This window comes from Capra hircus, chromosome 15, assembly GCF_001704415.2.
Source record: "Capra hircus breed San Clemente chromosome 15, ASM170441v1, whole genome shotgun sequence".
Lineage (NCBI taxonomy): Eukaryota > Metazoa > Chordata > Mammalia > Artiodactyla > Bovidae > Capra > Capra hircus.
This window is the reverse complement of record NC_030822.1, coordinates 63,492,515-63,564,603: the sequence shown is the minus strand read 5'-3', so window position 1 is coordinate 63,564,603 and position 72,089 is coordinate 63,492,515.

Genomic DNA, 72,089 nt, shown 5'->3' with positions numbered 1-72,089 from the left:
TTTAGCATCATTCCTTCCAAAGAAATCCCAGGGTTGATCTCCTTCAGAATGGACTGGTTGGATCTCCTTGCAGTCCAAGGGACTCTCAAGAGTCTTCTCCAACACCACAGTTCGAAAGCATCAATTCTTCGGTGCTCAGCCTTCTTCACAGTCCAGCTCTCACATCCATACATGACCACTGGAAAAACCATAGCCTTGACTAGATGGACCTTAGTCAGCAAAGTAATGTCTCTGCTTTTGAATATGCTATCTAGGTTGGTCATAACTTTTCTTCCAAGGAGTAAGCGTCTTTTAATTTCATGGCTGCAGTCACCATCTGCAATGATTTTGGAGCCCCCAAAAATAAAGTCTGACACTGTTTCCACTGTTTCCCCATCTATTTCTCATGAAGTGATGGGACCAGATGCCATGATCTTCGTTTTCTGAATGTTGAGCTTTAAGCCAACTTTTTCGCTCTCCTCTTTCACTTTCATCAAGAGGCTTTTTAGTTCCTCTTCACTTTCTGCCATAAGGGTGGTGTCATCTGCATATCTGAGGATATTGATATTTCTCCCAGCAATCTTGATTCCAGCTTGTGTTTCTTCCAGTCCAGCATTTCTCATGATGTACTCTGCAAATAAGCAGGGTGAAATATACAGCCTTGACATACTCCTTTTCCTATTTGGAACCAGTCTGTTGTTCCATGTTCCATTCTAACTGTTGCTTCCTGACCTGCAACAGGTTTCTCAAGAGGCAGGTCAGGTGGTCTGGTATTCCCATCTCTTTCAGAATTTTCCGCAGTTTATTGTGATCCACACAGTCAAAGGCTTTGGCATAGTCAATAAAGCAGAAATAGATGTTTTTCTGGAACTCTCTTGCTTTTTCCATGATCCGGCAGATGTTGGCAATTTGATCTCTGGTTCCTCTGCCTTTTCTAAAGCCAGCTTGAACATCAGGGAGTTCACGGTTCGCGTATCGCTGAAGCCTGGTTTGGAGAATTTTGAGCATCACTTTATTGCATGTGAGATGAGTGCAATTGTGTGGTAGTTTGAGCATTCTTTTGCATTGCCTTTCTTTGGGATTGGAATGAAAACTGAACTTTTCCAGTCCTGTGGCCACTGCTGAGTTTTCCAAATTTGCTGGCATATTGAGTGCAGCACTTTCACAGCATCATCTTTCAGGATTTGAAATAGCTCAACTGGAATTCCATCACCTCCACTAGCTTTGTTCATAGTGATGCTTTCTAAGGCCCACTCGACTTCACATTCCAAGATGTCTGGCTCTAGATTAGTGATCACATCATCATGATTATCTGGGTCGTGAAGATCTTTTTTGTACGGTTCTTCTGTGTATTCTTGCCACCTCCTCTTAATATCTTCTGCTTCTGTTAGGTCCAGACCATTTCTGTCCTTTATCGAGCCCATCTTTGCATGAAATATTCCCTTGGTATCTCTAATTTTCTTGAAGAGATCTCTAGTCTTTCCCAGTCTGTTCTTTTCCTCTATTTCTTTGCATTGATCACTGGAGAAGGCTTTCTTATCTCTTCTTCCTATTCTTTGGAACTCTGCATTCAGATGCTTATATCTTTCATTTTCTCCTTTGTTTTTTGCCTCTCTTCTTTTCACAGCTATTTGTAAGGCCTCCCCAGACAGCCATTGTGCTTTTTTGCATTTCTTTTCCATGGGGATGGTCTTGATCCCTGTCTCCTGTACAGTGTCGCAAACCTCATTCCATAGTTCATCAGGCACTCTATCTATCAGATCTAGTCCCTTAAATCTATTTCTCACTTCCACTGTATAATCATAAGGGATTTGATTTAGGTCATACCTGGATGGCCTAGTGGTTTTCCCTACTTTCTTCAATTTGAGTCTGAATTTGGTAATAAGCAGTTCATGATCTGAGCCACAGTCAGCTCCTGGTCTTGTTTTTGTTGACTGTATAGAGCTTCTCCATCTTTGGCTGCAAAGAATATAATCAATCTGATTTTGGTGTTGACCATCTGGTGATGTCCATGTGTAGAGTCTTCTCTTGTGTTGTTGGAAGAGGGTGTTTGCCATGACCAGTGCATTTTCTTGGCAAAACTCTATTATTCATTGCCCTGCTTCATTCCACATTCCAAGGCCAATTTTCCTGTTACTCCAGGTGTTTCTTGACTTCCTACTTTTGCATTCCATTCCCCTATAATGAAAAGGACCTCTTTTGGGGGTGTTAGTTCTAAAAGGTCTTGTAGATCTTCATAAAACCATTCAACTTCAGTTTCTTCAGCGTTACTGGTTGGGGCATAAACTTGGATAACTGTGATATTGAATGGTTTGCCTTGGAGACGAACAGAGATCATTCTGTTGTTCTTGAGATTGCATCCAAGTACTGCATTTTGGACTCTTTTGTTGACCATGATGGCTACTCCATTTCTTCTGAGGGATTCCTGCCCGCAGTAGTAGATATAATGGTCATCTGAGTTAAATTCACCCATTCCAGTCCATTTTAGTTCGCTGATTCCTAGAATGTAGACGTTCACCCTTGCCATCTCTTGTTTGACCACTTCCAATTTGCCTTGATTCATGGACCTGACATTCCAGGTTCCTATGCAATATTGCTCTTTACAGCATCGGATCTTACATCTATCACCAGTCACATCCACAACTGTGTATTGTTTTTGCTTTGGCTCCATCCCTTCATTCTTTCTGGAGTTATTTCTCCACTGATCTCCAGTAGCATATTGGGCACTTAATGACCTGGGCAGTTCCTCTTTTGGTATCCTATCATTTTGCCTTTTCATACTGTTCATGGGGTTCTCAAGGCAAGAATACTGAAGTGGCTTGCCATTCCCTTCTCCAGTGGACCACATTCTGTCAGACCTCTCCACCATGACCTGCCCGTTTTGGGTTGCCCCACAGGCATGGCTTGGTTTCACTGAGTTAGACAAGGCTGTGGTCCTAGTGTGATTAGATTGACTAGTTTTCTGTGAGTATGGTTTCAGTTAGATTTGAGGAATTAATATAATTAAACTCTGGCCTCTCCCTAGTCCTACCCTATATATAACATCATGCTTGAAACTTTCAGACCTTCTCAAATTTGTTTCCATTCTATAATTTATCCATTGAAGTTTTGTTTGAAGCTGCTGTGGAAAGATCTAAACTTTGAAATCAGATATGTGTGAATTCAGTTTTGTCTCTGCCACTTTGCTTGTGGATTAACATTGGGTGAGTTAATCTTAATTCTCTCACCTTTTAAATGAACAATAGATAATGTATATATATATATATATCATAGGGTTTTATAAAATTTATATTAAATAATATTTAAAAAAACCTGGCAAGCTGTCTGGCATAGCAGTGATATTTACTTAATAAAAACCAATTCCTCTTCTTGTTCTTTTTACTCAATGCCTCTAGTTGAGAATAAACTATGAGTTTTAGACAGATCATCTCCCTGAACGTAGAATCTTGCTTTTCCAGCAGCAACAAAAATTAGACAGGGATTTGCATCCTCTCTGTTATAGCTCTCCCAAATAACCCACTGGTCTAAGTGTCAGTATGATTGCTTGCTATGTCATCATTGCCAAGACAAGTTTCCCACTTTCTCCTTCCAACTAGAATGCCATTCTTGGGCTCCCTGCTATGGAGAAATTCTCTGACTCCAAGATGGGTTGTTGCCTTCTCCATGTCCCCTGAACTGCCCTAAGGTTTCTTTATTGAGAATTGAGGGCAAAGACCCATCTTCAAAGGAGGCAAGGTAGACTTTGGTGAATTGTTGCGCACTGTAAGCTTGTACTTCCAAGGTTTGGAGATGGTATTTCTTCTGAACTACCATAAGTCTTCCTTCCTTGGGAAGTACGGGATGCACTGATTCTGGCAGAAGTCCCAAGAATTCCTTGGGCCACTTTATAGTGAAATTATAACTGAATAAATAGTTACAGACGTGTAGAAGGCTGGGATGCTCTGGAGGTTAACAGAGAGACAGAGGTGATTGCTTTATTTTCAGGAAATGAAGAATTGGGTCATAATTTGCCTTTACTTCATCAGAGAGTATGAATTACTAAGCATCTCCTGTCCCCTCTTCGCCTTTTATTGAACCAGAGACGATTTGATGTGAGTCTCCTGAGAGTTTTCCTGAGTGCAGTTTGTGAGGGGGACTTTGCTCTCTGAGGACCCCCTGATGAGAAAGTTTTAACACATGCTGTTACCACCATCATGGAGCTCAATGCTTTTGGCTTCAGTGTGCTCATAGGCCTCTTTGCACATAGAAGTTAATAACATGTGGAAACTCGATTTAAAAACAAAATCATCTTTGAGTCACATGAGGGTAGAAAAGCAGGGTAACACTCCAGTTTTCTTCTTTTTAAACAATCTGTTTCCTTTTTTCCCCCTGTTTCTTCTCAACTTCTTTTATCCTTTCTTTGAATCAAGCTGCTTTTGGACTGCAAACTCACAATGCTGCTTTTCAGCTTGGATTGAATTTTTACAGCAAGTCATAAACCCTTGGAAATAGGATTTATAATGGAAACGCTGATACAGGCCTAGCTAGCGTAGCCAGAGAAGTGTTCAAATAATACTGGAGAGTAATGTTCTTCAAATCTAATACTCTATAGATTTTTCTCCTGCTGTGATTCAAACTGACCCAATTCTTTCTCTGACTTCTTCAGTGCCAAAGCCTATGTCTTGCCATGTCTCTGATTAGAACGTCTGGGTCATATTGATATGTGACAGAACATGACGCAGTTAATTCCTGTAGGCTGAGACCATCTGGGCTGAATACATGGCTGAACCCCATTAAAGCCTTTATACAAACTTTTAATGTTCTTGTGGGGGTGCGAACACCAACTTGTCTTTTGGGCACGCAAAAGCCAGCTGGACTTGGGGGAGGGGGAGTTCTGGAAGGAGCTGAGATCCCTAGAGTGAGGCAGGCTTGGGATGGAGGGGACAGGCATGGCGAGTTGTGCTAGTCTAGGAGGCAGACCCTCATAGGAGGGAGAGCAGACAGGTAAGCAGACAGGCTGCCCTGGCAGATGTGCAGAGCACAGTGATGGGGAGCCAGGAAGCATTCATAGAAATCCAAGCAGGTGGTTCCCTTAAGGGAAGTCTGGTGGGAGGTAGCACTGTTTCAGTTCCTGGCCATGATTCCTAGGGAATGGGGGCAAAGTTGGAGTACAATTTAAACAACAACAAAAAACACCCCATAGCCTCTGCCCTCAATTCCTGGCACAGAGATTCCAGAACACTTGGAATTTCCTGAGTGATGGGAGTGTCTTTTGTTATGAAAGTGAAGTCGCTCAGTTGTGTCCAACTCTTTGCGACCCCATGGACTGTAGCCTACCAGGCTCCTCTGTCCATGGGATTTTCCAGGCAATAGTACTGGAATGGATTGCCATTTCCTTCTCCATTTGTTATTGATAAAGAACCCCTTTTCCCATACCTGAATTCCTGCTAGTGAGATGACTCAAGGTGACACCTCAGACAGTTTCCAGGGAAAGGCTCACTACCTACGGCGACTAGAGTTGGCACTTTCAGACCACTGTTCATTTTCTGAGGTGGTAAGGAGGGATGGGGGCTTCCCAGGTGGTGCTAGTTGTAAAGAACCCACCTGCCAATGCAGGAGACAAGAGACACAAGAGATGCAGGTTCGATCTCAGGGTCAGAAAGATCCCCTGGAGGAGGGCATCACAACCCACTCCAGTATTCTTGCCTGGAGAATCCCATGGATAGAGGGGCCTGGTAGGCTACAGTCCACGGGGTAACAAAGAGTCAGATGTGACTGAAGTGATTTAGCAAGCATGCCTGCACATAAGAAAGGATGGAGATTAAGTTAAATCACGAATGTCTTAGCCAATCATGCCTATGGAAGGAAGACTTGATAAAAACTCCTGAAGAGCAAGTTTTGAGGTGATCCCAAGTTGATGATCACTTGGCATGAGGGGAGGCTGGTGCACCCAGAGAGATCATGGAAGCTCTGCACTCCCTCCAGCCCCACACCCTGCCCTGAGCTTCTCTTCTAAGTGACTGTCCTGAATGATAAGTATAGAGTTTCCTGAGTACATGAGAAGATTTAGTGAGTTACAAAGCCATAGGGTGAGCCATAGGAACTCCCACAATTATAATTGGCTGGGCAAAAGAGCAGATATCTTGGGGACCCCATTTACAGTTGGTGTCTTGTGGTATCTTACAGCTGTGGGGTCTGTGCTAGCTTCCATAGTTGGTTTATGAATTGAATTAAATTGTAGGGCACTCAGTAAAAGAATATGAGAATTGTTTTTTGTTTGGAAAATGATGTAGGGATTGAGGGAAGTGAGGTACTGGCAAAAGCAAATCTCAGGAGGAGGGAGACCTGGAATAAAGGCTACACCTGCTATTTACTAGGTGTGGGGTGGCTGATGAGAGAACCTCTCAATTTCTGTTTCCTCATCTGTAAAATGGGCATAATGACCTATTTGTTAATTGATTGCATTTTCTCTTTTTTTTTGTCATTTGCATTTTATTTTATTTTCTGTCCAAGAATTTCTCTTTTTCATGATGAATACGTAGCCAATAAAAACTGTTTGTGAATGAATGAGCGAAGAACTCAGAGTAAATAGGTAGTCTATGCAGGGTCTTAAACTCAGGGAACAAACAAGGAACTGAGCTATGCATCTGGGTACAAGGTTAGAACTATAGAGGAGGGTGTCTTTGTCTCAAGTGTATGCACGAAGCCCTCAGATCCCTTTTCCATCTTATGCCTGAGATCAGAATTGGGTCTAGTTTCTTTGAAACCTGCAAGTAGAGGTTAGAAGACCCACCTTATGGGGAGAAGAAGGCTATAGAGGCTGGGACATGACTAGGGCCTGGCTGGCATGGTGCAGAAGAGGAGCAAGAACAGCCCCTACCCTCAAACCACCTGGGTTCTAATCCTGGCTCTGCTAACTAGCTGTATGACAGATATCAGGTAAGTCAACCTCTCTGACTTTATTTCATCATCTATAAAGTGAGGTTAAGGGCAGTTCTGGCCTCATGAGTTCTTATGAGGGAAAATGTTGGTTCGAAAACTTGGGAGCTTCCTGGGTGAAATCTGAAACTGGCCCCATATGTGCAGGGCAAGGAGAGACCAAGAAAGAGGCGTATCTCTCCAGATTGGTAGGTGGCAGGTTTAATAAGAAAGGAGCTTACATATGAGGCTCGCCTTGGGCAACCAAAAGAGAAGTAGATTTCCACACACCCACCAGAACATTAAAAAGTTATATGGAGGCTTTAATGGGGTCGAGTCATGTATTCAGCCCAGACGGTCTCAGCAAAATGCTGGTCTAGGCTGCACCCCTGAAACCACTGTGGGAATGGCGGGCATAAGGGTACTTAAGGATGTATGTGGATGAGTGAGGAGACTCCAATTCCCCGAAACCACTGGTCACCTCCTCTCCCGCAACAGTAAATGGAGACTGTATCAGGCACACCTCTGAAACACGGGATTTGATTAGTAAGTGTTACTAGGTTTTGCTCATGCTTTTGTTCTTTCTGAGAGAACAAGTTCAGTAGTAAGCAGGGGTGGGTGCTAAGGGGCATATCCTCAGCAGCTTCCAGAAAAACCAGAGTCCAGCAAGGAAGATGAAAAGAGCAGATACCTCTCTGCAGCAACTCCAAGTCATCCCAAACTGAGTGGAAAAGTTAAAAGGTAGGGGCTGGGGCACCTACAAAAGCTTCCATTGTTCATCGTTTCCTGTCAGAACCTGGAAGCACAGTTTCTTTCTGCCAGGGCTTTGTTTGTGTTCCACTGGCCCCTGACCCAGGTTAAAAGGCTGATGAAGGAGCCCTGAGCCTTGTGAACTCCTGTTTGAATGAGGTGTTGGGATGGGTTATCACAATACCAGGGTGAAACAAGGATGGAAGAAGCATCTACTTTGCTTGTCTCTCCATGAGAGAGCCTCACAGACAGGAAGGAAAGAGGGAGAGCCAATCGCTTCAGCTCCAGAGATCTATGCAGGTAGATGGACAGTTGTGGTTTAGTCGCTCAGTTGTATCTGACTCTTTTGTGACCTCTGGACTGTAGCCCATGAGGCTCTTCCTCCATGGAAATCCATGGGATTTCCCAGGCAAAAACACTGGAGTGGGTTGCTATTTCTTCTCCAGGGGATCTTTTCCGACCCAGGGATCAAAGCTGCATCTCCCACCTTGGCAGGCTGATTCTTTACCCCTGAGTCACCAGGGAGGCGGATGGACAGTAGGTCGGTTTAACTCTAAACACAGAATCTCATCTCTCAGCCTTCAGGTGAAGAGCCTGACACCCAGAGAGAGGTGAGTTGCCTAAGGACACCTGGATAATTAATGCTCACTTAATACAACTGGGAAAATTCACTTGCTGACATAGTTGTTTTGGGGAACTCATGTACACCCGTGGTGGATTCATGTCAATGTATGGCAAAACCAATACTGTATTGTAAAGTAAAATAAAGCAAAAATAAAAATTAAAAAAAAAAAAGCTTTTAATGAAAATTTTGCTGACATTGTTTTTGAACAAAATAGATCACAGAGGGTCTTCTATGGATAGTGAACAGGTAATTGATGGAGAGCAGCAGGCCATGCAGGTCCTTGGGAGCTCACTAGGCCCCCTTATGCAGGGGATGAGGTAGAAGTTGGGGAAGCTCTTTCGAAGGAGGCATCTCAGGTACAGTTGCTGGGGGCGCTCACAGTGCCTCTGAGTGGGCTCCTTTCCTAATGTGACCTTTTGCAAGATTCAGTGGAAAACGTCTTTTTTCCCTGCTAGCATTTGGCTCTTCTTTTGATTCTCTTTTATAGCTTTAGGTAAGCAAGAGCAGCAGTTGGAGGCTGGATATTTTTCTTCTTGTTTAGCCTGAAGGCTGTGTGCAGCTCTGGCAGTTAACCTCATAAATTAAGGCCTTTGAAGAACATGCCTGTTTTTGTCCAACTTGGCAAGTCTTAAGAGTCAGTATTTTCCCAGGGAGGCTTCATCAGTATAGAATGAGAGAGACTGAAGGCCGGGAAACATTCTTCCTCTTCTCCTTGTGCTGATTTATTCTGGCCTCCATTAAGTCAGCCTGGCACATATGGCCTCCCAGGATGTGCACTGCACAGCTCCAGGGTCATGATCCTAAGACATGGCTGAAGCCCAGTATGCAGTGCTGGCACTCTGGGCCTGACTGTCTCTGCGATGCTACAGTTTTAGAAGCCTCTGAGTTCACTAATGATGGAGCTTCTGCACTGACCTCTGCTTCTTTTGGCTTTTGGGGTAATGCAGCTAATAAAGAATCTACCTGCAATGCAGGAGACCCCGGTTTGATTCTTGGGTTGGGAAGTTCCCCTGGAGAAGGGATAGGCTACCTGCTCCAATATTCTTGGGCTTCCCTGATGGCTCACATGGTAAAGAATCTGCCTGCAATGCAGGAGACCTGGGTTTGATCCCTGGGTTGGGAAGATCTTCTGGAGGAGGGCATGGCAACCCTCTCCAATATTTTTGGCTGACAGAAGGGCCTGGCAGGTTCTTGGTGTTGCAGAGTCAGACATGACTGAGCAGCTAAGCACAGAGCACAGAGGTTCATTAATGACAGAACTGCTGCTCTGGTCTCTGCTTCTTTTGGCATTTTAGCTCCAGCCCTGTCACTCATGTGGGCTCATGGCATGGGCTCAGGGTTTCTTCCTGCTTCAGTTGGTCCCCAAGCAGCCTTTCTTGGTTTTTCATCCTCCCAACATCACCTAACCCTGGGTTGGGCCCCTACACTTGGAAACTGAGCTTGGGCACAGAACCTCCTCTCTTTTTCCCTTCAGAACAGCTGAGAAAGGATTTTTTTTTTTTTTTCAGAAAGAACTTTAGTGTTATTTATGCTGGTGAGCCTTTAATAAAAGATGCAGGAATTCTACATAAAATTTTTTCCTAACATTTTCATAAATGGACAAAAGAAAAAGAAATTCAGAAAATAAGAGGACTAATAAGGTAAATTAAGGGGAAAGTTATTTAGAAAATATTAGCTAAAGTAGACAACTAGAAAGGAATGTAAAGTTAAGTATTGAGCTTGCTCTGACAGGTCAGAGAGGAGACATCATGACCATGTAGGTATAAGTGAAGGGAGAAAATTCATTTATTTGGAAAGTAAAATTTTTCCTACAATTTCAGAGGCAAAACCAAAATAGAACAATAAAAAAATATCTAATGGGGTATATTTTGAAATATTTTAATGTGATTTTTTTTTTCCCTTTTTGAGTTTCTCCTTACTCAGCTAAGGATATCCATCTGCTTGCATGTATGCTAGGAATATTTGGTAAGGAATACAAAAGATCAGACATATTAAGTAGTATTCAACTTTTGTCATATAAAATAGAACACATTTAAGCAACAGGCTTGAAAACCAGGCGTTTGAGGATGATAAAGTTTTCCTAAATTAATATTGGTCCAATCTAACTAATTAAGGCCTAAGCCTGTAGGATTCACATTACAGCATACTCCTTCTATGTAGAAAAATCATCTTTATTCGAAAGAGAATTCAGATCATAGAAGTCTTTCAGTTTGTAGAAAAATATCCCTTTGTTTGGAATGCATTATAGTTGCAAGTTTAGAAGGGAAGAATCAGTTCAGTTCAGTTCAGTCACTCAGTCGTGTCCGACTCTTTGTGACGCCATGAATCGCAGCACGCCAGGCCTCCCTGTCCATCACCAACTCCCAGAGTTCACTCAGATTCACGTCCATCGAGTCAGTGATGCCATCCAGCCGTCTCATCCTCGGTCGTCCCTTTCTTCTCCTGCCCCCAATCCCTCCCAGCGAATACATCTTACTATTTCTCATAGTGTGGTACCCAGATCGACAGTACCAGCATCATTTGGAAACTTGTTAGACATGCAAATTCCTTGGTCCCACCTCAGACTGACTGAAAATAAACTAGGGATAGAGCCCAGGAATTTATTTTTCAAACAAACCCTCTGTACTATTCTTATGTACACTAAAATTTGAGAAGCAAGGATCTAGAAAAGACTTTACCATTTTCCAATTTAGGACGTTTGGGAGGATGAAGGAAAGGGGTGCAGCAATTGTGTATCCTTATTTTTCTCTTCTCTGAACTTCAGCCCAGAAGTGCGATATGGTTTAGAGCAGTGAGAGCAACACAGAGGAAGCAGGATGCTCTCACTCACACTCCTTACGTGTAACTCTGCGTGGTGGCCACCCATTAGGCTGACCTAACCAGCTAGGATGTCACTAGACCTAAGGAGAGTTTGGTGTCGCTGTGGTTAGGCAAAGGAACTTTGCATTTTCATCTTTCTAAGCCTCCCATGAGTCCCTTGTGACATAGACAGGTCTCAGACTGAGCTGAGAATCCAGCTCAGGGGTTTGTTGACAGGAATGTCTATCGTTATTGGGGATGAAGGAGCTTTGAACAAGGACTGCATGAGCGTTCTCCAGGTCAAGGTGATGGGACGCACAATCATATTTCAGGGTTCTCTAGAGTTGGAAAGATCCATGCTTAACTATGATGGTACAGGCCGCTTGTCAAACTGAAATAAAATGACAGCAACTGTGGGGTGGACACAGAAGAGCACTCCAGCATCCAAGACCAACTCACCCTCTCTTTCCTTGTTACATGAGTTAATACATTCCTTTTAAACTCTAGTTAGTTCGAATGAGGTTTCTGTCACTTGCAATGGAACACATCTGGAGAATATGCCAATTCAAACTCACTAGTGCAAAATGACTTCCCTGATAGCTCAGTTGGTAAAGAATCTGCCTGCATTGCAGGAGACCTGGGTTTGATCCCTGGGTTGGGGAGATCCCCTGGAGAAAGGAAAGGCTACCCACTCTAGTATTCTGGCCTGGAAAATTCCATGGACTGCTAGTTTGTGGGGTCACAAAGAGTCAGGTACAACTGAGCGACTTTCACTAGTGCAAAATGAAACTCATCTTTCTCAATCTGGTTCTGCTCTTATTCCATTTCTGTAGTGATACCACCATTGGTCCCATTATTTAGGCCAGATATCTGGGTTTCATCACTGACTCTGTCATCTCCTTTCCCCTCTTCCTATTTTTCTCTTGAATCTGATCACTTTTATTTACTCTGTCCTGGTTAGGCCACCACAGTCTCTCCCTTGGATCACTGAAATGGCTTCCTAACTAGTGTCTCTGCCATCATCCCTGCCTCTTCCTTCCATTCTCTGCAATCTACCAGGAATGATCTTTCTAAGATGAAATTTCACGATGCAAATCACTGACCTCTGTTTCACTACCTGGCCTTTCTTAGGCATTGTGCATCTCTAAGATGCTTAATGAGACATGCTGTTTTCTAATAAATCTGACCACAAAGTTTTTATTCGTGACATATTTCATGGGGGTAATGTTCTGCTGCAAACAATTTGGGAAACAATATTCTAGAATAATTTAAGGGCAAAAATTACAAAATCTTGTCTCTACTATTAAAATACTCTAATTTGATTCTTATAGAATGTGCCATATTAATAATCATGGTATCTGACACTTACTGGATTTTTATTTTAAGATAGGCAATACTAAATATTTAACATATATTATCTTATGTAACCTCCAAAATAGCTCTGAGGTTGCTATTATTGTCTGCATTTTATAAATGAAGAATAGAAGCTTAAGTTAATTTCTCAAATTCACATAGGTGATAAATGAGAGAATTGGTATTTAGAACTAGGATTTCCTGATTCTGAAGCATGTATGCTTAACTGCTAGCCAGTATTTTTCAAATCATGTTTTATGCAGCCCTGGGGTTCTACACTTATGCCTCAGAAGTAGCTGTAAAGGAGGGAACAGGGGGAAAAGGAGGTGAGGGGGAGACAAACTCTGAAACTGTGGGTCCCTAATGGCCACTTCAACCAGAGCATCTATGCCTTTATATCTCTTATAAATGGGGGCTCTGTGGAAGACTTTTCTTGTGCAAATATTTGGAACATGTTGGAAACCACTGCATTACTTGATACTGATATTCAAGAGAAATTTTCTGTCAAGAATCCTTTCCTCCCCACTTTTTTTTTTTTTTTCTGATTCTCAAGTTTGCATTTCCGTGAATACACTGAAGGAGCATTTGACTGACACCTAGAATTAGCTCATTCAACTGGCATCATTGGTAGATTCTGTTTATGTACAGTTTCCTTAGTTGTATTCTAAATTATGTGAAATAGAGTAGGGTGAGTATAACAGAATACTCCATCTAAGCTTGTCTGTTCCTTATCTCAGATATTAGAATTAGGGAATTGTAATTTTATGCAGTGGAAAGCTGGCATAGGATATTGAAGGATATTCAGGAGATTGATTGTTCTGAGGAACTTGAAAAGTAAGACAAAAACAAAGCAAAACAAAGAAAGGAAATACAAACTGAATAGAAGAGTTTTCAAAGGGCAAGTTCCTTTATGTTCTCAGTAAAATTAGTTGGGAATTTGATTCATCATAAAATCCCTTTTATCTCAGATATCTATCCTCAAGCTGCAGACTAGCTGGCATAGAGTTCTGCCATCTGGCTTGAATCCTTCTCTTCCTCTCCTTATTATCTTCACTTAGACACCATATTGTTTCCTGTCAGTCAGGAACAATCTGCCTAAAGATGGATTTATGCGCTGACTTCAGAATTTTTCTCCCTTGATGTAAACTTCCTGTACTTCTGGGGATTTCTACTTTATTTCAGTTTTCTGGCTTGGGACTCATTTCCCTAAACATGGTGGTTAATACATCAGTTTCAGTGAAGACTCAGATGTTCCTAGTTTAGGTCATTCTAGTAATTCCATAAGTTCTAAGGGATCTGTTCTCTACTAATACATTTTTTGACTGAAGCTTCTGGGAATCCATTCTGATTGGTTATTATTTAACTGGTTGTTAAGTTAATCCATGCTCCTAATGAATTAGATATGTTTGATTGGAGGAGTTTGAGTCCCCTTAATGTGGGGGAATTGTACAATGGATTCAAATCTTTGGAAGAAGATGGTATTAGGTGATCTCCTAGGTCTTCTGATCTACTCATTTCTATTGCATCTTGTTTGATCCACATAACTCTTTGGATTTATGCATCTCAAGCCAAGTAGGAGGGCTATCATTTGTATTCTTCAATTCAAAGGCAGCACATTAAGGCAAGCTTAATCACAGAATTAAGTATTGTCATAAACTATAGCGTATGGATTCAAATTAGAGACAGATGGGGGGCGGATATGGGGAAGTAGTGGGTGGGAGATGTATTGTCAGATTACTTCCTTCCATGTGCTTGTGCATGGAGTTACTTATGTTACTGGGATGTCTTAGCTATTTGGATAAGCTCCAAAGATAAAAAGTATTGTTGCTGGAAATTCTTTTTATTGTAGTCCTCTTCATTTAGACACCTTTATAAAGAAAAGTTGTTCAAAAGCCCTGAAGAGATCCCAGGACCAAATGTGTCTGATGAATGGTGGTTAGTTAATTAATTCAGTCACTCAGTCATGTCTGACTCTGTGCAACCCTGTGGACTACTGCACACCAGGCTTCCCTGTCCCCCCAGAGCCTGCTCAAACTCATGTCCATCGAGTTGGTGATGCCTGCTAACCATCTCATCCTCTGTCGTCCCCTTCTCCTCCCACCTTCAATCTTTCCCAGCATCAAGGTCTTTTCCAATGAATCAGCTCTTTGCACCAGGTGGCAAAAGTATCAGAATTTCAGTTTCAGCACCAGTCCTTCCAATGAGTATTCAGGATGATTTCTTTTCGGATTAACTGGTTTGATCTCCTTGCAGCCCAAGGGACACTCAAGAGTCTACTCCAACACTACAGTTCAAAAGCATCAATTCTTAGGTACTCTGCTCTCTTTATGGTCCAACTCTCACATCCATGCATGACTACTGGAAAATCCATAGCTTTGACTAGACAGACTTTTACTGTAAAGTAATGTCTTTGCTGTTTACTATACCGTCTAGGTTCATCACAGCTTTTCTTCCAAGGAGGAGACATCTTTTAATTTCCTGGCTGCAGTAACCATCTGCAGTGATTTCGGGGTATAAGAAAATAAAGTCTGTCGATGTTTCCATTGTTTCCCCATCTATTTGCCATGAAGTGATGGGACTGGATGCCATGATCTTTGGTTTTTGAATGTTGAGTTTAAGCCAGATTTTTCACTCTCCTCTTTTTTTTTAATATAAATTTATTTATTTTAATTGGAGGTTAATTATTTTACAATATTCTATTGGTTTTGCCATACATCAACATGAATCCGCCACTGGTATACATGTGTTCCCCATCCTGAACCCCCCTCCCTCCTCCTTCCCCATATCATCCCTCTGGGTCATCCCAGTGCACCAGCCCCAAGCATCCAGTATCATGCATTGAACCTGGACTGATGATTCATTTCATATATGATATTATACATATTTCAATGCCATTCTCCCAAATTATCCCACCCTCTCCCTCTCCCACAGAGTCCAAAAGACTGTTCTATACATCTGTGTCTCTTTTGCTGTCTTGCATACAGGGTTATCGTTACCATCTTTCTAAATTCCATATATATGTGTTAGTATACTACATCCGGTCCCATCACTTCATGGGAAATAGATGGGGAAACGGTAGAAACAGTGTCAGACTTTATTTTTTGGGGCTCCAAAATCACTGCAGATGGTGACTGCAGCCATGAATTAAAAGACACTTACTCCTTGGAAGAAAAGTTATGACCAACCTAGATAGCATATTCGAAAGCAGAGACATTACTTTGCCGACTAAGGTCCATCTAGTCAAGGCTATGGTTTTTCCAGTAGTCATGTATGGATGTGAGAGTGGGACTGTGAAGAAGGCTGAGTGCTGAAGAGCTGATGCTTTTGAACTGTGGTGTTGGAGAAGACTCCTAAGAGTCCCTTGGACTGCAAGGAGATCCAACCAGTCCATTCTGAAGGAGATCAGCCCTGGGATTTCTTTGGAAAGAATGATGCTGAAGCTGAAACTCCAGTACTTTGGCCACCTCATGAGAAGAGTAGACTCATTGGAAAAAACTCTGATGCTGAGGGGGATTGGGGGCAGGAGGAGAAGGGAACGACAGAGGATGAGATGGCTGGATGGCATCACTGATTCGAGGGATGTGAGTCTGAGTGAACTCCAGGAGTTGGTGATGGACAGGGAGGCCTGGCATGCTGCAATTCATGGGGTTGCAAAGAGTCGGACATGACTGAGTGACTGAACTGAGCTGATACTGTATTGGTGCTTTTCTTTTTGGCTTACTTCACTCTGTATAATAGGCTCCAGTTTAATTTACCTCATTAGAACTTATTCAAATGTATTCTTTTTAATGGCTGAGTAATACTCCATTGTGTATATGTACCACAGCTTTCTTATCCATTCATCTGCTGATGGACATATAGGTTGCTTCCATGTCCTGGCTATTATAAACAGTGCTGTGATGAACATTGGGGTACACAAGTCTCTTTCAATTCTGGTTTCCTCGGTGTGTATGCCCAGCAGTGGGATTGCTGGGTTGCCTTTCATCAAGAAGTTATTTAGTTCCTTTTTGCTTTCTGCTATAGGGTGGTGTCATCTGCATACAGGAGGCTATTGATATTTCTCCCAGCAATTTTTATTCCAGCCTGGGCTTCATCCAGTTTGGCATTTCGCACAATGTACTCTTCATATAGGTTAAATAAGCAAGGTGACAATTTACAGCCTTGGCTTGCTCCTTTCCCAATTTGGAACCAGTCCATCGTTCCTTGTCTGGTTCTAACTGTTGCTTCTTGAACTGCATACAGATTTCTCAGGAGGCAGGTAAGGCGTTCTGATATTCCCATCCTTTGAAGAATTTTTCAATTCGTTGTGATCCACACAGTCAAAAGCTTTGGTATAGTCAATAAAGCAGAAGTAGATATTTTTCTGGAACTCTCTTGCTTTTTCTGTGATCCAATGGATGCTGGCAATATGATCTATGGTTCCTCTGCCTTTTCTAAATTCAGCTTGAGCATCTGGATGTTCTTGGTTCACATACTGTTGAAGTCTAGCTTGTAGAATTTTGAGCATTACTTTGCTAGCATGTGAGGTAAGTGCAATTGTGCAGTAGTTTGAATGTTCTTTTTTATTGCCCTTCTTCAGGATTGGAATGAAAACTGACCTTTTCCAGTCCTGTGGTGACTGCTGATTTTTCCAAATTTGCTGGCATATTGAGTGCAGTGAATAGTGATAGCATCTGTAATCTTGATGTCTGTTTTGGTTAAAATAAAATTGGAGACTGCCAGATACTCAACAGCAAGACATACAATTAATCAAACTTAGCACCTCTTTTCCTCAGGGATTCCTAAATCCTAAATCTCAGCCTTGCAAAAGTTACTGCAAAGATCATAAGGGATAAAAACAGTCATTTAAAATCTCATGGAAGAACATTAATTTAAATTATGATAATATGACCTATGAAAGAGATGCACTCTGGTCTCCCATCAGACCACACTAATATAAATCAATTTTGGTAATCTTTTGGGAAGAAAATAGAAGTTATTACACTAGTGGTCAGAAATTAAAAATAAGTGAAACTAGCTACAACATATTTTTTCTCTCTAATGGTGTTTACACAGAGAGTGGTGATCTCTGCCATTTTCTTAGGCTTTTAACTCTTCTTCTTTTTTTTTTAATCCAAGCTCTATATGTGAGTAGAAAATAATCAAAAGCATCACAAATTTAGAGAAATGCTAAAGCAGATTTCTGCCCACATCAGGAGGAACGGACAGGTGTTCACACTGTAGGAGAAACTGTATTTAAAATTAGTAACATCTGTGCCAATTAAAGCTAATGATTAGAGCTAGACAGACGCTATGCATGAAAACTCAAATCTACCAACACCCAAGTCATCCTTTTACCTATAACACCAATTACAGAGGAATGTAGTCCCCATGAGAACCCCACTCTTCTTGCCTTTAAGTTCAATAGGCAACCAAAGTCTGTTCTGTTAAGTGGGGGGACTTTATAATCAGGATTGTAGTACCTTTATTCAGCATGCCAAATAAAATTTTAAAATGTTGAAGATTTGGTTTGAGTTTGAAGCAAAAATATATTTAAGATGGGAATAGACATTGGAGAAGAAATGCTTATCCCAAGGGACTAATATCACAGATGCAATGTCTGGGAAATAATCTATGACATCATTTAGGTGTAGTTAGTATCTCAAGGAGTCTTGACTAGTTGTATACATGCACACATGTTTTGTTTCTAATTGTTGTGGCCAGCTGGACGATGTTGAACTTACTTTTCATTCACTCATTTATTCTACAAATATTTTATTGAGAACTTATTATATGTCAAGCACTGTTTTAGGTACTATGTATATAGTGATAAAATAAAACAAAATCCTCGCCCTTATGGATTTTACACTCTTCTAGATAATAGTTCCCTTTATTGTAGTCTGATTCCACACTTTATCAGATACTTTCATTTACTTAAAAGCCACTATGATCTACTGAGGATGGCTTTGTTTTATGCAGTAAGCTCTCTGTACTACTCTTAATGCTAGGTACAAAGTGCAAATAAGTCAATATAAGCACAAATAGAGGTATAAATATATGTTTTTGGCTTTTCAATATAGGCAATAGGGAGAGCATCTTGGGCAGAGAAACCAGTGTAGGATAAGCAGGACCAAAAAAAAAAAAAAAAAAAACAAAAAAAACCCACCACCAACAAAAAAACCAGACAGAAAGCACAAGATGACAGAATAGCAGTGTTTTAGGGTGAGTGCCATGAAGTGGTAGCCGGAACCAAGTGAGAAAACTAGTAGCTGCAACCAAGTAGAGTTGGATGGAGGGTAGACTTGATACTGAATGTCCATTAAGGAATTCCTGAGTCAAAGTCAGGTAGGGAAGCTGGTGGAAAGGCATAAAAAACAAATGAAACTCAGGTGTGTGTGTCAGAAGCATGTGCAAGCAAACACCAGGGTATGAAGCAAGATCAACTTCACTGGGAAAATAGTCAGAGATTAGTAGACACTGAAGGAGAAGAACAAAGCCAATGAGAGGCCAGAGGTAGATGGACTGAGTGGACTGTATCTGGAGTTGGGAACCAGGTGGTCCAGGCTAGTAAGATGGGGTTTATTGCCTGCGATAGGTATAGAAGGATGTTGGGAAACCTGAGTTGGAACTAGCATGTGCTAATGCAAACTGAATGAGCATTGAGATGGAGAAATCTGAAGCAAAGAGAGAAAATTTGGAAGTGGAAAGGAAGGTAGAAATCTGGGTCTGAACCTCGTCAGGAAGTTCAAGGGCCTCTTAGCAGGAGGAACAGGCTAGAGTGAGGAAGGCTGGCAGATTGGCTGTCTTAAGATTGGAAAATCTTTGTTGAGAATGGAAGGTTGACAAACAAGAATATATATATTTTTTTGTGTGTGGAGGAGTATCTCAGAGCATATGGGGTCCCCCTCACTGGGGGACAGTCCCTGAGAAAAGATGCTAACATAGGAGAGCACTGCAGTCTCAGTTTATAGTAAAGACATTGCATATATAAATAATAACAATGATTATTTTAAATACAGAGCTCACTGCATCCATTTTGTTCCTGTTCTCCACATAGCAGGGAAAATTATTGTTTTAAAATACGAGTCTAGATTGAGGCTTCTGGAGTACTGGTATGAAGAGTTCAGTGGACTCTTTCCCTAGCAAAATAATCATTTAACTGGTGAAAATTATATACCTATCTATCTATATAGTGAAAGCCCCTAGAAATTGTCTTTAGAACATATAATAAATGGAGAATATTTACTCAAGAAAATAAAATCTCAGTAAAAACAGTGATTGTGTGGCATTTGAACCAGAACCTACACCCATTTCCCCTCTCTCCAGTCACATGCAACATAAGCTGTAATGTGGGCATTTCACTTTGAGCAGTACAGGCAAGAAGAAGGAGGCTTTCTCTCACCTCAGCTAGTAGGGCTATTATTTCATTCCACTAGGTTTAGTGTCTCTTACCTACCTTCCATTCTCCCAGCTTGTGTCACAAAAACACTATTCCAGGCAGGTACAGGTGAGAGAAGGCTTCCCTGGTGGCTCATATGGTAAAGAACCCACATGCAAGGCAGGAGACCTCCATCCCTAGGTTGGAGAGATCCCCTGGAGAAGGGAATGGCTACCCACTCCAGTATTCTTGCTAGAGAATCCCATGAACAAAAAAGTCTGGTGGGCTACAGTCCACAGGAGAGCAAAGAGTCAAACACAACTGAGAGACTAAGTACACACACACACACACACACACACACACACACACACACACACGCACGCACGCACACACACACAAATACACAGCTGAGAGAATTGGTGCTCCTTTCCTTCATATAGCTTCTATTTGTATGGTAAATGCTGTGACTGCCTCCAGCTCCAGTGAAGTGGTGCCAAGTTTCTTCCCAGAGAAAGAGGCAGGCTTTAAGGCCAGAGAGGCCCACAACTCTGCCTGAGTGGACTGAATTTATTTTAACAGTGTATGGAGAAGTTCATGCCTGGGTTTTGCTGAAACAAATAGATATTGAGGTGGTAAGCAATTATGGAGGTCAAGTAGTTCCATGATTGCAAGTAGTAGAGAAAGAGATAAACAAGGAGAGCCCTCCTGGTCACTCCTATCCCTGGGTATCCAGAAGACTGTGCATACGTGCTTTACCCGCTCAGGAACAATCAAACCTGAATGTGGGGCAGACTAGAAAGCGTGACTTAAGCCATATGCAGATCCATCAGCAAAGTGTGGGATCCTTAACTGGCTTGAGAGAATGACCAAACACTACTCTGATCCTAAGAAACCAAGCTTCACAATAAAGTTACACTTTCCCTTGGTGGTCTGGAAGACTGTATACATGCACAAGACTGCCCTCTCAGGAGTGAATGATGACAGAAACTGAGTTATTAGGCTTGGCTGAACATGGGACAAAATTGCAAACTTCTTGAACTATGAAGCAGCCTCTTAGCCACATACACATGTAATCTAAGAGTGTATATCTAACTTGCTGCAGAGGCTTATGCACAACATTTAATCAAATGTGGTTCACATAGACCTAAGGGTGACAATGTCAAGAGGTAGGAAAAAAGCAAGGAAAAATTCTAGTAGGGACACCAGAGGCTGCATACTATGGGGGAAATGGGGTTCAAATACTAGTCCAGTGGAGTCACTAAAACAATAAACAAACGATGAAACAAATTTACTTCTCAAACAGACACTTCCCAAAGAGAGGGAAGGATCAGTACTGAGTTGCTATATTAATCTAAAATGTACAATTTTCAACAAAAAATGAGATATACAAACAAACGAACCTTAGGAAAGTGTGGTACATACACAGGGGAAAAATACATACAACAGAAACTATCTTTGAGCAGACCAGACTTAGCCAACAGAGACTTCAAGGAAGCTAAGTAAATACATTCAAAGAACTAAATGAAACCATGCTTAAAGATTTACAGGAAGTTACAGTAACAATGACTCATAAAAAAAGTGTAAAAGAAGATAGAAATTATTTTAAAAAACCAAATGTAGATTATGGTGTTGAAAAGTACAATAAAGGAAAGGAAATATTCATTAGTGAGACTCAATAGTAGATTTGAATGACAAAAGAAAAAATTGGAGAACTTGAAAACTGATAAAGATTACATGATCTGAGAAACAGGAAGTAAAAAGAATAAAGAAAAATGAGCAGTCTCAGAGCAATGCAAATCACCATTTATTGCACCAAAATACAAGTAATGGTAGTACTGGAAGGACAGGAAAGAAAGGTACAGAAAAAATAAAATATTCAAAGAAATGACAGAAAACTTTCCAATTTAGTGAAAAACACTAATACACACATCTAACAGCTGAACAAACTATTAACATGTTAAACACAAAGGGATCCATACTCAGAAACATCATAGTTAATATGTTGAAAGCCCAAGATAAAGAGAAAATCTTGAAAATAGCAAGAGAAAAATGACTCATCACAATAAGAGTAACAGCATCAGAAACCCCAGACACAGGATAATGTGACTCTTCTAGTGGCTTCCCATCTTAAAATAAAATATTTAAATCAGCAAGTGCCCCTCATTCCCTAATCCATGCTATCCTGAAAATGCCTTTACTTTATCTCACATTTTGATTTTAGTTTGGATAGGTATAGAATTCTTGGTTGGAAATAATTTTTCCTCAGAGTTTGAAACTCTGCTCTATTTTCCCCTTGGAAGCTTTAAGAATACTGAATGTTTCTCTTCAACCTCAGCTCTAAAATGTCATAAAAATGTGTCTGTGTGGATTACTTTTCTTTCATTGTGTTGGACGCTCAATGGGCCCTTTTGACTTGTAAATTCCCATGTGTGCATGTGCATGCATGAGTATTTGATTATTCTTCCACCACCTCTCATGTGTCAAGTTTCATTAGTTCTGTCTTAAGATATCTTCCTGTTCTCTGCCAAAGTCTGGGAGGAACTTTGTGCAACCCCAAGTGCACCAGTCTATTCTCTTGATCATCACCTAGCACACAACTGTGCATAATAAATATTTATCAATTGTCGAAGTGAAACTAGCTATTAGGAGTGACTAACAAGATGAACTGAAATGTGATGGGCTATGCATACATCAAGGGCTTCGCTAGTGGCTCAGGAGTATAAGAGCCCTGCAATGCAGGAGACCCAGGAGATGAGGGTTCGATCCCTGGGTCAGGAAGATCCCCTAGAGAAGGGCAAGGCAACCTGCTGTAGTACTCTTGCTAAGAAAACCCCAGGGACAGAGGAGCCTGGAGGGCTATAGTTTGGACCATAAAGAGTCAGACACAACTGCCGCGACTGAGCACAACACTCACGACACATACATACATCTCTGCTCTAGGCTGGATGGCCCTGCAACCTCTCCTTCTGTCCTCTTTCTCTTGTTGGCTTCTGTGTGTTCCTGACTCTGATTCTCAAAGATATTATATGTTTCACTTCTGTCTTGATATCACCTTTATTCACCAATTCTCCAAAACTATCTCCAGTACAGCCCTGACTTCTCCAGAAGTCTTCTGGCTCCAGAATCATGCATTTAATCATTCAATTATTCTAGCTATAAAATTCCTAAAATTAATAATCACCTAAAAATAATAGTAGTTTCCAGTTATTGAGCAAAGGTAGATATTATCCCTATTTTTCATATGAAGCTTGGAAACTTGCCTGGGTGAAAAGAGATTTCAATCCAGGTCTGACTCCAGGGCTTCTTGCATTTTCAGCCTCTCAGTCTTCACTGTGTGGTCCTAAGAGTCAAATGAGGCAAACTCTGCACAGACTTTGGTTATGTTCATGGAAATGCAAATTCTCTATTGAAATTTTCTTTCTAGAGCTGGGGAGATTAACACAAATGAATGCATCTGGATGATAAGATGTAAGATGAGCTAGCAGTTATGGGGAGGGTGGAGGAGGCTGGCTAAGTTTCTGGGGGGAGAAGAGGGATTTTGGCAGTGCCCTTGAAGAGCCTCATCCAGGTGCTGCTTGGACAAGCAGAACTAGGTGATAACAGCAGAGAGCAGTGCTTTTGTTGGCATTGCTTCCTCCACGGATGACGAAGCCAAGGGCAGTGTGTTCCTGCTTGCAGGGTGGAAACAAGCTGTGCATTAGGAGGTAAATCTCTGGCTTGCAAAAGTTTGAATAAGATACTCCTTTAAAAAGCTCATCAGTTGGCTAAATTTAGGGTGGTGAATACCAACAGGCCAAGAATATTCTTTGGCCTTGGGCCCATAGCATTTTCATTTGAATGGGAATTGGATGTATTTTTATTTCCTCTTGACTCTTATCACCTTTGTCTTTAGAGGCAGGAGACTAGGTGCTGATAATTGAGTAGGGCCCTGTGATTGATGACTAATGTCCCTGTTGAGTATGACAGTTAAAGATGGCCCTGTTTTTTTGGATCCTGTTTTTCTGTGAGTGGTTGAATATGCCCTGTGACATTTTTGTATAAATTCGTTTCATCAGTTATCAATCTAGATGAGCCTTTCTTGACTCTGCTCTTTTTTTCCTCTGAATTTCCTGCTCTGAACCTTATTCTTTTCTTTGAAGATATTTTCGAAGACAATATCATTGGCATGAGGAACCCTTTGCTGGCCATATAAAAATGGTCTGAATGCCTGTTCGTTTGGTTACTGATTCAATGCCACCACTCCATGTCAACTTCCATGACTTCAGAGAGGCCCTTCCTCCAAGCCAGCATCCTGCTAACTAGACTGTGAAAATAAACATCCAAACCTATCAAATTTGAGAAGCAATAAGACAAAGGGGGGAAAAAACAGTGTGGACTCTGATCAGCAGGTCCAACTTCCAATACCAACTTTGCTATTTATTGGACATATTATTTGCCACTGTGAGCATCAGTTTCCTTATCTATCAGAAGATGATAATACTTTCATTGAAAACTTTTATTTAGCTTAAAAAGAATGTACTTAGGTGGTATATAAGTGGTTATTCTCTTCCTTCGTCTTTTACAAGGAGCCTTTGGCTTTTCCTCTGCCCTCTGGCACTGCACATTCAGCAGCACCAATCCCTGGCTCTGTCACAGTGCTAATTCATTGTGAACCCTAGGGAGAATACTCAGTTTTTCATATCAAGGAACCTCTACTTTTCCTTTTCTCCTTTTATTGGTTTGTTCCTCAGTAGACCTTAGCAGTTTTTAATTACATCTATTAGTCTGGTTCAGATTTATTCATTCACTCAGCAAATGTGTATTGAACGCTTTTATATGCCACCGCTGCATTAAGTGCTAAAGGTATAATGTCTCTGTCCTCAATGAACCTGCAGTTTAGTGGAGAAAACAGTTGAGTCACCATACAACTGCAACTGAACCAACTGATGCTAAGACAGTGCAGACACATAGGAACGCACCTAAGCCAAACATGGGGGGTGGGGGGTGGGGTGGGTCACTAAGGGCTTCTTGAGCTCCCCTAGTGGGTCAGCAGTAAAGAATTCACCTGCAGTGCAGGAGACATGGGTTCAACCCCTGTGTCAGGGAGATCCCCTGGAGGAGTGCATGGCAACCCATTCTAGTACTCTTGCTGGGAAGATTCCATGCACAGAGCAGCCTGGTGGGCTGCAGTCCATGGGGTCGCAAAGAGTTGGACATCATTGAAATGACTAAGCACAGAGCTTCTTGGTAGAGGGGAACTTTATACTGAAATCTAAGAATGGGTAACAGTTGACAAGGTTGAGGCCTGGAAGGGGTAGAGTGGTATGAAGAATGGTGAATGTGAGGGCAGTCACATCTGTGCAGCATGGAGTGGCCTAGGCCTGGGAGAGACTGTGCTCACATTGGAATTTCCTACCTAGAGGCTTCTGAGAGGCTGTGGGGCCTGGAGATGTTTCAGAGAGGCATAGGATCATTGGAGATGACTGTGAGAATTGTCCTTTTGTGGAGTATTTTAAAAGGTACTTTATTATGTTTTAGATACTATTCTGAAATAGTCCCAGTGCGATACTTGTATTGGTTAATGGGTCAGTATTTTTGTGCATTTATGTGTGGAGAGGTGCAAAGTGTGGGGGAAAGTCACTTCTCTTAAGTTTCATGGCATGACAGTGAATGTATTTTCTGTGTAGGCTGTTCATTTTCCAGGCCTAAGCAGTTTGAAGAACTGGCTATGACATATTTGGCCCAAATATCCATCTCTACTTAGGTATTCACGAAACTCTCATCGACCCTAGAAAAGATTCAGCTGCTTTAAACAAGGTTTAGGCTGACAGAAATGAAGGGATATATGATACCAGAAACAGGGCCATGGATCCCTGCCTAGATATGAGAGACATAGAAGAAAAGTTTAAGTGTATGATTGTGTGTGTGTGTGAGTTGAAGATGAGTGGGAGGCCAGCATACCATCAAAGCTGCTGCCACTTTTTACCTTCCATCTCCAATGCTTTTCTACCTTGCCCATCCTAGGTAGGGAACATCTAGGAGCTTCATTATAGAGTCCCACTTGGGTTATCCAGGTAGGGTCAAACGGGCTCAATAGTTTCAAGTCTGCCTTGGTTATGTAGGAGGCTCTTCCACTGGAAACTTGAAGTCATGCATCTCTGAAAAGAGGTGGAGTGTTGTCTCCTTTATCCTTACCACCTAGCCACACCCATCTCAATTACTATTGAGTATAATACAAGATAGATCTGTTTGAAGACCTGGAGCTGACTGTGGCTCAGATCATCAGCTCCTTATAGCAAAATTCAGGATTTAACTAAAGAAAGCAGGGAGAAGCAATAGGCCAGTCAGGTATGACCTAAATCAAATCCCCTATGAATATACATAGGGAGGTAACAAATAGATTCAAGAGATTAGATCTGGTAGACAGAGTGCCTGAAAAAATATGTATAGAGCTTTGTCATATTGTACAGGAAGAAATGAGCAAAACCATCCCAAAGAAAAAGAAATACAAGTGGTTTTCTGAGGAGGTTTTACAAATAGCTGAGGAAAGAAAAGAAGTGAAAAGCAAAGGAGAAAGGGAAAGGTATATCCAACTGAATGCAGAGTTTCAGAGAATAGCAAGGAGAGACAAGAAGCCCTCCTTCAGTAAACAAAGCAAAGAAACAGAAAAAAATAATTGGAGATATCAGAGGAAAAGTTTGTGCAAAGATGGGCACAACAAAGGACAGAATTGGTAAAGACCTAGTAAAAGCAGAAGAGATCAAGTAGAGATGGCAAGAATACAGAGAAGAATTGTTCAAAAAAGATCTTAATGACCCAGATAACCACGATAGCTAGTCACTCACCTAGAGCCAGATATTCCAGAGTGTGAAGTCAAGTGGGCCTCAGGAAACACTGCTGCCAATAAAGCTAGTGGAGGTGATGGAATTCCAACAGAACTATTTTAAATCCTAAAAGATGATGCTATTAAAGTGCTGCATGCAATCTGTCAACAAATTTGGAAAACCCAGGAGGGCCACAAGATTGGGAAAGGTCGATCTTAATCCCAATTCCCAAGAAGGGAAGTACTAGAGAATGTTCAAAATACCAGTCATACTCACTTCCCATGCTAGTAGGTTATTCTTAAAAGCCTTCAAGCTAGGCTTCAGTAGTACTTAAATTGAGAGCTTCCAGATGTATAGGCTGGGTTTATAAAATGTGGAGAAACCACAGATCAAATTGCCAGTATTTTCTGGATCATAGAGAAAGCAAGGAAATTCCAGAAAAATATCTACTTCTGTTTCATTGACTATGCTAAAGCCTTTGACTGTGTGAATCATAACAAGTTATGGAAAACTATTAAAGAGATGGGAACCATCTTACCTGTCTCCTGAGAAACCTGTATACTGGTCAAGAAGCAACAGGTAGAGCTGTAAATGGAACAACTGACAGGTTCAAAATTGAGAAAGGAGTATGACAAGGCTATATATTGTCATCCTGTTTATTCAACTTATATGCAGAACACATCGTGCAGCATGCTAGGTTGGATGAGTTACAAGCTAAAATCAAGATTGCCTGGAGAAATATCAACAATCTTATATATGTAGATGATATCACTCTAATGGCAGAAAGTGAAGAGAAACTAAAGAGCCTCATGATGAGGGTGAAAGAGGAGAGTAAAAAAGCTGGCTTAAACTTCAATATTAAAAAAAAAAAAAGATCATGGCATCCACCCTCATCATAGCAAATAGATGGGGAAAATGTAGAAGCAGTGATGAATTTCCTCTTCTGAGGCTCTAAAATCACTGCAGATGGTGACTGAAACCATGAAATTAGAAGATGATTGCTTCTTGGAAGGAAAGCTATGATAAACATAGACATATTAAAAAGCAGAGACATCACTTTGCCAACAAAGGTCAGTATAGTTAAGGCTATGGTCTTTTTAGTAGTCGTGTACTTATGTGAGAGTTGTATCATAAAGAAGGCTGAGCACAGAAGAATTGATGATTTTGAACTACAGTGCTGGAGAAAATTCTTGAGAGTCCCTCAAACCTAAATACTCATTGGCAGGACTGATGCTGAAGCTGAAGCTCCAATACTTTGGCCACCTGATGCAAAGAGCACCTCATTGGAAAAGGCCCTAATGCTGAGAAAGATTGAAGGTAAAAGAAGAAGGCAACAGAGGATGAGATGGTTGGATGGTGTCACCTATTCAATGGACATGAAGTTGGGCAAATTCCAGAAGATAGTGAAAGACAGGGAAGCCTAGTGTGCTTCAGTCCATGGGGTTTCAAAGTTGGACTTGGCAACTGAACAACAAGAAGTTCTTTTTGATCCCAGAATCTTCAGATCCTGAGATGACTGGTAATTCTGACCCTATTCAGCAATCTCAGGGTGGATCCTGAGGCTGATGTCTCTTTTTCTTTAAAAATTAATCAATTTATTTTAATTGAAGGATAATTACTTTACAATATTATGATAGTTTTCACCATACATCAACATGAGTTGGTCACAGGTATACATGTGTCCCCCCCTTCCTGAACCCCTTTCCCTTCTCCCTCTCTAACCTATCCCTTTGGGTTGTCCCAGAGCACTGGCTTTGGGTGCCCTGCTTCGTGCATCTTCATAACACTCTTCTTTCAGTACTTTCATCTATTCCCATCTTTGAATCAGAATTCGTCTATTGCCAGAAGACTTCTCAGAGATTACCTAGTTCATTTTGCATGTGAGGAAACTAATGCATCAGGAAGTGCAGTGATGTGTCTAAAGTCACAGAACTCGCTGGTGTGAGAACCAGGTCACTAATTCTTAGCTCAGTCATGTATAGTCTCAAATGTTGGTTTCAGAAGTGTGAGAGACTACTGACATGTGCTAACATTGTGCTAAGGGCCTTACACAGGCTTACATCATTGATTTACCGTCTGGCCCTTCCATTAGGGCCATTGATAGAACAAAAGAAGGGAACAGACTCAAAGAGTAAAGCAACTTATTCACAGATGGAGTGGGGATTCAGAACAAGGTATAGAACCTACATTCTTTCTCCAAGACAACTTGATCTCTACCCACCCCACTTGAATCTAAGAACTAAAGGACTTTGGACTGGGGTCAGATGTTGCAATCTTTTGCTATTAACAAACACCATTGTAGAAATTCAAACCTGGTATGGCTCTGCATTTCACTGTTACCCTCTACATTGGGCTTAGTCTTTCCTTTGAGACAACCTTTACCACAATCCTAATTGAAACCAGTGTCTGCCCTAGCTGGCTCCTGGGGAGTGTATTTTTTAATCACAGATGGGAATACCTGACCACCTCACCTGCCTTCTGAGAAACCTGTGTGCAAGTCAAGAAGCAATAGTTAGAACCAGACATGGAACAATGGACTGGTTCCAACTGGGAAGGGAGTACATCAAGGCTGTATATTGTCACCCTGCTTATTTAATTTATACACAGAGTACATTTATGCAAAATGCTGGGCTGGATGAAGAATGAGGTGGAATCAACATTGCAGGGAGAAATATCAATAAGCTAAGACATGCAGATGACACCACCCTAATGGCAGAAAGCAAAGAAGAACTAAAGAGCCTCTTGAAGAGGGTGAAAGAGGAGAGTGAAAAATCTGGCTTAAAACTCAACATTCAAAAAACTAAGATCATGGCACCCAATCCCATCACTTCATGGCAAATAGATGGGGAAACAATGGAAACAGTGGCAGACTTTATTTTCTTGGGCTCCAAAATCACTGAGGACAGTGACTGTAGCCACAAAATTAAAAGATACTTGCTCCTTGGAAGGAAAGCTATGACAAACCTAGATAGTGTATTACAAAGCAGAGACATCAATTTGCTGACAAAAGGCCATGTAGTCAAAGTTATGGTTTTCTGGTAATCATTTATGGACGTGAGAGATGGACTATAAAGAAGGCTGAACACTGAAGAACTGATGCTTTCGAACTGTGGTGCTGAAGAAGACTCTTGAGAGTCCCTCGGACAGTAAGGAGATTAAATCAGTCAATCCTAAAGGAAATCAATCTTGACTATTCATTGGAAGGACTGATGCTGAAGCTGAAGCTGCAGTACTTTGGCTACCTGATGCGAAGAGTCAATGCATTGGAAAAGACCCTGATACTGGGAAAGACTGAAGGCAGGAGGAGAAGGGGATGACAGAGGATGAGATGGTTGGATGGTATCACCAACACAATGGACATTAACTTGAGCACACGCCAGGAGATGATGAAGGACAGGGAAGCCTGGTGTGCTGCGGTCCACTGGATAACAAAGAGTCAAACATGACTGAGCGCCTGAACAACAATAACAAGATCTTGATTCTACCCAGGCTTATTCTTTGCTTTGAGGTTGCTTAAAGAATCCTTGCTGACTATGGAAGAAATAATTTTAAAACACAGAGCTCACCTATTTCAGAGAGAGGTCTCAAATTTTTTCAAGCAGCCTTTCATAATGGCTTACTGGAAAGACCTCTTTATTTGTAGACTTATCGATCACATTTAATCTCTACCTGGAGTCCTTGTTTATCTTATTACAGAGGTTCTTAGAAAAGGTGAGTATGACTGAAAATTGTAGTTTCTCTTTATTTACAAATAGAAATTTCTCCCTCCTTGCTTCTGAATTGATCACGGCTGATATGAGCTTTGTGGCCATGCATTCAATTCCTTTAAATCACATCAAACACCCACAGCATGCAGGTCACTATAGTGAAGATAGTCAGGCTGAGTTATTTCCACTTGTCTTTAGTGTTTAACTTTTGGAAGGTGGAGATCCGGAATGTAGATTTTAAAGGGGCCAGAGTTTTAACAGTATAGTCACTGTCTTAGGTCAAGTTGTTTATGTCAGTTATTTATTTGGGCTTATTTGTGCATTTTGAGTTTGAGATGCTTGTCTGTGGTGTACCATGATTCTCAGATGGCTTCACGATGTTTCTGATTTTCCTGAAGTCATCATGCATTTCTTAAACATGCTCCTTCTCCACATGCAGGCTCACTTGCCTCTCTTTCATGACAGCAATTTGAGGAAATCCCAGGTCTAAGCACCTTTTCATCTTGGTCTAAAGAGTACAGGGCCAGGCAACTCCTGAGGGCCAGGAGCCCTCGTCAATGCTCAAGGACTGAGTCCAGCAGGTGCGACTGAGCTTTCTTCCTGGCTTGTACACAGATGTCTCTCTCATCCTCCAGCCAAGAGCTTTCTGGTTTTTCGCTGAATTACTGACCCACTATGAGCTCTCACATTATCTCAATCTCCCAGACCTGCTGTGGACTTGTTTTTCTCAGGAGAAAAGCTCCCAAGACATGCAAAGTGCCAGAAGGCACTGGGAAAGAATACAGCTTCTTTGCCTATGTGAATAGTCTGGAGTGGGCTTGGAGATGAGGTGTAGGGAGACAGCGGTGATATTGGACACCAACCCTTCCATTTTCAGAATGAAACCTATTCTTTAGGAAACTTCTGTTCTGAAACCCTCTAGGTAATGGAACAGTGTAAGAGGCTGTGGACCTCTGAGTGAAAAGAGTGAAGGGGACTTTGCAGTGTGTAAGATGTGCTGGTGGACATCAACCTTGGAATCTTCTTCGTGGAGTGTCTTTCTAACCCCTACCCCAGACTTGTCTCCCCCTCCGCCCTGACTTTGCTAGCTTTACTTAGCTCTCCTTCTTGATTTTTCCCTTTCTTGATAGCTCAAACTGCAGTGTGGATACTCACTGCAGTGTGTTCTGGGATGAGCTGGGGGGATTCAGTAGGCCTTGGAGTAACTTTATTCTTGAGTCTGAGGGTCTCAGAAGTAGAATGCATCTTGGTCTGGGTGTTAAATTAAACCTCTCTGTGTTATTGCCTTATTTTAAGATCACAAAGGCCTCAAAGCTATGGTGGCAGCCTACCCTTGTGTGGTTAAGCGCACTGTATCATTGCATATAGTTGTGATAGTTTCTCTGAGGGTCTTAGCTATTTATCTTATATCAGCAAACACTGAACTGCCTCAATACAAATGCCAAGAATGGGGTGTGTAGGTCCCTAAGATGAGATGACAAAGGAGATTGTTACCCCTGAAGGCATCTGGCCTAAATTATTGAGATGGAAAGACTGCTAGGGCTGGCTGAACAGCCTCTCTCTTCAATCTTACCTCTTGCAGCTGCTTAGTAAATGGCAAGAGCAAGGAAAAAAAAATATGGATATGGCCTTACTTCTCTGGAATCCATTTATTCAGTAGAAAGGATTCTGGAATTAGATGGTCTTTCTCCTCTTCATTTTTCGTAACAGATTTTCCCTCTCTGTTACATCATAAGATTGATTTCCATCTTCAAAATGTGTTCATGAGGATGAGAGCTTTTCAGTGAAAGCATTACAAATCATTGACAAACACTGAGCATCTTTGGGAGAAGTGAGGCTGTTCCTACAATGCTCATTTTTCACAGACAGCAGTGCCACTTGCTATCTTCCTGTATTTCCAATTTTACATTGTCCTTGTCTGTTTGAAGGTTAGGTATGTGATTTCCGGATGAGCTTGTGCCAGCTTTTAAAATTTGCATCATTTGAGGAGAAGGAGCAGTGACAGCTAATTGACACAGAAATGGCTAAGGAAGCCAGGCTGAGTCGGAAGCCCTGATTCCAATGAACCCCCTTATATTCTGAGTGCTGGCTTGTCACCAATAAGACCGTATTTCAAAGTGATTTCACAGGTATTGGTTCACTGACTCTTTCTAGCATCTGTGAGAGAGGAAGAGGAGGAAAGATTAAGTCCATGGAGCAGAAGCAGAAGCTGAGAGCTTGAATGTTTTTGTGCCTTAGCCTTAACCCAAAGCAGGCTAATGGCAGGGCTGGGATACAAACCTAATTCTTTATGCACGGTACTTGGAGAGACCAAGGCCTGGGGAAATATTCCTTAGGAGTCTATATAAAGCTCTTTGGTTTTTCAGTAGTGGGAAACTCAGATGGAATCAGAACACCAGCCACAAGAGACTGGGATTTTGAAAAGAATCTCAGTGGCAGCAAAAGATGTGATACAAAATAGCCTGAGGATGCCTGCGTCTCAACCATGGACCTCTTGTACATTTGATGCCATAGGTTTTGAACTGACTACTCCAGGGATTATTTCCCTTGAGTTGTCCATTTAGATTCTAGGAACCTCTATCAGGAAAACAAGCTGACACTTTCTGTCAGACACTTTCCACAGCTCAGCTTCTACAGTGGCCTGTGATACACCTGGCTGGACACATGTGACTTTGAATGTTTTAGAGGAGAATTTATTGGGATTTTATTTTCTTTTTGATGTCTCCAAACTTTCAAAACTTTAACCGGCACTTTACTTTTTCACTGATTTTCTGACTTGAAATAGACGTATTCTAATCCATCACGTCTCTCAGACATAAGTTCTTGCTCTGGATTTTCTTGATGCCCTTGTTCCTTGGCTGTGATCTCTCACTGAAGGTCCGAGTCTGTTCTTTGGACCCCTGATAGCTTGCCTGATTCCAAAACCCGATTCCATCCCGAACTTTGGCTTCTGGGATCCTCCAGTCTCTTGCCCTTTGACCTGAACCACGTGTTATTTTCAGTCTTGCTCTTTTCCCTGTGGTTTTACCTGACCACTCGTACTGATCATTGTCCTTGTACAGGAGAAGTTATTTTGTAATTTTGGAGCAAAACAAATTATCAAAATGCCATTTTGTGGAACTCTGAAAAAGTTTTTGTCAAACTCTTCAATTTATTGATGAGAAAAAAGGGCCCAAAGAGGCTGAGTAAATTGCTTCAGTTCACAAACAGTGTTGGTGGCTAAGCCAAGTGTAGAACTTAGGCATTTCACCACTGTGTATCTATGGTATCTCCTAATTTTCTTAAATTTATAAAAGCATCTAAACTCCACTGGCAAAGGAAAGGAGAGATAGAAACATCTTTTCAAACAGAATGATGCACATTTCTCTCCTCTGTCCCTTGCCTGCCTTCATCAATCCTTAATCTCCTAGGGAAGGAGAGAAATCTCTAATGCAAGTGTTCTGCTTGCCTAGTGATTCTAGTATCCCAAGAGTCAAGGCCATGGGCCATTAGCAGAAAGCATTAGCAGTTGGTTCCCACAAAGAACCAGAGGTGATCTCCATGGCAACCATGACTAGACTGGAAATGGCAGCTAGTATTGCATCCTGGAGCTATTGTTGGTCATAGAAGACCACAGACCACAGATGCAATGAGCTCTGGGGGATCCATGGTCTCAGACTGGTGATACTGGATCCCAGCCAAAGTTTGTAAGTGAATGAGCTTGAACAAACTTGATTTGTTAAGCTGTACAGATGAGAACCAGAAAAACTCAAATTGAGAGCTGGCCTGTATTTTGTCCTGGAGCTGTCTGAGCCAGATTTGGAGGCTTCTCTGTGATATGGGGGCTTCCTCTGTGCCTTGGAAACTAGCCTGTGCCCAGGGTCACCCAACCTGAGCTGGCTAGATTTGTGTTTCCTGCTGTATTCTCTCTAAGCCACACATGCCCCCATGAGGTCTATCTTAGGGCAGAGCCCAGACTTTTAAGGACCTCCACTTGGCCCTCTAGTCTCTCTCTAGGGACAGTGAGGCCCTAGGTGTAACTTGGGGTGGATATAATTTAAAGGGGTAATGATCTTGGATGTGGAAGCTGCCATGGGTCTAGTTCACTTCTAAGCCCTCTGTTTTTTGGTGGCAGTGACTGCAAATCTAAGAATCCTAGACCAAGTGGTTCAGTTCAGTTCAGTCGCTCAGTCGTGTCCGACTCTTTGCGACCCCATGAATTGCAGCACACCAGGCCTCCCTGTCCATCACCATCTCCCGGAGTTCACTCAGACTGATGTCCATCAAGTCAATGATGCCATCCAGCCATCTCATCCTTGGTCGTCCCCTTCTCCTCCTGCCCCCAATCCCTCACAGCATCAGAGTCTTTTCCAATGAGTCAACTCTTCGCATGAGATGGTCAAAGTACTGGAGTTTCAGCTTCAGCATCATTCCCTCCAAAGAAATCCCAGAGCTGATCTCCTTCAGAATGGACTGGTTGGATCTCCTTGCAGTCCAAGGGACTTGCAAGAGTCTTCTCCAACACCAGAGTTCAAAAGCATCAATTCTTCGGCACTCAGCCTTCTTCACAGTCCAACTCTCACATCCATACATGACCACAGGAAAAACCATAGCCTTGACTAGTTGGACCTTTGTTGGCAAAGTAATGTCTCTGCTTTTGAATACACTATCTTGGTTGGTCATAACTTTCCTTCCAAGAAGTAAGCGTCTTTTAATTTCATGGCTGCAGTCACCATCTGCAGTGATTTTGGAGCCCCCCAAAATAAAGTCTGACACTGTTTCTACTGTTTCCCCATCTATTTCCCATGAAGTGATGGGACCAGATGCCATGATCATCGTCTTCTGAATGTTGAGCTTTAAGGTAGGTTGCTGAAAACTAGGAGAGAAGTAGTGGGTTTAGAGGTCAGATGCACGTTTGTGTTGTTTAGGCTGCTTCCTGCCCCAAGTACTGTTGTGCCATTTATCTGCCCACATCATCCCGTCTCCCCTGCTGCTATGCTTTTTTACTATCTGCTTCCTTTCTTCTTTGTCAGAAAAGAAAACAGGCATTTTCTAGTAGACATTTCCACAGCTTTAGATTCACATGACCTTAAGCATTGTTAGATGAGATGCTGAGATGGCTGCAACAGGCTAGGATTGGAAAAAAAAGGACTCTGGTCCTGGATTACAGTGAGAAACCTCTTCCATTCAATACTAAGTGCTTAACATACCTTCACTGAAGACTATGCTGTGTGAGGATACAAGATGAATGAGGGAAAGCTTCCTGGAGGAGGTGGTACCTGAGCTATATCTTCGAGGTTGAATGAGCCAAGGAAAGAGCAGAAGGGCATTCCAGATGGCAGGGTCATCAGGAGGAAAAGCATGGAGGTGAGAATGAGTGGGGAGTGCAGGGATGTCACAAGCATTTGGATTTTGCTGCAGTATGTAGTGAATCAAAGCAGGAGATTGAGATAGAAGTGTGGCAATCATTTTTATCATATGCTGACTGTGCTATTCGTTCTATCACTGCTGTTATTTGAGGGATCTTAATGAAAGCTATTTTTTGATTATCCATGTTAATGGAACTTCAAATACAAAATAATGGATAATTCTCAAGTCTCTGAAATCCGGCCAGGGAAAGTGACCAGATGAGAGTGTGGGGTGCTTTTCTTTGTACCTGTCCATGTGCAGGCGTCTCTCAGCTCTCCTCTGGGGCCTTCTCGGGAGCCTGTCTTCTTCCTCCTGCCTGCACATGCTGGAGAGTGGCTGGGGGAAGCTCTGGGCTGGGTAAAAGGCTTCAGACATAACCTTGATATTTGAGCTGGGAGACCTCAGACAAGTTATTTTACCTCGCTGCACTTCTGTTCCCTTGTTTCTAAAATGAAGGGATTATTACTCTGAAATCTTGATGAGGAAATTTACTTTGCTCTGAATGCCCCTGGCTCCAAAGATGATGTCAGATGTGGTTTTCCTGAATTGTAATTTTATATTATTAGGAAAGTACCCTGGCACATTAAAGAATGAAATAAAATGCAATTATAAAATATTATACTATACATATATGAAAATTAATATATTAAATATGAAAGTGTAATGATAATATTGCTTATTTACATATGTAAAATCATATGTCTATATATTCATATATAAAAACACACTCATGCACACATATATACATATTTTACAGTAGTAGTGCAGCTATACTGTCTTTCTTAGCTCACATCTGAAAGTCATCTTAGAATTTTGGATAAGTTTTGGCATCATTGCAGATAAGTAAATCTGTGAGGAAAGCCAAAATAAATACTACTGCCACCTCATCCTCTTGTTTTATATTAATAGTACAACCTAATTGGAGTCTATATAAACCATATATTCCAGGTATGTAGGGTAGGACAGGAGACTTTCACATGGAAAAGTGTCTGTATGAAATGGATCATGGCCTGAAGACATTCCTGGGGCCAAGTGTGGAGGTTGTGAGGGAGTTGTTCAGTATACTAATTGTACAAGAGCTACCATTTGTCAGGTATCGTGTTCTTTATGTACATCATCTTTAACCTATATACAAACTTACCAGGGATGTATTATTTTTCAGGTGAGGAAACTAACTCAGACAGTTTTGGCGATGTGCCTATAGTCACCAAGCCAGGGTTCCAGGAGTTGGAATGCGAACTAAATTTACTAGGAAAGCTAGTTCTTCCTTCCTGGTTACCCTGCTGCTCACAGTAATCCTAGTACATGTGACATGAACTACATACCTTCACCTGCCTGAAAGTTCTGGGGGGTCTAGAAACTGCATCTTCATCTGGGAGAGGGAGTTGCAATGATTCTTAGATATGATTATATAAAGGACACAATACTTAGTCAGGGACTGATGATTCTCTATTCTGGCCCTTATAAAATATTGTGCTCTTAGCCCAATAGTTATAATATAAGTAATACACAGCTGTTTTATTTATTACTTTGTTTGGTAGTTACTCACTGTTTATACGCTCAGCATATGGCAGCCCCCTACTCTAGCTTAAAATTTCTGCAGAAAGGCCACGTGTTTTCCTGACCTTCTCCATTTGACCACCATTGTCTAGTCCAAGGTTGGACACTGATCCAAGCAGGGCCAGCCCAAGTAGCCTGCTTGCTTAACCACAGTCGACTGGCCCACGTTTGGGAATCTGACTGGGTCTGGGCCACAGAGTTTTTTTTCCCCAGTGTTTTTAATAGGGATCAGAAAAAGCAGCAAGTCAGTCTCTGAGGTCTAGAGCTTTAAGGCCTACAACTCTGGGGCTGTTGTTGCCCATGCTTTCCTCCACACTGGTCCATACTGAGAGACAAGAGGTGGAGTGAAGCAGGGGTTCAGAGGGAAGCAGAGACTAGAGGATGAGAGGAATCCAGGCGATGCATGTGTTGCTGCTCTGAGTTGTTATTCAGGTCTCCGTATTCTCTTTATTAGGCGCCATGAGACACCTCATTGACATTTTGGCCTAAACTATTTCTGATTGAAGAACCTCTTGATGAAGTGACAGAGGAGAGTAAAAAAGCTGGCTTGAAACTCAACATTAAAATTACTAAGATCATGGCACATGGTCCCATCACTTCATGGCAAATAGATGGGGAGAAAGTGGAAGCAGTGACAGGTTTTATTTTCTTGGGCTCCAAAACCACTTGGATGGTGACTGCAGGCATGAAATTAAAAGATGCTTGCTCCTTGGAAGGACAGTTATGGCAAACCTAGACAGTGTATTAAAAAGCAGAGACATCACTTTACTGACCAAGTAGTCAAAGCTACGGCTTTTCCAGTAGTCATGTACAGATGTGAGCTGGACCATAAAGAAGGCTGAGCACCGAAGAACTGATGCTTTTAAATTGTGGTGCTGGAAAAGACTTTTGAGATTCCCCTTAACAACAAGGAGATCAAACCAGCCAGTCCTAAAGGAAATCAACCCTGAATATGCCTTGGAAGGACTGATGCTGAAGCTGATGCTGCAACACTTTGGCCACCTGCTGCAAAGAGCTGACTCATTGGAAAAAACCCCGACGTTGGGAAAGATTGAAGGCAAAAGGAAGAGGGAGCAACAGGGGATGAGATGTTAGATAACATTACCAACTCAATGGACATAAATTTGAGCAAACTCAGGGAGATAGTGAAAGACCGGGAAGCCTGGTGTGCTGCAGTCCATGGGGTTGCTGAGTCGGAAATGACTAAGAGACTGAACAGAAACACAACATTTCTTCTTGAATTTCTGTCTCTTGTAAAAAAAAATAGCTCTCACTTTGTAACTTAAAAAAAAAATTAACCCTCATAGTTGATGTGTTGGGTTCTACAGAAGGCTGGTTAGTTGAAGTGTTTAGAACACTACGCTAATGAAGCCAACAATTTGCATTTCATTGAGACACCCTGTTCCACATTGATTAATTTCACTTTGTTTCTCAGCTTATTGTTTGTAAATTGTCACTTTTGTTTTTCTGAAAAATTTCAGCTTCGGGCCTGTCTGTTTAAAAGGTAATATGCTTCAGAACCAGAATTTCAAACCATGAAGTCAAGTAAAAGTGTGCTTGGTAAGTGTCTTGAATGATATTGAAAATGTTCTGTGCTTTGTGGCCCAGTTTTGCTTCTTTCTCTCCCACCTTTAATTTGATGTTCTGATTGCTGTATTTGTTTTCAAATCTCCAAGCTTGGCCTCCAATTCTGGCTCTCAAGAAGTTCCATCTACCCTGTGCTTGTAATATACTGATGATGTCTAATACCCTAAACCCCACTAATTCATTAGCTTCTTCTTCCCTTTTCCATTTCTGGGCCCTGGGTCAACTGGGAACTTATCTGAATTAGGACTCAGCTATGTGTACTTTTGGAGATAAGAGAAAGCATTCAGCAAGAGAAAGTACATGGTAGGAATAAATGTAGAAAAAATAATAATAGATTAAAAAAATAAAAAATTAAAATTAACAAAAGAGAAAGGAAAAAAGGAAGAAGAAAGAAAAAAAGAAAAAAAGGAAAACTCCACAGAATTGGAAAAGCCCAACGTAGAGGCAGAGGTTTATAACAACAATAAAAAAATGTGACTGAGGGAAAAAAAGGCTCAAAAGCTTAATTAGATTTCATAGTGCCAGAAGAATCAACAACTATAATGGGGCTGCAGGGGTGAGGGTGGGGAGAAAAAGAAAAAGAAAAAAAAAATCCAAAAGAATCTACAGAACAAGTCAAAACATAAGAACAATAAATGTTTTTCTTGAGTCACTGCTGTCAGAGTCCTTTCCACTCGCTAGGTCACAGTCCACCTCACCTCCCTAGGATGCCCTCCAACACTGCGCTGATCTCTGGACCTGCTGTGGGGGCAGCTCAGATTCTAATCTGGTCCTGCTCATGCGTGTTCTTGCTTCCAATGTCCACAGCTATCAGAACTAGTGTGTTTTCTTTTGTGGGAGATTTATATATATATATTCCATAGACACAGAATCTGCCTAGTTGATTGTATTTAATCTTCAGCTTGTACAGCTGGTGGGAAGGTTTTGGGTCTTCTTCCTTAGCCACTTTGCCCCTGGGTTTCAACTGTGGTTTTATTTCCACCTCGGCATGTGGGTTGTCCATCGGGGTTTGCTCCTGAGGCTGCCCTGGAGGACTTGGGTTTGCCCCTGTGAGGGCCAGATGTGGAGGTGGTGCAGCTGCTTGAATTGCAGGGGTTCTGGCAGCACCAGGTACTCAGGGGAGTTGGCAGCTAGGGCAGCAGGAAATATGGTGATCTAGAAGGGTATGGAAACCAGTATTGGCCAATACACTCCAGTATTCTTGCTTAGAGAACCCCACTGACAGAGAAGCCTGGCAGGCTACAGTCCACAGGGTCACAAAAAATCAGACACGACCGAAGCAACCCTGCACGCATAGATGCAAGACATTTTTTTTGCCTGTGGCAGCTCTGTCCCAGTGAGCATTGAGCGTGAAGTTGCACAGCTGCTTGGCTTGTGGGGACCCTGGCAGCACCAAGTGTGCAGGGACATGGACTGCCTCCACTGCAGGAGTTATGGCCCTCAACCCAGTCAAAAAGTGGGGAAAAGACCTAACAGACATTTCTTCAAAGAAGACATACAGATGGCTAACAAACTCGTGAAAAGATGCTCAACATCGCTCATTATTACAGAAATGCAAATCAAAACTGCAATGAGATATCATCTCACACTGGTCAGAATCGCCATCATCAAAAAGTCTACAAACAATAAATGCTGGAGGGGGTGTGGAGAAAAGGGAACACTCTTGCACTGCTGGTGAGAATGTAAGTTGATACAGCCACTAAGGAAGATAGTTCGGAGATTCCTTAAAAAACTATGAATAAAACCACCATATGACCCAGCAATCCCACTCCTAGGCATGTACCCTGTGGAAACCAAAACTGAAAGAGACACATGTATTGCATTTTTCATTGCAGCACTATTTACAATGGTTAGAACATGGAAGCCACCTAGATGTCCATTGACAAATGAATGGATAAAGAGGTTGTGGTACATATACACAATGGAATATTATCAGCCATAAAAAGGAGCGCATTTGAGTCAGTTCTAATGAAGTGGATGAACCTAGAGCCTATTATACAGAGTGAAGTAAATCAGAAAGAGAAAGATAAATATTCTATTCTAATAGATCCAACCAGTCCATTCTGAAGGAGATCAACCCTGGGATTTCTTTGGAAGGAATAATGCTAAAGCTGAAGCTCCAGTACTTTGGCCACCTCATGCGAAGAGTTGACTCATTGGAAAAGACTCTGATGCTGGGAGGGATTGAGAGCAGGAGGAGAAGGGAACGACAGAAGATGAGATGGCTGGATGGCATCATTGACTCAATGGACGTGAATCTGAGTGAACTCCGGGAGTTGGTGATGGACAGGGAGGCATGGCGTGCTGCGATTCATGGGGTTGCAAAGAGTCGAACATGACTGACTGACTGAACTGAACTGAATACATATATATGGAGTCTAGAAAAATGGTTCTGAAGAATTTATTTACAGGGCAGCAATGCAGAAACAGACATAGAGAATAGAGTTATGGACATGGGGAGAGGGGAGGAGAGGGTGAGATATACGGAAGGAGTAACATGGAAACTTACATTACCATAGGTAAAATAGATAGCCAATGGGATTTTGCTGCATAGCTCAGGAAAGTCTGACAGGGGCTCTGCATCAATCTACAAGGGTGGGATGGGGTGGGAGATGGGAGGGACGTTCAAAAGGGAGGGGATATATGTATACCGATGGCTGATTCATGTTGAGGTTTGACAGAAAACAGCAAAATTTTATAAAGCAATTATCCTTCAATTAAAAAATAAATTAAAAATATGGTAGAATCAGGTAAAATTCATCATCTACTTTTGATCAGAGCTTAGTAATATTACCTTTCTTACAAACAGCGACCTCCATATTCCTGTTTAGATGAGTTCTACTTGCTGTAAAACCTTCTAGATGAAAAACAGAGATAGAAAGGAAAAAGAAGGGCCTTCTTCCCCACTCAGTTTCCTGGTAACATGTAAAGCTCCTCTTTCAAGTCATATTGCACAAAACATTTTCTCTGCTCTTATTTTTAAATGTATTAACAGTAATTTGGAGGGAAATGGATAAAGAGGTAATTTTTAAGGAGTGCAGTTGATAGTCTGCCAATGATCTTTTGTGTACATATCAAACATCACTTTGAACAATAAACTATTTCAACACAATTAAGAGTGTTTTAATAAATACAGTTACCATTTGCTTTAAAAAAGCATTAGTGCTTGAGTGAGCACTGAATGGTGGTTCTGCAAAATGAAAATAAGTAGCTAATCACTTCTGGATCCTATGTAACAACACTTGGCTATTAACATTGAGAACTGCCATTGGGATGGAGGAATAGCAGTGTAATGAGACTGGCTACCCAGCCCCTTGAAGACCCAACTCTTTGTGGCTTTAGACAGTCAATAAATATGTGGAATGGGCATAGATGGAGAGCACAGCATTTATTTATGGGGCTGTGCCTAAAATTGGGTGTGGGAGTCTTCTATCAAGGGACATGCCCCAGGGCACCCACAAAGGCCTTCTGTTTGTAGAATGAAGGTTTTAGGGGTTTGCTGAATGCTCTGGACCAATGCAGTCTTTATTTAAACAGATTGCTGATTATTTCTCAGGCATTTTGAAGTGGTGCTGTGCATCATAACAACATTGGTTGCTGTTTTTTTTGGTTTTTATACAAATTTATTTATTTAAAATATAAATTTATTTATTTTAATTGGAGGTTAATTGCTTTACAATATTGTATTGGTTTTGCTATACAACAACATGAATCTGCCACAGGTATACACGTGTTCCCCATCCTGAACCCCCCTCCCTCCTCCCACCTAGTACCATCCCTCTGGGTCGTCTCAGTGCACCAGCCCCAAGCATCCAGTATCATGCATTGAACCTGGACTGGCAATTCGTTTCATATATGACATTATACATGTTTCAGTGCCATTCTCCCAAATCACCCCACCCTCTCCCTCTCCCACAGAGTGAATGGATAAGAAAGCTCTGGTATATATACACAATGCAGTATTATGCAGCCATTAAAAAGAATACATTTGAATCAGTTATAATGAGGTGGATGAAACTGGAGTCTATTATACAGAGTGAAGTAAGCCAGAAAGAAAAACACCAATACAGTATACTAACGCATATATATGAAATTTAGAAAGAGGGTAACGATAAACTTGTATGCGAGACAGCAAAAGAGACACAGATGTATAGAACAGTCTTTGGTTGCTGTTATTTTTAAGCAATGGAAATAGAAGTGGAGTTGGAAGAGGAGCACAGCAAGGACTGGGCAGAGGTGAGAGAGTGAGGCTCTCAGGACAGGACACTGATCAAGGGGGCAGAAAAGAACAGGGAGCCCTTTAGGTTATGAACAATATGACTTTTTCAACTGTGTGTTTGAATAGAGGAGGCTAGGGCCAACTGGCTCCTTAGCTCAACCCAGGTCTAGCCTCATCTTTGCTCCCACAATTTCCCATTGTATGTCTCATTTTTCAGTTACATTGTTCCCTGAAGAATGGGGAAAATTACATGCACTTGATATGCTCTGTCTCTTTCTAGAAACTCAATTGTTTGAGGTCCAGTCAAAATGCCACTTCCTTATCATATCTTCCATGATTCCTGCAAGTAGTTCTTCCTCAGAAGTTCCTGATGTAAATATCATTCTGATTTATCATTTATTCCATCTTGCCATTTAGATAGATGATATCATTCCATATGTGTTTTTCTGTGACTCACCATTTCTTCACTATTTTGCTTTCAATATTCACTTATAGTGATGTAGCTGTAGCTTATTTATTATACTTAACTACTGAAGAATAGTCTGTAGTGTTACTTTGCCACAATTTATCTATTCCGTCGGTGATATGTACATTTGAGTTGCTTTCATTTGGTTGCTTTTTGTATATGTTACTGCTATGTCTTCTGGCACACATGTGCATGTGTGTTTAGGATATGTTTCTAAAGATATAATTGTGGTTCATAGTCTTTCCAGATTTAAAGATAATATGCTTCTTAGATGGCACAGTGGTAAAAGAATCCACCTGCCAATGAAGGAGGTTCAAGAGACACAGGTTTGATCCCTGGGTTGGGAAGATCCTCTGGAGTAGGAAATGGCAACCCACTCCAGTATTCTTGCTTGGAAAATTCCATGGGCAGAGGAGCCTGGTGGGCTACAGTCCATGGGGTCACAAAGAGTAGGACATGACTGAGCACACGTGCAGGCAATTAAACTATTTTACAAAGGGATTGGATTCAATTGCAGTCTCACTCAACAGTGTATGAGGGTTCCCATTATTCTTCATCTTTACCAGAATTGATACTATTAGAGTTAAATTTTTGCTTTCTGACGCTGTAAAATTGCTTTCTATTGCTGTTAAAACTTGTATTTTCCTTATTACTGACAAAGTTGACTTATTTTTTAATGTCTGTAATCAATTTACGACAGACTTTTCATTTTTCAGTTGAATTATGGCTTATTGAAATGCATCAACTTATTATAGATTCAGGATACTAACCCTATATTGGTTACATTTGTTGCAACTCTTTTATCCCCTTAGTGTGTTGCTTGTCTTATTTTTTTAGTTTTTAAGTAGCATCTTTTTCATAACAAAACTTTCAACTTTGTCATAGTGAAATACAACAATCATTTTCTTTGTGACTTTTATGTCTTGCCTAACTTCATAGAGATATTCTTCTCTGTTTGAAGCTAAATATTTTGAAGTTTTGTATTTCATACTTAAGTTTATAATCTACCTAAAACTAAATTTTGTGTTATGGAAGGAAGAAGGAATCAGACTTAACTTTTTCTATATGTATAAACAATTGTAGGAATGCCAGTTTTAAAATAGTCCCTCTTTTGCTGCTAACTTGGCAGGGCCACCTCTTTCATTAAGTTGCTGTATATGAATGGTTGTCTTTCTGCTTCGTCCATTGGTCTATTTGTCTGTTCAAGCACCAATGCCATAATGATTCTATTACTATAACTTTAAAATAACTTCTGGCATTTTCATACAGTGTGTTTTCCTCCTCCTCCTTTCTCAGGACTGTTTTGGACTTTTGTTTATTGTATGTTTTAGAATTGGATTATTAGCATCCACTGGAGATGGTGACTGCAGCCATGAAATTAAAAGATGCTTGCTCCTTGGAAGAAAAGCTATGGCCAACCTAGACAGCATATTAAAAAGCAGAGACATTAGTTTGCCAACAAAGGTCCGTCTAATCAAAGCTATGGTTTTTCCAGTAGTCATGTATGGATATGAGAGTTGGACTATAAAGAAAGTGAAGAATTGATGCTTTTGAACTGTAGTGTTGGGGAAGACTCTTGAGAGTCCCTTGGACTGCTAGAAGATTCAACCAGTCCATCTTAAAGGGGATCAGTCTTGGGTGTTCATTGGAAGGACTGATGTTGAAGCTGAAACTCCAATACTTTGGCCACCTGATGAGAAGAGCTGACTCATTTGAGAAGACCCTGATGCTGGGAAAGATTGAAGGAAGGAGGAGAAGGGGATGACAGAGGATGAGATGGTTGGATGGCATCACCAAGTCTGAGTAACTCCGGGATTTGGTGGACAAGGAAGCCTGGCATGCAGAATTCCATGGGATCGCAAAGAGTCAGACACGACTGAGCAACTGAACCAAACTGAACTGATTAGCATCCATAAAACAAAGCAAAAATGAACAAATATCAGCATATTGATTAGAGTTACATTGAAGCTATAGATTAACTTCAGAAAACTGATATATTGAATTTGACATTAACTTATGAATAATAAATTAAGTAGAAAGCATTGACTTATTAATAATAAATTCATTCTTTCATTCAACAGATATTTACTCTGTATCTATAGGGTGCTGAGAGGGTAACAGGCAGGAAGGCCAGGGGTCTCCAAACGGAGAAAATAGCCGGCGAGTGTCAGACATTTTTATCTCTCTTAAGCGGCAGAAGGAAACAAACTAGTGATATATTTTCCTTCTCTATACAAATGTAAAAGGAGGTTTCTCTTAAAATTCTGTGTTGCCATAGTGACACCTGGTTTCACCTGAAGTTAACCAATGCCTTTTCCTTATAGAAATGTTTATCTTAAGCTATGCTAATGTACAATACATTTACCCCAAACTCTGTCTTCAAGTCGGTTCCGCCTTTTGGCTCAGAACCTACTTGATAAACCAGTATGTTATACTCAGATATTGTTCCTCTAATCTATGTAAATTAAACTATTTGTATGGTGATCTGCCCTTCTTCAAGATTCAAGTTAATCATTTTACAGCCCAAGATAAACCATTTGGTGCCAAGATTATCCCAAAAAGCATCTTATGGGTGAGGGGCCTGGTGCCATTCTGAGTTTTAAGACATTCTTTTCTTTCATTAACAGACTGCTAGTGACTATATAACATCCAGCTGAAGATTAGCAGGAGGGTACTCTTTCTGCCCCCTTTTGATGCCTATGTTAGAAGCTTTCTCTATCTCCTTTATACTTTAATAAAACTTTATTACACAAAAGCTCTGAGTGATCAAGCCTCATCTCTGGCCCCGGATTGAATTCTTCTCCTCCGAGGGGGGCCAAGAATCCTGGCGTCGTGATTCAACAACAACCTTTCAGTGCTAGAGTCTATTCCAGGTTATATTCTAGGAATTTAACAAAATGGTAAAAAGTCTCTACCTTCATAATTGTAACTTACATGGACAATCTCCACCTTGCCCCCTGTTTTGTACCTTTTGCTACTGCAAAAGGAAGGTTTAGCAGCTAATCTGTAACACAGACTATTCAGGGAAGAGAGGAAAAGAAAAGAATGATATGGCCTGGTCAAATCTCCTTGTAAACATCTTGAAGAGTCCTTATATGTGAATGGCTTTTAGCAGGATATGCCTTTGGTTCACAGAGAAGGCAACGGCACCCCACTCCAGTACTCTTGCCTGGAAAATCCCATGGACGGAGGAGCCTGGAGGGCTGCAGTCCATGGGGTCGCTGAGGGTCAGACACGACTCAGCGACTTCACTTTCACTTTCATGCATTGGAGAAGGAAATGGTAACCCATTCCAGTACTCTTGCCTGGAGAATCCCAGGGATGGGGGAGCCTGGTGGGCTGCTGTCTCTGGGGTCGCACAGAGTCGGACACGACTGAAGTGACTTAGCAGCAGCAGACTTTGGTTCATGGTAAACAAGCCAGTTATTCATAGGGTTATAGGGTATAGCTCAGTGGAAAATGTTAGTATTAGCTATGTGATTTTTGGTGTACAAATAGAGATGTTACACAATAGGAATCACTGCCCTTTGTGTAAGTGATGTCCAGGATACCTCATGAGAGAACTCAGCCTAAATCTGGACCACAGGGATTTCTGCCATAATATAGTGAGGAAAGAACTGGGAAGCTCTGATAACAGGGTCAAAATTATCCATGATCTACCTGCTTCTTGTGGCTAGCTTTATTCTTTGAATTAATAATAAAATTTGATACTCTGTAAGGTCTCATTTTTGTGAGTTTAATTTGACAAACTGACATTCTGTGTCATTACAATGTCTCCCCATTTTTTTACTGTAGTGAAATAGGATGATACTCATGGCTATTTTTGTTGGTCCTGATTTTATGTATATGGACATCTAATGTTTCTCAATTTAGAATGTTTTCTATATGTTTTTGGTAGGCAGTCTTGACATGTTAAAATTTTCTTCAATTTTCCCCTTTTTTCATACTTATGAATGAGTGTTGAATTTCACTGAATGACCATCTCCATTGAGACGGTGAAATATTTTTTGGTTTTAATCTGTTAATATGGTGAATTGTTTTATTAGCCTCCAATTAAAATAAATAAATTTAAATTAAAAAAAGTTAAATTTCATTACCAGAATAGCCTATAACTAGTCATGATGCATGGACTAGTCAAGGTTCTCCAGAGAAATAGAGCCAATACATTATACATACGTAGGTAGGTAGGTAGGTAGATAGATAGATAGATAGATATGGGGGAGATTTATTATAGAAATTGGCTCACAGAGGCCAATGAAGGCTCAAGGATCCTGTAATCTGCTGTCTGCAAGGTGGAAAAGCAGAAAAGTTGGTGGTGTAATTCAGTTTACAAAGGCCTGTGAACCAGGGGAGTCAATGGTGTGAAGCGTGGAGTCTAGAAGTCCAAGAACTAGGAACTCTAAATTCAGAGGGCAGAAAAAGACAGACATCGCAGCTCAAAAAGAGAGGGAAAGAGAAAATTGGCCTTTCCTTCACCTTTTAGTTCCATCTGGGCCCTCAGTGGATTGGATGATGACTGCCCACATTGTGAAGGGTGAGTCTCTTCACTCACTTTACTGAATCAGATGCTAATCTCCAGAAACACCTTCACAGACACATTTGGAAATAATGTTTCACCACCTTTCTGGGATTCCTGATCCTAGTCAATTTGACACATAAAATTAATCATTATAATGTTTATCTTTTATATACAGTGTGGGATTCACTTTGTACTATTTTTTCTAAAAGAATACACGTTTAGAAGAGAAGTTGACCTATCCTTTTTCTTGTACTTGTCTGATTTTGGTAGCAAGATTATATGTTCTTATATATTTGAATTGGGGGATATTCATTTTTTTTTTCCTAGGAGCGGTTTAAAGTATTGAAATTCTATCTATCTTTCTTTGTGGGAAGATCATTAACTATTAATGCAGCTTCTTTAATGATTGTGGGCTTTTTATTTCTTCATGAGTCACTTGTGGTAAGTTTCTTTTTTCCTAGATATTTGTCAATTTTATATGTTTTAAAGCTGAAGTTTATATGTGATCTTTTAAATTTTCTGCTATTTGCAGCATAACTTTCTCTTCATTTTTGCTATTAGATATTTGTGCTTTCACTCTTTTTTACTTTCTTAGTCTAACCAGAAGTTTAACTTTTATTTATTTACTAATTAATTTGTTTTAATTGGAGAATAATTACTATATTGTGATGGTTTTTGCCAACATCAATATGAACTGGCCACGGATATTCATGTGTCCCCCACCATCCTGAACCCCTATTCCATCTCCCTCCCCATCCTATCCCTCTAGTTTGTCCCTGAGCACTGGCTTTGGGTATCCTGCTTCATATATCAGACTTGCACTTGGTCATCTGTTTTACATATGGTAATATACATGTTACAATCACATTCTCTCATATCATTCCACCCTCGCCTTCTCCCACTGAGTCCAAAAGTCTGTTTTTTACATCTGTGTCTCCTTTTTTGCCCTGCATGTAGGATGGTTGGTACTGCCTTTCTGAATTCCATATATATGTGTTAATATACAGACTTTGTCTTTCTCTTTCTGACTTAAGAAGTTTAACTTTTAATTTGTATTCTCAGAGAAGTATCTTTTTGGTTTGTTGGTTCTCTATATTGTATCTGTGTTTCCTTTATTGTTTGTTTCAGCTATTACATTTATTATTTATTTCTCTTTACTTTCCTTGGGCCTTTTCCATGTTGTTTTTTCTTGAAAGAAAAGGATATTTATTAAAAGTATAGTTTGTTGATTTGTCCATTTCTGTGAGACTCTAATCAGATATTTCAGAAATCACCAGGACATATGCTTAATAGATACCAGAATGTCTCATTTAGAAAAAAATGTACTGTTTAAAATTGTTTTCTGAGATAGGCATTCAACTTTAAAATGTTTTGCTTTTTTCTCGTAAATATACAAAACTATAATTTTTTTCATATTTTGGCATTCCAAAGATTTGATATGTATTATTATTTTTTAAAATTCTAAATATGTTTTAATTTGCATTATTTCTTCTTTGACTCACTCATTATTTAGAAATATTCTAATTTTCAATCATTATTGTTGCTATATAGTCACTCAGTCACGTCTGACTCTTTGCGACCTGTGGACAGCAGCATGCCAGGCTTCCCTGTCCTTCACCATCTCCTGGAGTTTGCTCAAACTCATGTCCATTAGGTTAGTGATGCCACCCAGCCATCTCATCCTCTGTTGTCTCCTTCTCCTCCTGCTATCAATCTTTCCAGCCATCAGGGTCTTTTCCAATGAGTTGACTCTTCACATCAGGTGGCCAAAGTATTGGAGCTTCAGGTGCAGCATCAGCCCTTCCAGTGAATATTCAGGGTTGATTTCCCTTAGGATTGACTGGTTTGATTTCCTGCAGTCCAAGGGACTCAAGAGTCTTCTCCAACGCCACAGTTTAAAAGCATCAGTTCTTCAGAGCTCAGTCTTCTTTATGGTACAACTCTCACATACATACATGACTACTAGAAAAACCATAGCTTTAACTGAGTGGACATTTGCTGGTAAGTAATGTCTCTGCCTTTTAATACACTGTGCAGGTTAGTCATAGCTTTTTTTCCAAGGAGCAAGTATCTTTTAATTTCACGGCTGCATTCACCATCTGCAGTGATTTTAGAGCTCAAGAAAATACAGTCTGTCACTATTTCTGTTGTTTCCCCATCTAATTTGCCATGAAGTGATGGGACCGGATTCCATGATCTTCATTTTTTGAATGTTGAGTTTTAAGTCAGCTTTTTCACTCTCATCAAGAGGCTCTTTAGTTCCTCTTTGTTTTCTGCCATAAGGATGGTGTCATCTGCATACCTGAGGTTATTGATATTTCTCCTGGCATTCTTGATTCCAGCTTGTACTTCATCCAGAGAGGCATTTTGCATGACGTACCCTGCATATAAGTTAAATAAGAAGGTTGACAATATACAGCCTTAATGTACTCCTTTCCAAATCTTGAACCAGTCCATTGTTCTGTGTCTGGTTCTAACTGTTGCTTCTTGAACTGCATACAGATTTCTCAGGAGGCAGGTAAGGTGGTCTGATATTCCCAGATTGTTAAGAATTTTCTAGTTTGTTGTGATCTGCACAGTCAAAGACTTTGATATAGTCAATAAAGCAGAAATAGAGGATTTTCTGGAACTCTCTTGTTTTTTCTATGATCCAAGGGATGTTGGCAATTTGATCTCTGATTTCTCTGCCTTTTCTAAATCCAGCTTGAACATCTGGATGTTCTCACTTCATGTACGTTTGAATCCTGGCTTGGAGAATTTTGAGCATTACTTTGCTAGCGTGTGTAGTGAGTCCAATTATGTGGCAGTTTGAACATTCTTTGGCATTTCCCTTCTTTGGAATTGGAATGAAAAGTGACCTTTTTCAGTCCTGTGACCACTGCTGACTTTTCCCAATTTGCTGGCATATTGAGTGCAGCAATTTAATAGCATCGTCTTTTAGGATTTGAAATAGTTCAGCTGAAATTCCATCACCTCCACTAGCTTTGTTTGTAGTTTTGCTTCCTAAGGCCCACTTGGCTTCGCACTCCAGAATATCTGGCTCTAGCTGAGTGATCACACCATTATGGTTATCTGGGTCATGAAGATCTTTTTTGTATGGTTCTTCTGTGTATTCTTGCCACCTCTTCTTAATATATTTTGCTTCTGTTAGGTCCATACTGTTTCTGTCCTGTTTTTGTGCCCATCTTTGCATGAAACATTCCCTTAGTATCTCTAATTTTCTTGAAGATATCTCTAGTCTTTCCCATTCTATTGTTTTCCTTGATTTCTTTGCATTGTTCACTTAGGAAGGCTTTCTTATCTCTCCTTGCTATTCTTGGAACTTTGTTCAGATGGGTATATTGTTCCTTTTCTCCTTTGCCTTTCGCTTCTTTTCTTAGCTACTTGTAAAGCCTCCTCAGATAACCATTTTGCCTTTTTGCATTTCTTTATCTTGGGGATGGTTTTGATTACTGCCTCCTGTACAATGCTATGAACCTTCAACCATAGCTCTTCAAGCACTCTGTCTATCAGATCTGATTCCTTGAATCTCTTTGTCACTTCCACTGTGTAATCATAAGAGATTTGACTTAGGTCATACCAGTTCAGTTCAGTTCAATCACTCAGCTGTGTCCAGCTCTTTGTGACCTACTGTACTGCAGCATGCCAGGCTTCCCTGACCATCACCAACTCCTGGAGCCTACTCAAACTCATGTCCATTCATAAGAGGCTTAAATTATTTTAACATTGACTTTTAACAATTTTGGCCAGGGAACTTGCTCTGTGGGATATGGATAATTTGAAATTTGTTGAGACCTATTTTATTTAAGTTGAAACTTTACTTACTTGTTGATGCAATTTTTATAATGGTCAATGGACCTTGAGGATAATATATTTTTTTATTGTTAGATGTATGACACTGTAAATATCTATCAAACCAAGATTTAATTTTTGTCTGACTACTAATAAATGAGAGAAGAATGCTGAAACCTCTTTGTATGATTGTAAATTTATACATTTATTGCCACTCTATTAATTTTTATATCTTTTGAAGCTATTTTTTTTGGTACATATGATCCTTATTGATTGAAAATTTTAATCATTAAGCAATAACCATCTGTATATATGCATTTTGTCTTAAAATTTGACTTTCTGATTTTCTATCAGAAAATTATGACTTTCTTTTGATTACTAGTATATTTATATTTATATTTTTCCATATTTGTATGTTTTTACTGAAATATGGCTGATTTATCATATTATGTTATTTTCAGATGTGCAGCACAGTGATTAAATGTTTTTATAGATTATACTCCGTTTAAAGTTATTATAAAATATTGCCTATATTCTCTGTACTGTACAATATATCCTTGTTATCTATTTTGTACATAATAGTGTGTACTTGTTAATCCCCTACCTTATCTTGGCTCTCCTACTTTCCCTCTCCCCACTGGAAACCACTAGTTTGTTCTTATATCTGTGAGTCTGTTTCTGTTTTGTTATACTCATTCATTTGTTTTATTTTTTATTATTTAAAAAATTTTAAATTAATTTATTTATTGTAATTGGAGGATAATTACCTTACCCTGTTGTGGCGGGTTTTGCCATACATCGACATGCAGCCGTGGGTGTAAATGTGTCCCACCATCCTGAACCCTCTTCCCATTTCTCTCTCCACCCCATCCCCCTGGGCTGTCCCAGAGCATCAACTTTGAGTGCTCTGCTTTATGCATCGAACTTGCACTGGTCATCTATTTTACAAATGGTAATTTATAATTTTCAGTGCTATTCTCTCATATCGTCCCACCTTCACCTTCTCCCACATAGTCCAAAAGTCTGTTCTTTACATTTGTGTCTCTTTTGCTGTCTTGCATATAGGGTCATTGTTACCATCTTATATATATATAAACTTTTATATATATATAGAAACTTATACTTTGTTCCTTTATCTGTGAGTCTGTTTCTGTTTTGTTATATTCATTCATTTGTTTTATTTAAGATACCACAAATCCCATGTGGTTTATATATGTTGATGTATAATTACATATGCTTATTTTTAACCTGATAGTCAAAGTTTAATTTCAAACATATTCTAAAAGATGTACATTTTTTATTCCTATCCACCTGTTTTATTCTGATGTCATATTTACATTTTGATGTTTATCCTTTTACTTTTTTTTTTTTTTTTGGTCCCATGGCATGGGTGATCTCTCCTTTTACTGTTTATTGTAGTTTTACTTGATTTTACAGTGTTGTATCTTCTAATCTTTATACTTTCTTATTTAAATGGTAGATCCACAGCCATTAACCATTATAATATACTTGTCTTTAGTAGTGGTATTTTCCTTTCCTATAGATTTTTTTTCTTTTAAAAAAATTTTATTGGAGTATAGTTTATTTACAATGCTGTGTTAGTTTCTACTCTACAGCAAAGTGAATCAGCTATATTTATATATGCACATATCCCCTCCTTTTTGGATTTCCTTCACATATAGATCACCACAGAGCAGAGTTCCCTATGCTACATAGTAGGTTCTTGTTAATTACTTACATTATACTTCTACTACTACTAAGTCACTTCAGTCGTGTCCGACTCTGTGTGACCGCATAGATGGCAGCACACCAGGCTCCCCCGTCCCTGGGATTCTCCAGGCAAGAACACTGGAGTGGGTTGCCATTTCCTTCTTCAATGCATGAAAGTGAAAAGTGAAAGTGAAGTCGCTCAGTCGTGTCCGACTCTCAGCGACCCCATGGACTGTAGCCTTCCAGGCTCCTCCGCCCATGGGATTTTCCAGGCAAGAGTACTGGAGTGGGGTGCCATTGCCTTCTCTGACTTACATTATACATAGTATCAATAGTATATTTACATAGGGATTTACATATAGGGATTTGCTTATGTAAATCCCTATCTCCCAATTCATCCCACCCTCCTTACCCCATTATTACTCTTGCATTTATTTTCTACATCTGTGTCTCTATTTCTGTTTTGTAGATAATATGTTTATACCAGTTTTCTTAGATTACATATATATTAGTTAATTGTTTTCTCTTTTGGACTTACTTCGCTCTGTATGACAGTGTCTAGGTCTATCCACCTCTGTACAAATAACCCAATTTTGTTTCTATTTTTGGCTAAATAATATTCCATTGTATATATGTACCACATCTTTGTCCATTCCTTTGTTGATAGATGTTTAGGTTGTTTCCATGTCCTGGCTATTGTAAATACTGCTACAATGAACATTGGGGTGCATGTGTCTTTTTGAATAATTTTCACTTAGTATATGCCAAGGAGTGGGATTGCTGGGTCACAGAATAGTTCTATGTTTAGTTTTTTAAGAAAACTCCATACTGTTTTCCATAGTGGCTTAATCAGGTTACTTTCCTTCCAACAGTGGAAGAGGATTCTCTTTCTGCCACACCCTCTCTATCATTTATTGTTTATGGATTTTGTTATTATGCCCATTCTCATTAGTGTGAGGGAATATCTGATTGTAGAACTGATTTGTATTTCTCTGTGAAGAGTTAACTCATTGGAAAAGACTCTGATGCTGAGAGGGATTGGGGGCAGGAGGAGAAGGGGATGACAGAGGATAAGATGACTAGATGGCAACACCTACTCGATGCATGTGAGTTTGAGTGAACTCCCGGAGTTGTTGATGGACAGGGAGGCCTGGTGGGCTGCAGTTCATGGAGTCGCAGAGTCAGACACGACTGAGCGACTGAACTGAACTGAACTGAATAATTAGTATTTATTAGTAACTGGAGAAGGGAACAGCAACCCACTCTGGTATTCTTGCCTGAATTCCATGGACGGAAGAGCCTGGTGGGCTATAGTCCATAAGGTTGCAAAGAGTTGGGCACGACTGGACAACTAACACACACACACAGTAATTAGTAATGCTGAGCATTTTCTCATGTGTTTGTTGACTACCTATCTGTTTTCTTTAGAGAAATGTCTATTTAGGTTTTCCACCCACTTTTTGATTGGGTGAGTAGTTTTTGATCTTGAGCTGCATGAGTTGTTTGTATATTTTGGAGATTAATCCTTCGCCAGTTGCTTCATTTGCAAATATTTTCTCCCATTATAAAGGCTGTCTTTTCATCTTTTTATGGTTTCCTTTGCTATCCAAAGCTGTTAAGTTTAATTTATTCCAATTTGCTAATTTTTGCTTTTATTTTCATAACTCTAGGAGATGGGTCAAAGAGGATCTTGCCACGACTTTACGTCAGAGTTTTCTGCCTATGTTTTCCTCTAAGAGTTTCATAGTTTCTGTATTGTCTCTGGTAACTACTTTTTAATTTCTAATTTTATGGATTTGAGTCTTTTCCCTTTTTTTCTTGATGAGTCTCACTAACGGTGTATCAATTTTGTTTCTTAATATCTTTTCAAAGCATTAGCTTTTGGTTTTATTGATTTATTTTCATTAATATATTTATTTTTCTTCATTTATTTTTCATTTATTTCTGCTCCAATCTTTATGATTTCTTTCCCTCTACTATCTTTGTTTTTTGTTCTTTTGCTGGTGGCTTTAGGTGTAAAGTTAGGTTTCTTTTATGTTTTTTCTGTTTCTTGAGGTAGGATTCTATTGCTACAAACTCCCCTACTAGAACTGTTTTGCTGCATCCCATATGTTTGAGTCATCATCGTCATGTTTTCATTGTCATTTATCCCTAGGTATTTTTTAATTCCTTCTTTGACTTCTTCAGTGATCCATTGGTTATTTAGTAACATATTGTTTAGCCTATGTGTTTGTTTTTTAGAGTTTACTATCCTGTAATTGACTTGTAATCTCATAGTGTTGTAGTCAAAAAAGATGTGATTTCAATTTTATTAAATTTACTGAGGCTTGATTTGTAGCCCAAGATGTGATCTCTTCTGGACAATGTTCCTTTTGTATTTGAGAAAGACTTATATCCTGCTGCTTTTAGATAGAATGTCCTATAAATATCAATTAGGTCCATGTGGTATAAGGTGTCATTTTAGGCTTTCATTTCCTTAATTTTTCATCTGGATAATCTGACCACTGGTGTAAATGTGGTGTTAAAGTCCCACACTATTATTGTGTTACTATCAGTTTCCCATTTTTTATGTCTGTTAACATTATATCCTACACAAATATATTAAAAATTTTGTACCTCATATGTTCTTATTAGATATCCAGAGTATTTCCAGTTTTTAGTTTAGAAAGTGAAGTGAAAGTGAAGTCACTCAGTCATGTTCAACTCTTTGCAACCCCATGGACTATAGCCTACCATGCTCCTCCATCCACGGGATTTTCCAAGCAAGAATACTGGAGTGGGGTGCCATTTCCTTCTCCAGATAATCTCCCCAACCCAGGGATTGAACCTGGGTCTCCCACATTGTAGGCAGATGCTTTACCATCTGAGCCACCAGGGAAGTCACTTTTAGTTTAGAACTGTCTGAAAGATAAACATTGCTAAATTTCAAAAATTAGAATTCTTTATCTGTGATTCAGTTATACATATACACATATATTATTTTTGAAATTATTTTCCATTATAGGTTATTACAAGATTATACAGTTTACCTTTGTTGTTTATTGCATATCTATTTTTTAAATTAGAAATCTAGCATTATATTTATAGTAAGTCAATCAAGTGAAATCAAAATGTCATAAATTTTTTAGTTAGGCAAAATTTATGTTTTCTAAAATATATTTATAATGCATATTATTTCAGAGAAGGCAATGGCACCCCACTCCAGTACTCTTGCCTGGAAAATCTATGTATACAAAAGCTTTTCTACGATGCTTCATAAAGGCTTGAGAAAGAACATTAAAAAAAAAAGACAAGATGGAGAAATTGGAAAATATAAACTAAATGAATTGGCAGTAATGAATATGAAATAGAAAAAGTGAAACAAACTAAATAAAAATAAAATATCCTCATATGGTACAGTTGTTTTTAAACATGGCTGCTCATCAGAAACATATCTGGAGCTCCAGCAAAAGAAAAGCAATACCTGACATTTGTATTTTTCAAAAAGTTCCAAGATAATTCTGATATGCATTTGGATTTTAAAAAGTTATTATAGGTTTTTCTATTAAGTCATAGTTTGGGTAATACAGAGTTCTTTTACTGTTCTGTTGACCAATCATGATACAATAGTACTGGGTAAATAATAATTACATAATTACAGTAGTGAAAGATATTTATCAGCTTTCATAATCATTAGCCAGACAAGAAATAAAAGATAATTACAATTGCAAGCCATAACGGGAACACAATTAACCTAACGATATAAAATAATTACATAAAATTTGGTGGGTCAAACAGAGTGATGTGGTAAGTGGAAATGTGTATGTGCACAAGTTTTCATCTGCACAGCCAGTCTATGTCTTTTTGTTGGTGTCTTTAATTCATTTACATTTAAGGTGATTATAGATATGTGTGATCGATCCTATTACCATTTTCCTAATTGTTTTGGGTTTATTTTATATAGGTAGGTCTTTTCCTTCTCTTGTTTCCTGTCTAGAGAAATTCTTTTAGCATTTGTTGTAAAGCTGGTTTGGTGGTGCTAAATTCTCTGAACTTTTGTTTGTCTGGAAAGCTTTTGATTTCTCCATCAAATCTGAAGAAGAGTCTTGCTGGGTAGAGTATTCTTGGTTGTAGGTTCTTCCCTTTCATCAATTTAAATATGTCATGCTATTCACTTCTGGTTTGTAGAGTTTCTGTTGAGAAATAGCTGATAGCCTGATGGGAGTTCCATTGTATGTTATTTGACATTTTTCCCTTGTTGATTTTAATATTTTATTTCTGTCTTTAATTTTTGTAAGTTTGGTTGCTAGTCTTGGTGTATTCCTCCTTGGGTTTATCCTGGCTGGGACTCTCTGTGCTTCCTGGATTTGGTTGACTATTTCCTTTCCCATGTTAGGGAAGTTTTCAGCTATATCTCTTCAAATATTTTCCTGAATCCTTTCTCTCTCTCTTCTCCTCTTGGGGCCCCTAAAATATGAATGTTGGTGCATTTAATGTTGTCCCAGAGGTTTCTTAGGCTGTCTTCATTTTTTTTTTTTCATTCTTTTTTCTCTATTCTGTTCTACAGCAGTAATTTCCACCATTCTGTCCTCCAGGTCATTTATCCATTCTTCTGCCTCAGTTATTCTGCTATGGATTCCTTCTAGTATATTATTCATCTCTGTTTGTTTGTTCTTTAGTTCTTCTAGGTCTTTGGTAAGCATTTCTAGCATTTTCTCATTCTTTGCCTCTATTCTTTCCCTGGGATCCTGAATCATCTTCACTATCACTATTTTGAATTCTTTTTCTGGAGTGTTGCCTATCTCCATTTCATTTAGTTGTTTTTCTAGGGTTTTATCTCATCCTTTCATCTGGGACATAAGTTTCTGCTTTTTTCATGCTGATTAACTTTCTGTAATGTGGTTTTCATTTTAGTTCCTGTGGGACTATGGTTCTTCTTACTTCTTTTGTCTTCTCTCTGATGGAACAGGCTAAGAAGCTTGTGGAAGCTTCCTGATGGAAGAGACTGGTGGTGGGAAAAACTGGGTCTTGCTCTGGTGGGCAGGGACTTTCTCAGTAAAGCTCTAATCCAATTATCTGCTGATGGGTGGGGTTGAGTTCCTTGGTAGATTTTTGGCCTTGAGTCTATGGGCTTGATTGTAGAGTTAATGGTAACCTCCAAGAGGGCCCAAGCCAAGTGGGACCTTCCCAGACTGCTGCTGCCTGTTCCCCTTTTCCTGTGGTGAGCCCTTGTCAACCCATGCTTCCACAGGAGACCCTCCAACATTAGTGGGTACTTTGGGATCAGTCTCCTGTGCAGTTACTGTTCCTTTTCTCTGAGTCTTGGGGCACACAATGTATTTTTTTGTGTGTGTGCCCTCCAAGCCTGGAGTCTCTGTTTCTCCCAGTCCTGTGGAAGTCCTGTGATCAAATCCCACTGGCCTTCAAGGTCAGATTCCCTGGGGATTCCCAGCGCCTTTGTCAGATTCCCTGGCTGGGAAGCCTGACCTGGGGTTCAGAACCTTTACAACAGTGGAGAACTTCTTTGGTATTATTTTTCTACAGTTTGTGGGTCACCCACCTGGTGGGGATAAGATTTCATTTTATTGTTTTTTGCCCCTCGTACCATCTTGCCAAGGCTTCTTTGTCTTTGAACATGGGCATTTTTTTTTTTTTTTTTTTTGGTAGGTTCCAGTGTCCTCCTGTTGATGGTTGCTTAGGGAATAATTGTGATTTTGGTGCTCTTACAGGAGGAAATGAGCACACATTATCTACTCCTCCAGCTTGAATTGGAACACTTTCTCTGCCTTTTCTAATTCCAGCTTATGCATCTGGAAGTTCTTGGTTCACATACTGCTTGAAGAATTTTGAGCATAGCCTTACTAGCATGTGAAATGAGTGCAATTCTATGTTAGTTTGAACATTCTTTGGCATTGCATCTGTTTTGGATTGGAATGAAAACTGATATTTTCTAGTCCTGTGGCCATTGCTGAGTTTTCCAAATTTGCTGACACATTGAGTGCAGCATTTTAACAGCATCATCTTTTAGGATTTGAAATAGCTCAACTGGTATTCCATCACCTCCACTAACTGTTTGTAGCAATGTTTCTTAAGGCCCACTTGACTTCACACTCCAAGATTTCTGGCTCTAGAGGAATGACCATACCATCAGGGTTATCTGGTTCATTAAGACATTTTCTGTGTAGCCTTCTATGTATTCTTGCCACCTCTTCTTAATATCATCTGTTTCAGTTATATCCTTTTCATTTGTCTTTTATTGTACCCTTCCTTGAATGAAATAGTCCTTTGATATATCCAATTTTCTTGAAGGGATCTCTAGTTTTCCTCATTGTGATTGTTTTCTTCTACTTCTTTGCATTGGTATTAATGTTCTTGTTAAAGAGACCCCAGGGAGCTTCTTTGCCTCCTTCTTCTATGTGAGGACACAGCACGAAGATGGCCATCTGTGAACCAGGAAGCAGGTTCTCGCCAAAGACCAGAACTACTGGTGCCTTGTTTTTGTACTTCCCAGCTTCCAGAATTGTGAGAAGTTAGATTCTGTTGTTTATAAGCCACCCAGTCTATGGTGTTGTGCCATATGTATTTTTCCAAAGATGCTGACTCTGTCCCCCCACCTCTGAATCACCCTGGATCCACTGGGGCTGGACCCCAGCAGTGTTGTACTATAGCAGCCTGAATGGACTGAAGCAACAGTTATCAAAATATGTAAACAAATGTGACATATTTATATATGTGTTTCTTTATTCATTCATTAAATAATAAAATCTAGTGATTTATCCAGTTAACTACTATAAACAGTTAACAGTCATAATGAACATAAACATTATTTCAAATGATCTGTAGTACTCTGATATGAAATATCTATGATTTCTATTAAAGGCAAAGATAGTTATTGCTCAAACTACTGTGATTTGTTCCTTATATTTTATAATGAAAGGAAATCTCATAATCAGAAATTTATGAAAATAAATACATAATTTTTATCCCTATCCAAGCCCATGAGCAAGAAAGTGTTAGCCACTTAGTTGTGTCTGACTCTTTGTGATTCCTTAGATTGTAGTCTGCCAGGTTCCTCTGCCCATGGAATTCTATAGGCAAGAATACTAGAGTGGGTCATCATTCCCTTCTCCAGGGGGTCTTCCTGACCTAGAGATTGAACCCAGGTCTCTTGAATTGTAGGTGAATTCTTTACAATCTGAACCATCAGGGGACTCAATATCCAAAAAACTACTATATTGGCATCCAGTTCCATCACCTCATGGCAAATAGATTGGGAAAAAGTGGAAGCAGTGACAGATTTCATTTTCTTGGCCTCCAAAAGCTACTGTGGACAGTGACTGCAGCCATGAAATTAAAAAGTGCTTGTTCCATGGGAGAAAAGTTATGACAAACCTAGACAGCATGTTAAAAAGCAGAATCACTCTGCTGACAATGGTCCATATAGTCAAAGCTATATTTTTACCAGTAGTCACTTACAGATGTGAGAGTTGGACCATAAAGAAGGCTGAGCACTGAAGAATTGATGCTTTTCAACTGTGGGGCTGGAGAAGACTCTTGAGAGTCCCCTGGACATCAAGGGGATCAAACCAGTCAATTCTAAAGGAAATCAGCCCTGAATATTCATTGGAAGGACTGATGCTGAAATTGAAGGTCTGATATTTGGCCACCTAATGCAAAGAGTTTACCCATTGGAAAAGACCCTGATGTTGGGAAAGATTGAGGGCAGAACGAGAAAGGCAGGACAGAAGATGAAATGGTTGGATGGCATCACTGACTCAATGGACATGAGTTTGAGTAAAGTCCAGGAGATAGGGAAAGACGGAGAAGTATGCTGTAGTACCTGAGGTCACAAAAAGTTAGACACGACTTAGTGACTGAACGATGACAACAAGTCCATGAATATTTTGTCTTCTGTCATGAATGCTTGGAGAACCCACAGACCCAGGTTTAGAACCCCTGGAAAGAACTGACTTCTTGTTTCCTTCTGGCTAGTCTCAGAGCTCTAGGCTTTTGATTTTGGCACTTTCTTCCCAATTACCCCTGGGTTCTACCTTACAGGTCATAACTGGTCTAAATGTAGTTTAAACCTCATTTTCCTTTCCCCTCTCTATAAAGATTCTCTCACTTTCTTAGAGAAACAATATGTTTCAAATTTTGCTCTTTTTACTTCTGTAGGAGCCATTTGTATTATATTAGAAGAACTCTTTTTATTATAAAGATGTGGTATCATTGACCAAACAGTGAAGAGTAGAATTATAGGTTTCTCCTCTTTTATAAGATCTTAGAAGATAGAAATCTTTTTGTTTTTATTGTTGTTGAACCCACAACAATGGAGAAAATGTCTACATGTAATGGATACTACATGTAAATATTTGTTGAATGAGCAAATAAATAAATGCATGACTGTGGGACTTAAATATCACCTCTGACTTCTCACTTCCCAGGGCCAACTCTGAACTATTCAAAGAATTTTATAGTTCCAAGGTTTGAAAATGCAATTCTCCTCTGAATGCAGTGTGACCTATGTTCACAGTGAATTTTCTATCTACAGGTCTCTATATATGGAGATAATGAGTGAAGCATATACCAGGGAGCTATATATAGATTTATCTAGTTCCAGAGAGCAAGGGATATTAGAACAGAGCTCTTACACAACTTAAAAAAGATTATACCACTTTCTACATTTTAATTGCTCTAATAAAATCATTTTTAAGGAGAAACATTTTACAAGATTTTCTCAACTTTAAGTACCACTCTTCCATCTGAAGATACATTAGTTTTCATTTTTGTTTAATATCTTAACCTCAAGGGCAAAATCTGCCAGAGTCTCACTACTGCTGCTTCCTTCTAAGCTTCTGCCAAATGGAAGATAACTGACTATAAATCAAACTTTGGGACAACTTTAGTAGAAACCTAACAGTTTCCCCAACTGTCATTATTTCAAGCTACTATAAAGAACAAGCAAAAACACCCAGATGTGTTAGTGACATTTTCTGCTATGAAAGATTAAAATTGAGTTATTGCTATGTTTGGTTCCTATTGTAATTAGTCTTTCCTTTATAAAACATCATTGCTCCATTACTCCTCTGCTATTAGTTGGTAGCAAATTATATGTTACTTTTAGCATTTCATTCACCTTTTATCTACTAAAATGTGGTACTGAATAAGAAAAGGACATTTTGTTCAGAACGTTCAGTGTTCTAGAATGCCATGTGTCTATAGAAAGATGAAAAATGGGAGTGCAAATGGAGAAACCACAATAGAGCTGTTTCGGATTTATTACCTTCAAGCATAATACACTTGGATACGCACATACATGTCTATTTCAGAGTGCAGAACAATGGATAGCTCCACATTCCTTCAGCTAAAAGGTTAGAAAAGAACATGTCCCTCTCTGTTTACTGCCAAATACATAGTTCTTCCACCTTGTGGGAGTTACTCAGGGAATATTCAGGATAAAATAAGAAGATGAAGCAGGGTAGCTGGTAACATTTCCCTGGATTGAATTTGGAGAGGTGCATAATTGATCTTTGGTAAATGATTAGTAGTTGAAAAGGGGCAGGGTTAGTGGGTATTTATTGTAGCATGAATTATGTCCCCTTAAAATACGTTAATGTTCTTAGGGGGTACCTATGAATTTGACTTTATTTATAAATAGTCTTAAAGATGTAATCAAGTAAGGTGAGGTCATAATGAATTAGCAAAGACCCTAACTCAATGACTGGTATCCTTACAAGAAGAGTGAAATTTAGACACAGAGACATGAGGGAGAGAAACTTGTGAAGATGGAGGCAGAGACTGGAATGATGCATCCATAAGCTAAGCAGCACCAAGGATTGCCAGCAACTACCAGATTCTCCTTCAGAACCTCTAAAAATGGAACCAGCTATGCTGACACCTTGATTTCTGACTTCCAGAATCCAGAACTCTGAGAATAAATGTCTGTTGTTTTAAGTCATTCAGTGCTTTGTTAGGGCAGCCCTAGGAAACTAATTCAATATTAGTCGCCAGTGAAGTGCTTTCTGGAGTTCAATGAGTGAAAAGAGTTTTGTTATTTATTAGTATAAGATTAGCATGCATATTGGAGAAGGCAATGGCAACCCACTCCAGTACTCTTGCCTGGAAAATCCCATGGACAGAGGAGCCTGGTAGACTGCAGTCCATGGGGTCGTGAAGAGTTGGGCACGACTGAGTGACTTCACTTTCACGCATTGGAGAAGGAAATGGCAACCCACTCCAGCGTTCTTGCCTGGAGAATCCCAGGGACGGGGAAGCCTGGTGGGCTGCCGGCTATGGGGTCACACAGAGTCGGACATGACTGAAGCGACTTAGCAGCAACTTAGCAGCAGCAACATGCATATTGAACAGTGAAATAAGTTAGATCTTGACTCTTTCCAAATTCTGGAAAGTTTCTACCTTTAAAAAATTATGATATAATTGAAATATAACATTGTATTAATTTCAGGTATATAATATAGTGATTCAATATATGTACATATTGTAAAAAGTTCACTACAGAAGTCTACTTAACATCCATCACCATGTGTAATTACATTTTTTTCCTCTTGAAGAAAACTTTTAAATTCTACTCTCTAAGAAACTTTCAAATACATAATATAATATTATTAATATAGTCACCTTATATTACATTCCCATGCCTTATTTATTTTATAATTTGAAGCTTATATCTTTTGACCACCTTTGCTCATTCACTCATTTTGCCCAGCACCTCTTTAGATTACACACATAAGTGAGTGAGATCACGCAGTATTTGTCTTTCTCTGTCTGACTTATTTCACTTAACATAATGCCCTCAAGTTCCACCCATGTTGCTGCAAATGGCAAGATTTCAAGTCACAAATGACAGCACTTCAATGATTCTTGTTTTATTTACTTTTTTTGTTTGTCCTAAAACCCAGAAGGCCAGTTACTATATACCTCAAGGCCCACAGGGCTTTTTGGGTTGCAGCTACATTTACTTTCTTTGTCATTTTATTTTTATTATTAAAAATTAATCCTTAAAAATAAACAGTGGGCACTTTTATTCTGATTTTGATAAATTGAAAACTACCTCCCCCCCAACTCCTGCTTGTTTCTGGTGCCTCTCCCCTGGTGAACAGTAAGAAACAGAAGAAGAAAAGCTTGCAGAGTCTCAAATGTTAAATAAAATAATGGGCACATGCTGTGAGTTTCTGAGTAGAGGTCTTTTGGGTAATCAGAGCTGGCCTGTGTGCTAATGCCTCCTTTCTTCTTCCTATAGGCCAAGCCCTGTTCCCAGGCCAAGCCCTGCCATAACTCCTCCTCTGTCCAGGACATACTGGGCTTGCCTATTTCAAGAACCACATTTTACTGCAATGGTCTTTAAGCTAATTTTCTCTCTCTGTTTCTGGTTTTTCTCTCCAACTAGACTCTAAGGGCCTGGGGCAGGGTGCTGTTTGCATTCCATCTTTCTATTATTTGTTTTCAGCATCCAGTCTGGCAAACAGCAGGCTTTCAGCCTTGGAAGAGAGTCTCTGCCCTCAAGGGTCCCGGAGTGCAATCTGGAACCTCTTTTTCATAGCAATATTGACAAATGGCAACAGCTTTCTATTTGAGCCTACATTTGATAGTGCTGCTTTCAACAAAAGGTGCCCCCTTGTTATACTGGTGCATACTCCCTCATAAAAAGAAAAAAATAATCATCTACACAAAGCAGAGTTCATCCTGAGATAAGCCCTGAGTCCAGGGAGGGAGGTGCAAGAGAGAAGAAGCAAAATATTTACAGGTACATTGAAGATACAGGAGGGATGCTGAAATTTCTGGTTATTTATGTTCTTCTACACAAGCCTCTCTCTAGCAGTGACTTTGGTTAGCTATGGATGCTCTGCATTTAAATTAGTGATGGTGCTGCTATTGACTTTTGGGAGGAAATCTAAGCTACTTCATATTTTATCTGATCTGTCAGGTGTTGCCAGCAGCTGTGAATCAATCCAGCACCCCCCTCCACCCTCCTCCCCCACCCCCGCTCCATTCTGCCATACTTGTTGGCCAGGATTTACTGGCTGTGACTGTTCTGTGTTAATGCACTTCTTGGATTGGGGATGTCCCAGTGATTATTTATTTTCAGGAGGTGGCCTTCTCGCAGGAGCCCATTCGTCCTCATGTTGAGGCAGCCTTGTCCATCAGCTGCTGTGGCTGCCACAGGCATCCTGCCAGCTGAGCACTGCAGGCTGAGTGGGGCTTTCTCTGTTTCCTCTGATCTCCTTCTCCTTTCCTGCCATGTGTATTTCCACGATAAATCACCCAGAAAAGATTTTCAATGCCTTTTGACAGGCTGAAGCTGTGTGATTTGGCTTGATCTCGTTAAGAGCCCCATAACTAAATCCCTCCAAAGCACACAGACAAGGAAAGCTTGCAAATTGTAATGACTTGTCTTTCTAGCTGAGGGAAAGACACTGAAAGACCTTAACTGACACAGCTGACTTTCTGCCCTTGACCTAAAGGAGAGGGGTATGTTTATTGCATGTTTTCATTTGCAAAGTCCCTGTGTAAGTGAAGTGAAGTATAAATCAGTGAAGGCATTCCTGTAAGGGATAAGTAACCAGGGTGGTAAATGGCATTTTATTTACTAGGATGGATACCCAATATTCTGTGCCTTGAAGCTGAAACTCCAATACTTTGGCCACCTGATACAAAGAACTGACTTATTGGGAAAGACCCTGATGCTGGGAAAGATTGATGGCAGGAGAAGAAGGGCATGACAGAGGATGAGATGGTTGGATGGCATCACTGCCTTGATGGACATGAGTTTGAGCAAACTCCAGGAGTCGGTGATGAACTGGTTTGCTGCAGTCCATGGGGTCTCAAAGAGTTGGACATAAATGAGTGACTGAACTGAATTTTCCATACATTAACATGAATCAGTCATGGGTACATATGTGTTCCCCAGTCCTGAAACCTGCTCCCACCTCCCTCCCTACCTCATGCCTCTGGGTTGTCCCAGAGCACCAACTTTGGGTACCCTGCTTCATGCATCAAGCTTGCACTGGTCATTTATTTTACATATGGTAATATACATGTTTCAATGCTGTTCTCTCAAATCATCCCACCCTTGCATTCTCCCACATAGTCCAAAAGTTTGTTCTTTACACTTGTGTCTCTTTTGCTGCCTTGCATAGTAGATTATCATTACTGTCTTTCTAAATTCCATATATATATGGAATTCCATATGTGTATATATATATATATATATATATATATATATATATATATATATATATCAGTTCAGTTCAGTTCAGTTCAGTTGCTCAGTCGTGTCAGGACTCTCTGTCCATCACCAACACCCAGAGTTCACTCAGACTCATGTCCATTGAGTCAGTGATGCCATCCAGCCATCTCATCCTCTGTCGTCCCCTTCTCCTCCTGCCCCCAATCCCTCCCAGCATCAAAGTCTTTTCCAATGAGTCAACTCTTCGCATGAGGTGGCCAAAGTACTGGAGTTTCAGCTTTCGCATCATTCCTTCCAAAGAAATCCCAGGGCTGATCTCCTTCAGAATGGACTGGTTGGATCTCCTTGCAGTCCAAGGGACTCTCAAGAGTCTTCTCCAAACCACAGTTCAAAAACATCAATTCTTCAGTGCTCAGCCTTCTTCACAGTACAACTCTCACATCCATACATGACTACTGGAAAAACCATAGCCTTGACTAGACGAACCTTAGTCGGCAAAGTAACATCTCTGCTTTTGAATATGCTATCTAGGTTGGTCATAACTTTTCTTCCAAGGAGTTAGCATCTTTTAATTTCATGGCTGCATATATACACTATATTGGTGTTTCTCTTTCTGACTTACTTCATTGTGTATAACAGGCTTCAGTTTTGTCCACCTCACTAGAACTGACTCAATGCATTCCTTTTTGTAGCTGAGTAATATTCCATCCTGCATATGTACCACAACTTCCTTATCCATTTGCCTGCTAATGGACATATCTAGGTTGCTTCCATGTCCTAGCTATTGTAAACAGTGCTGCAATGAACATTGGGCTAAATGTGTCTCTTTCAATTCTGGTTTCCTCAAACTGTGTGCCCCAGCAGTGGGATTGCTGTGTCCTATAGCAGTTCTATTCCTAGCTTTTTAAGGAATCTCCACACTGTTTTCCATAGTGGCTGTACCAGTTTGCATTCCTACCAACAGAGTAGAGAGATTCCCTTTTCTCCACACCTTCTCCAGCATTTATTTTTTGAAAACTTTTTGATGACAGCCATTCTGACTCACGTGAGATAATGCCTCATAGTGGTTTTGATTTGCATTTCTGTAATAATGTGTGATATTGAGTATGTTTTCATGTGTTTATTAGCCATCTGCATGTCTTCTTTGGAGAAATGTCTTTTTAGTTCTTTTGCTCACTATTTGATTGGGTTGTTAATTTTTTCTGGTATTGACCTGCATGAGCTGCATGTATATTTTTGAGATTAATTCTTTGTCAGTTGTTTTGCTTGCTATTATTTTCTCTCATTCTGAAGGCTGCCTTTTTACATTGCTTGTAGTTTCCTTCATTGTGCAAAAGCTTTTAAGTTTAATTAGGTTGAGATCCTATTTCTTTATTTTTGTTTTTATTTCCATTACTCTGGGAGGTGGGTCATAGAGGATCTTGCTGTGATTTATGTCAGAGAGTGTTTTGTCTGTTTTCCTCTAAGAGTTTTATAGTTTCTGGTCTTACATTTAGATCTTTAATCCATTTTGAGTTTATTTTTGTGTATGGTGTTAGGAAATGTTCTAGTTTCATTCTGCTACATGTGGTTGACCAGTTTTCCCAGCACCACTTGTTAAAGAGACTGTATTTTCTCCATTGTATATTTTTGCCTCCCTTGTCAAAGATAAGATGTCCATAGGTGCATGTATTTATCTCTGGGCTTTCTATTTTGTTCATTGATCTATATTTCTGTCTTTGTGCCAATACCATACTCTCTTGATGACTGTAGCTTTGTAGTATAGTCTGAAGCCAGGAAAATTGATTCTTCCAGTTCTGTTATTCTTTCTCAAGATTGCTTTGTCTATTCAAGGTTTTTTCTTTTTTTTTTTTTTTTCTATTTTCATACAAACTGTGAAATTTTTCTAGTTCTATGAAAAATACCACTGGTAGCTTGGTAGGTATCACACTGAATCTATAGATTTCTTTGGGTAGTGTACGCATTTTCACTATATTGATTCTTCCAATCCATGAACATGGTATATTTCTCCACCTATTTGTGTCATCTTCGATTTCTTTCATCAGTGTTTTAAAGTTTTTTATATACAGGCCTTTTGTTTCTTTCAGTTCAGTTCAGTTCATTTCAGTTGAGTCATGTCCGACTCTTTGTGACCCCATGAACTGCAGCACGCCAGGCCTCCTTGTCCGACACCAACTCCCAGAGTTCACTCAAACTCATGTCCATCGAGTCGGTGATGCCATCCAGCCATCTCATCCTCTGTCGTCCCCTTCTCCTCCTGCCCCCAATCCCTCCCAGCATCAAAGTCTTTTCCAATGAGTCAACTCTTCGCATGAGGTGGCCAAAGTACTGGAACTTCAGCTTTAGCATCATTCCCTCCAAAGAACACCCAGGACTGATCTCCTTTAGAATGGACTGGTTGGATCTCCTTGCAGTCTAAGGGACTCTCAGGAGTCTTCTCCAACACCACAGTTCAAAGGCATCAATTCTTCGGCGCTCAGCTTTCTTCACAGTCCAACTCTCACATCCATACATGACCACAGGAAAAACCATAGCCTTGACTAGACAGACCTTTGTTGGCAAAGTAATGTCTCTGCTTTTCAATATCCTATCTAGGTTGGTCATAACTTTCCTTCCAAGGAGTAAGTGTCTTTTAATTTCATGGCTGCAGTCACCATCTGCAGTGATTTTGGAGCCCCCCAAAATAAAGTCTGACACTGTTTCCCCATCTATTTCCCATGAAGTGATGGGACCAGATGCCATGATCTTCATTTTCTGAGTGTTGAGCTTTAAGCCAACTTTTTCACTCTCCTCTTTCACTTTCATCAAGAGGCTTTTTAGTTCCTCTTCACTTTCTGCCATAAGGGTGGTGTCATCTGCATATCTGAGGATATTGATATTTCTCCCGGCAATCTTGATTCCAGTTTGTGCTTCCTCCAACCCAGCGTTTCTCATGATGTACTCTGCATATAAGTTAAACAAGCAGCGTGACAATAGACAGCTTTGACATACTCTTTTTCCTATTTGGAACCAGTCTGTTGTTCCATGTCCAGTTCTAACTGTTGCTTCCTGACCTGCAGATAGGTTTCTCATGAGGCAGGTCATGTGTTCTGGTATTCCCATCTCTTTCAGAATTTTCCACAGTTTATTGTGATCCACACAGTCAAAGGCTTTGGCATAGTCAATAAAGGAGAAATAGATGTCTTTCTGGAACTCTCTTGCTTTTTTGATGATCCAGCAGATGTTGGCAATTTGATCTCTGGTTCCTCTGCCTTTTCTAAAACCAGCTTGAACATCTGGAAGTTCATGGTTCATGTATTGCTGAAGCCTGGCTTGCAGAATTTTGAGTATTACTTTACTAGCATGTGAGATGAGTGCAATTGTGTGGTAGTTAGAACATTTTTTGGCATTGCCTTTCTTTGGGATTGGAATGAAAACTGACCTTTTCCAGTCCTGTGGCCACTGCTGAGTTTTCCAAATTTCCTGGCATATTGAGTGCAGTGCTTTCACAGCATCATCTTTTAGGATTTGTTTCTTTAGGTAAATTTATTCTTAAGTATTTTATTCTTTCTGTTACAATGGTGAATGGTATTGTTTCCTTAATTTCTCTTTCTGATTTTTCATTGTTAGTGTATAGGGATTTCTGTGTATTACTTTTATATCCTGTAACTTTACTATGTTCATTGATTAGCTCTAGTAATTTTAAAGTAATTTTCTGGTGGTATCTTTAGGATATTTTGTGTAGAGGATCATGTTATCTGTAAACAGTAAGAGTTTCACTTCTTTTCAAATCTGGATTCCTTTAATTTTTTTTTCTTCTTTGATTGCTGTGACTAAGACTTTCAAAACTATGTTGAATAGTAGTGGTGAGAATGGGTACCCTTGTCTGTTCCTGAGTTTAGGGGAAATGCTTTCAATTTTTTGCCACTGAGGATAATGTCTGTCACTTCTATTATGGTGAGGTATGTTCTGTCTATGCCTGCTCTCTGATGAGTTTTTTTTTTTTTTATCATAAATGGGTGTTGAATTTTGTCAAAGGCTTTCTCTGTGTCTATTGAGACAATCATATGGTTTTTATCTTTTAATCTTTTAATATGGTGTATCACATTGATTGATTTGTGTACATTGAAGAATCCTTGCAACCCTGGAGTAAAGCCCACTTGGTCATGATGTATGATCTTTTAAATATGTTGTTAGATTCTGTTTGCTAGAATTTTGTTGAGTATTTTTGAATTTATGTCCATCAGTGATATAGGGCTGTAGCTTTTTTTTTTTTTTTTTTTGGTGACATCTTTGTCTGGGTTTGGTATCAGGGTGATGGTGGCCTCATAGAATGAGTTTGGGAGTTTTCCTTACTCTGCAATTTTTTTGAAAGAGTTTGAGCAGGATGGATGGTAACTCTTCAAATTTTTTGTAAAATTCACCTGTAATGTCATCTGGTCCTGGGCTTTTGTTTGTTGGAAGATTTTTGATTACAGTTTCAATTTCTGTGCTTGCGATGGGTCTGTTCAGATTTTCTATTTCTTCCTGGTTCAATTTTGGAAGGTTATACTTTTCTAAGAATTTGTCCATTTCTTCCAAGTTGTCCATTTTATTGGCATACGGTTGCTTATAGTAGTCTCTTATCTTTTGTGTTGTCTGTTGTTATTTCTCCATTTTCATTTCTAATTTTATTGATTTGATTCTTTTTCTTTTTTACCTTGGAGTCTGGCTAACAGTTTGTCTATTTTGTTTATCTTCTCAAAGAACTTGGTTTCGATTTAGATGATGTTTGTTATAATTTCCTTTGTTCCTTTATCATTTATTTCTGCTCTGATGCTTACAGTTCCTTTCCTTCTCTGAACTTTGGGGCTTTTTTGTTTTTCTTTTTCTAGTTGCTTTAGGTGTAAAGTTAGGTTGTTTATTTGATGTTTCTCTTGTTTCTTGAGATAGGCTTGTATTACTATGAACTTCCCTCTTGTCATTGCTTTCACTGAATCCCAGACATTTCGGATTGTTGTGTTTTCTTTATCATTTGTTTCTATGCATATTTTGATTTCTTTTTTGATTTCTTCCATGATCTGTTGGTTATTTGAAAGCGTGTTGTTTAACCTTCGTATGTTTGTGGTTTTTAGAGCCTTTCCCCCCCGTAACTGATATCTAATTTTACTGCATTGTGATCAGAAAAGATGCTTGAAATGATTTCAATTTTTAAAAATTTACCAAGGCTAGATTTGCATTTTTATTACTCTAAGAGGTGAATTGAAAGAGATCTTGATGCAATGTAAGTGTTCTGACTATGCTTTCCTCTAAGAGTTTTACAGTATCCATCTTACATTTAGGTCATTAATCCATTTTCAATTTATTTTTGTGTATGATTCAGGTAGTGTTCTCATTTCATTTATTTACATGTGAGAAATGTAAAGCCTGGACA